The 72089-nt window shown below is 41.8% G+C and overlaps 1 long non-coding RNA gene across 1 annotated transcript, besides 2 other annotated features; it reads left to right on the top strand.

The window, feature by feature from the left end:
* The first annotated feature begins 46810 nt into the window (after window positions 1-46810).
* Window positions 46811-63617, top strand: LOC124903052 (uncharacterized). The gene is made up of 2 exons (XR_007063525.1): window positions 46811-47048; window positions 61642-63617. It is a non-coding gene; the product is annotated as an uncharacterized LOC124903052 (long non-coding RNA).
* Window positions 66500-67017: an enhancer, noted in NCBI's record as "H3K4me1 hESC enhancer chr12:128259103-128259620 (GRCh37/hg19 assembly coordinates)". NCBI's record gives its function as "activates a minimal SCP1, AML or CMV promoter by ChIP-STARR-seq in primed H9 embryonic stem cells {active_cell/tissue: H9 hESC(primed)}" and the evidence as "EXISTENCE:reporter gene assay evidence [ECO:0000049][PMID:30033119]".
* Window positions 67018-67537: an enhancer, noted in NCBI's record as "H3K4me1 hESC enhancer chr12:128258583-128259102 (GRCh37/hg19 assembly coordinates)". NCBI's record gives its function as "activates a minimal SCP1, AML or CMV promoter by ChIP-STARR-seq in primed H9 embryonic stem cells {active_cell/tissue: H9 hESC(primed)}" and the evidence as "EXISTENCE:reporter gene assay evidence [ECO:0000049][PMID:30033119]".

The following is a 72089-nucleotide window of genomic DNA, read 5'->3' as shown; positions in this document are numbered from 1 at the left end:
ATGGTATCTCATTGTGGTTTTGATTTGCATTTCTCTGATGGCCGGTGATGTGAGCATTTTTTCATGTGTCTTTTGGCTGCATAAATGTCTTCTTTTGAGAAGTGTCTGTTCATATCCTTTGCCCACTTTTTGATGGGGTTGTTTGTTTTTTTCTTGTAAATTTGTTTGAGTTCATTGTAGATTCTGGATATTAGCCCTTTGTCAGATGAGTAGGTTGCGAAAATTTTCTCCCATTTTGTAGGTTGCCTATTCACTCTGATGGTGGTTTCTTTTGCTGTGCAGAAGCTCTTTAGTTTAATTAGATCCCATTTGTCAATTTTGGCTTTTGTTGCCATTGCTTTTGGTGTTTTAGACATGAAGTCCTTGCCCATGCCTACGTCCTGAATGGTAATGCCTAGGTTTTCTTCTAGGGTTTTTATGGTTTTAGGTCTAACGTTTAAGTCTTTAATCCATCTTGAATTAATTTTTGTATAAGGTGTAAGGAAGGGATCCAGTTTCAGCTTTCTACATATGGCTAGCCAGTTTTCCCAGCACCAGTCTTTGATTCTTAAACAATGCTTACTAAGCCATACCCCCCAATCTGAAATTCTTGAGTGAGCCTTTTATCTTCCAAGTACAGCGCTTGTCCTTGAAGTTTTGTCATGTTTCTAACAATAAGACAGAAGAGCAAGCAACTTTCTTTTATGTTTAGTAAGTGATTGTGTTGCCAAACTTCCTCCAAGAATTATATTTTATTTAAACATTTTAGTTATGTGTTATAACATATGGCTATTTATATGTTAATTACATATTGCTATATGTCATTTTTTCCAGCAGCATTGAAAAAGTCATAAGTTTGCTTTTTCCATTTATTCTATAAGACTTCAGATGAAAAAGGGAAATAGTCTGTAAATCAAGGAATAATTAATTTTAATAGTATTCATTTCCAACCATCATCTCCTCTCTGTTCAACAATCTTTTTTACTAACTAATGAGTTCTAATAAAAATATTCCACTGTTGGGAAATATGCCTGTGTTGTATGTCTGTTTAATAGTAAAGGAGAACCTCGTGGTTAATCTCCTAAAATCTGAGTTTATCGTGTTCAGTGAGAAATGAGGATCACTTCAAAGCTCCATTTAAAAACCCAAGCCCAGGCTGAGCGTGGTGGCTCACACCTGTAATCCCAGCACTTTGGGAGGCTGAGGCGGGCGGATCACTTAAGGTCAGGAGTTGGAGATTAGCCCGGCCAACATAGTGAAACACCGTCCCTACTAAAAATACAAAAATTATCCAGGCATGGTGGTACTCACCTGTAATCCCAGCTACTCAGGAGGCTGAGGCAGGAGAATCACTTGAACCCAGGAGATGGAGGTTGCACTGAGCCAAGATGGTGCCACTGCACTCCAGCCTGGGCGACAGAGTAAGACTCTGTCTGAAAAGAAAACCAAAACCAAACAAACAAAAATAAAAATAAAATAAAAGTCCCCAAGCCCAGTGGAAAACAGGGTGCGATCTTTTTTTTTTTTTTATTTTAACTTTTATTTTACATTCAGCGGTACATGTGCAGGTTTGTTATATAGGTAAACCCATGTCATGGGGGTTTGTGGGTTTGTTATAAAGATTATTTTGTCACCAAATTATTCAGCCTAGTACCCAATAGTTCTTTTTCTGCTTCTCTCCCTCCTCCCAGCCTCCACCCTCAAGTAGGTCCCACTGTCTGTTGTTCCCCTCTATGTGTCTATGTGTTCTCATAATTTAGGTCCCACACATAAGTTAGAACATGCAGTATTTGGTGTCTGTTCCTGCATTCGTTTGTCAAAGATAGTGGCCTCCAGGTCAATCCATGTTGCTGTCAAGGACATGAGCTCATTCTTTTTATGGCTGCATAGTATTCCATGGTGTATATTACCACATTTTTTTCATCCAGTCTACCATTGATGGCCATTCAGGTTGATTCCATGTCCTTGCTATTGTGAGTAGTGCTGCAGTGAACATTTGTGCACATGTCTCTTTATGGGGGAATGATTTATATTCCTCTGGTTGTATACCAAGTAATGGGATTGCTGGGTCGAATGGTAGTTCTGTTTTTAGCTCTTTGAGGAATTGCCACACTGCTTTCTACAATGGTTAAACTAATTTACACTCGCACCAATGGTCTGTAAGTGTTCCCTTTTCTCTGCAATCTTGCTAGCATCTATTTAGGATTTCCTTAAGCAAAACTTCAATGGCCCCAAAGGTCTCAAGACATGTGCATATCTAGGAAGCTGAGTTTAGGGTAGGCTTTTACTGCTTAAAACCTCCAATCCTCTAAGTGGGGCCAGACATTAATCTGTATTAATCCATTCTATTAATATCTATTATTCACATCTACTGGCTGCCTTGTGTGAACCAGGCCTTATATGGGGCTCTGGGGGCACACAGTGAGTTAGCCCAGACCCTCAGGGAAAATGTGGCCCAGAGAAGGGAGCAGAGATATGAAGAGTAAAGAGTGGCATGTCCTTCGCCCCTGTGGGGTGGTGCAGGGAGGTTGAAATAGCGGGAAAATGTGGATAATAAGGGTACGTCCTTCAAAGGCTCATTGACTCTCACAGTGAGCCTTTGAAACATGCGTTATTACCTCCATTTTACCGGTTAAAAATATAGTGAGACATAGAAGGGCTATGAAACTTTACAACATCACAGAGCTACCAAGTGACAAGCTGAAACGTCATGCCTATGTGGTACGGGGGCTGCGTCTGAACTCTTAGCACCACCGACATCCCGGTGGGCTGGCGGTTCTGACACTACCATGTGGTCCAGCACGGCATGGGGAATAGCAGGCTGGGCTTCTGCAGCAGGCGGTGGTCACCCATGAGATTCGGGTCTCATCCAAAGGAGGCACCACTAGAATTCTTTCATTTTCTCAAGTGTGCTGAGCACCTGTTCATAACTCGCCACCTGGAGCGACCTGCACCACCTTCTCCCAGGCAATTTCAGAGCAGACTTCTCCTCTCCCAGTGTCTTAAGACCCTTTGTTCCTACAGTGGGGATGTATGGCAGGTGCCTGGAACTGACTCCAATTCTACTCTATGTGTTCCAGTCCAAGAGCCAGCAAGTTTAATTATTTGGACAATTTTGTGCACCATCTCACTTAATGAGCATAAGCCCTGATGGGCATGAGATGGGAGCTGTATCTCTGATGCTCCTTCAACTTCCTCAGTCCTCAAATAACCTGGCCCTGTGAATATTTTGTCCAACTGTGTGTAATCCCAACAATGCTATACATAGCCCTTTGTATACCCCCAAAATACAACCAACTCATTGTCTGTTGCTCACAGGGAATCATTAAACTCTTTCAATCCTGGAGTGTAGCAAAGCAGCTACGTTGCACTCCTCAAAGGTGTCTGCAGCTGTCCTAAGGGAGTTTCAAGAGTAGTTTTGGCCAAATGCATTCTCACACTGGTGTTTGAATCTTATTCCCACCTAAGAGACTTCTCCATGCACCACACACATGTGAAACACCACGTGGTGTAAAGTGGAGCAACAGTCAGGGTTCCACCAGAAACAGAACCAACATATCATCTAGAAATTAAATATCTAGAAATTATATGTATATATGTGTATATATAATACCCATCTATCTGTCTAGAGAAGGAGAGGAGATTGAGAGAGCAAGAGAGAAGGAGGGGAGATAGGTTTGTTTCAAGAATTGGCTTGCATATTTGTGGGCTGGCAAGTTTGAAATCTGTAGTGCGAGTAAGCAGGCTGGAAGCTCTTGGGAAACCCAGCTGATGCTACTGTGCACAGGTGGGATTTTTTCTTCCTCAGGGAAATCTTAGTTTCTCTTTTAAAGACTTTCAGCTGATTGGATCAGGCCCACTAAGATTATCCAGAATAATCTACTTTCTTTAAAGTCAAATAAGTACAGTGACCACCCCTGCCTTCTCTTCAGGGAGTACATTCCAAGGTCCCCAGTAGATGCGTGAAACTGCAGGTAGCACCAAACTTCACAGATACTATGTTTTTTGATCTTAAACCCTGGAAGGTCACTAAATGACTTATGATTGGGTGATGTATGCAGTGCAGATATGCTGGACAAAGGGATGATTAGTGTCCCAGATGGGATGGGACCTGGCATCACAAGAATTGATTATGTTACTCAGAACGGTGTACAACTTAAATTTTATGAATTGTTTATTTCTGGAATTTCTTACTAAATATTTTCAGACCATGGTTTCAGTGAGTAACTGAAACCATGAAAAGCGAGCCACAGATAAGGGAGGGCCACTCTTAGGTGTGAGCCACATCGATGAGATAAATTCATAGCAACCCCTGGGTCAGTGTTGATTGACTTGCTGGGTACACTGGCCCACTCAAGCTGGTGCAAAACACTGACCACCACAAATGGAAAAGTCGTATTGATACAGGAGCTAGAAAGAAATTATTTAGGCAGATAGTGAGGGTAAAGGAGTCCTCAGCAAGGCTTCCCTTTTAAGAAAAAGCAGTCCCCAAATCATTTCTTTTCTAACAAAGAGCAGCCTGAAAAATAGAGCTGCAGTGTTCTCACTCATAAGTGGGAGCTGAACAATGAGAACACATGGACACAGGGAGGGGAACACCACACACTGGAGCCTGTCAGGAGGTGGGGGGAAAGGGGAGGGAGAGCATTACGACAAAAACCTTATGCACACGGGGCTTAAAACCTAAAGGAGGGGTTGACAGGTGCAGCAAACCACCATGGCGCATGTTATATCTATGTAACAAACCTGCATGTTCCTCACATGTATCCCAGAATTTAAAGTAAAATAAAAAAGATCAAGCTGCAGACATAGATAAGCAAGCTGGAAGCTTGCATGGGGGAATGCTGGCAGCTGTGCCAATAGAAAGGGGCTACTTGGGGGCCAAGTATGTTCGATATAGAGGCTCCATCTTCTCTTTTGTCACCACGTGTACAGTAAAGAAACAGGCAACATGGCGCCAGCCAGGTAGAGACCCCATCCGCATAATAAAAAATTGGGGTGGGGTGGCAGCTTCTTCTCACCTATGCAAACAGTACACCTACTGCTAACCAGTTCTTTGCATGCTATGCAAATGGCACACCTGGTCCAACCAATCTTTCCTGCCCTGTGTAAACAAGACACTAACTCCGCAAGCTCATCTGCAGAACCATCTGCACTTCACCATGGACTGGAAGACCTGTTCAGGACCCCTCTCTCTGCAGGAGAGAGCTTTTGTCTTTCTTTTGTCTGTTTAACTTCTGCTGTGAACCTCACTCATTGTGTGTTTGCATCCTTGATTGCCTTGGCATGGGACAATGAACCTCAGGTATCACCCCAAATGAATGATGCCACTTCATTATGGGAAAGAAAAAAACTTCATCCCAGAAAAATGACTGCCCTCTACCAGCGCTGTGTGTTCTTTCCAAAAAGGAGCAAAGGAAACAAAAAAAGGGGCGGGGGGAGGGAAACATCCAAACAGGAAATTAGGAAACCATAGCTACCTGAGTACTGAAATCTATGATGATTTCTGCGACTAAAGTGCAGTCAGAATGACCTCTTTTTCTACAGTTCACTATTGTCTTTTGGGATAGGATGTTTCTTTGCCATACGGGCCTGTCCCACACATTGCAGGGATGGCAAGATCCAATAAAGCGCTTTAGTTCCCTCCAGACATTGTGACAAGCAAAAAAAAAAAAAACTAACACTCAGCCATATAAAGGAATGAATTAATAGCATTTGCAGGAACCTGGATGGAACTGGAGACTGTTACTCTAAGTGAAGTAACTCAGGAATGGAAAACCAAACATCATATATTCTCACTCATAAGTGGGAGCCAAGCTATGAGGACGCAAAGGCATAAGAATGACACAATGGACTTTGGGGACTCTGGAGGAAAAAAAGGGAAGGAGGTGAGGAATAAAAGACTACAAATTGGGTTGAATGTATACTGCCCAGGTGATGGGTGCACCAAAATCTCCCAAATCGCCACTGAAGAACTAACTCGTAACCAAACACCACCTGTTCTCCAAGAACCTATGGAAATAAAAAATAAATAAAAATAAACACTCTAGGAGTATTAAAAAACAAACAAACAAACAATCTAACAGACTTCCTAATGCCCTGGGAGTGGCAACACTCACCATTCAAAACACAGTTCCTGGTTAGATCAAAGCAAGTGGCCCAGGACAGAATTTAATTTTTTCTTCAGAAAGTCAGGAGTGCAGTATTCTGAAAAGAAAATGGGAGAATCTCTGCCCAGTCTCAGCGGTTGTCCTGATTTGCAAGGGGATGAGATACAGGGGAGAGGAAGAGTTCTCACTTGCTGCAGTGGACAACCCCATGTAAAAGTCACTGTCTGGGAGCTGTAGAGGCAAGGATTTTAAATAAGTTGAGAACAGGGCCTCTCCTAAATATAGAGGGCCCTCCTTGAGGCAGGGAGAGGGCAGGAACCATGGTACAAAACCAGTCTGCCCCAAACACACGGAAAGTATGGTGTGGACGCCCTACTGAAAAAAACAAAACATCACAGGAAATGAGGCCTCTGGTAAAAGAGCTTCATCCAATATGTAGAAAATGCATAGAGACGTGAAGTTCCTTTGCTAGAATAGATACAGTCCTTATCTCTTCCCCAATATAATGACAACACAACCAATAAGCAAACAATGAAAATATAAAAGTAATCAGAAAACACAAAAGATTCCACTACCTGGTAATAGATCCTGAAGTGATGTACAGAACCTGCATAAATGAAACTATAAAACTGTACTGAAGACACTAAAAGGAGACTTGAATCAATAGCAAAGCATGTTGTAATCCTGGATTGTAAGATCCATATAGTAAAGGCATAAATCCCATAATAAGATCAATGTAGTAAAGGTATAAATCCCACCTACTAAAGCATTTCTTAAAACCAAAGTTATGACAAGAAATTTCCAAATGGGCAAGAATTCCAAGAAGATATTGAGAAGAAAATTATTGTCAGCAGGAGTATAGTTATTGGGCAAGAGCGTAGCCCAATCCTAAAACGTATTTCAAGATTTCAGCAATTACCCGCAACCATGTAATGTCCATGGTAAGACAGAGACTAGGTAATGTATAGAATAAAATGCCCAGAGAGGACAGATCCAGAATTTATTAAAATGCCATTAGAATTTGATACATGATAACTGTGCCATTTTAAATTACTGGTAAATCTCTTTCTCATACACGCACACACACACACACACACAGACACTCACAAACACACACTTCTAAATGGCAAATAGCTGGCTTATAAATCTATTTGGAATTAATTTTTTAAAATGGCAAATCTTTATATTGTATTATACTCTTACAGAAATTCACTGAATTAAGGAGTAACACACACACATACACACACACACACACACACACACACTTCATAAAATAACTTCATGGATACAAAGCTTGACCCCCTACATTCAGATGTACAGGAAATGCCTCTTTATTCTTCTGTGTATTGCTTCATTTTCATTTGTAATCTTCCTGCCGTAACGTGGCAGGTATGTAATCGACTTCTCATTAGGGTTTTCTCAGCCCAGGGCCCAGGGATGTTGGGGGGTCCTCCAGGGTCTTAGAGAGCCCCGGGAATTGGGGGTGGGCGCCAGGTCCTTGGCGCTGCTGTCTTTCCCTTGAGCCTGTCTCCACCACTACTGCGCCCTCGCGGCCAGGGTATCTCCTGAGCTCTCTCATCATCTTTTCTTCATGCACTGCGGCAGTGGGAGACATTCAGAGGCTCCCTCCAGCGCATGGATGGGAGGAAAGTGTGGGCACCATCTCAGCATCTGAACCCCGGGACCTGAAGGGGTCAGGGAAGCATCTCTACTGCCCTGCCTCAGGCTGGGCTGGGAGCTGGACGCACTGTGAGTCTTGGCATCCCCCAGAGCCCCTGAGAAACACGGCGCGGACATCCTCGCGTTTCTCTCCCACCTCACTCCCTGCCCCGCAGTCCTCAGGGTCAGCCGGAGGAGAAATACTGGGGGCGGCAGGACGCAGAAGGCAGTGCTTCCCCCGGAACACTCACAGCGGCTTCTGAGCCTCCATCATCTCTCCATGTCCACCAGCCCGTTCTTTCAGAGTGCCTCCTGGCGTGGCTTAAATAAAAGAAGAACCACACGATGACCTAGCAAAAGATGACCAGGAGCACACAAAAGTTCATAAATTACTACACCGCTGTGCAAACCCATTTTAATCAACACAAAAAATAAAGGGTGCATATTTATCTGATACATAAATATGAAACGTTTTTCTATCCTAAAAGAAAATTAATAAACCATAAAGGAGAACTTACATAGGCCACTGTACAACATTTTAAAACTTCAGTTTATTAAAATTCGTTATAAATAAACTAAAAGGCAAATGAAACCTGGGGAAATAATTGTAATACAGAAGACAAGCCATTTGCATCCTTAGTATCCAAAGAACATTTATAAATCAACCAATATAAATACAAACTCTTCAATTAAAAATAGGTTAAGGTCACGAATAAGCAAGTGAGGAATGAAAATAATATAATGTAGGGAATATATATTATAGAAAAATATTGCATGTCATACAAATAAATACGCTAGAAAGGGTGTGGTGGCTCACGCCTGTAATCCCAGCACTTTGAGGCTGAGGCAGGAGTTCCAGACCAGCTTAGGCAACATAGTGAGACCCTGTCTCTAAAAATATAAAATAATTTAAAAAAACACTAAACAAAACTTCAACATGATATGTTTTACTCCTCAGCCTGGCAAATAATTTTTAGACATAATTTCCTTTGTTGGTAAAATATGCTAAAATGGCACTTGCATAGTGAGAGTGTCTTGAAGAACACTTTCACGATAAGGATTTAGGTCGAATGGAGCATCATATTTATCCTCCTAATTTCACTTCTTAGTATTTATTTCAAGCAAGTAATCAAGGTGGGAATTATGATAGAGGTGTTTTTGTGAGGTAAAGAGTTCCCAATTTTAGAAAAGCTTTAAGCAATATGGGATTAACTATTAGACAAACTAATAACATTTTTACATATGGGATGGGTTACACTAGATGGGCTAAAGATTACTTCAAGTCAGAAACTTTATTATTCAATCAGTCTGTCATCAAAATAGAATTAGTGCAGAACTATAAATGTTTCCTAAGCCTTAATGGAAATAGTGATTATGATGATGGATGATGATGATGGTGGTGACGGTGATGATGGTTACGGTGATGGTGATGATGAAGGCAGTGATGATGATGGTGGTAGTGGTGATGGTGATGATGATGGTGATGATAGTGTTGAAGAAAATTATGATGGTGATGGTGATGGTGATTATAAATGAAAAAATTTATAGTTGACTACACAAAATGTAATGATGATGGCAATAGTGATGGTAGTGATGATGGGGAGGATGATGATGGTGATTGCTGGCGTTCATTGAACAATCAGTTTTGCTAGACATCAATCTTAAAAGCATTTTATTTGGATTAAACCTAATTTTAACTTCATAGCAACCTGGTTAGTGGGGCTTATTATTTTACTCATTCTACCCATGAGAAAACTGAGGCACAGAAGATTCAAGTATCACTGCATAGGAATACCTAAAGACAGAAACCTGGGTCCCCGATGATGCTGTGAGCCACACCACAAGCCTTGGACTGCTGAGCCCTGTACCTATTTCACATCAGAAGCAATAGGCTTCTAAGATATTTCAGCCCATATTGTTTTGAATCTACATTAATTTCCGCTTAATCTAGTATTTTATAGTGGAGATTTAAAATATGGCAAAATCATGAACTGTGAGTATCCCTTCAAGACATCAACTTCCCTGGGCCATCTCCACTAATATGCAGCCAGGACTAAGAAAGGTGTGTTTGTTGGATGTTCTCTGCTAGCAGCTCCCGGAGGTCCACATGCCCCCCAGGGTGGCAGCAGGAATCCACGGAGGCCCCACAGCCTTGCTGTGCACTCTTCTCCATGTCCGTGCTTTCTCTAGACTTGGGGGTAATTTTTATCTCTTCAGGTTTTTGCTCAAAGAATTTCATTGTCATCCCAAATGTTCCCCTATACAGGGATGACACTTTTGGGAGTATAAGTCCGAAAGTCCAACAGACTGTGTGTGTTTTCTTTCAGTGCATGTGGGAGAAGGGGAGTGGAGTCCAGGGAGCATTTCAAAATTCTTCTGTCAGTTTTGAATGGAAAAAAAAAAAACACATAATATTGAATAGTTGGGTTTGGGATAGGATTTGCATAGTCTAAATAGTATGTGGCAATGTGGGAAATTCCCCAAAATTCTGCTTCATTAATGATAATAAAATTGTATTAAACCATTTAGGAGCATTTTCTTAACATTTTTAAAAATTTTATAAAAGTTTTATAAACACAGTAAAGGTAAAGTTCTCCATCTAGAAATCAAACTGTTTTTTTTTTTTAAAAATTATGACATTGTTGCACGTGATGGATCCGATTCCAATCATCTGTATGGAGTTTTGCTATGTGACTATCTGCTGGACATAGCCCCTCTAACCCCCAATGACATTTCTAAGGTAGCCACATCATTCGATTCCCCTACGCTAAAACTTCCTTTGTACTTTGAGTAAAATGTAAACCAGTCTTCAGGGTCCTGTATTTCTGGTCCTGGTGGCCTTCCTGGCCTTATATTCCAGTGAATCTGGCCTGCCTGCTGTTCTTTGAATGCACTGAACTCATTCACACCTCCAGCCCTTTGCATTCACTGTGCCCTCTGCCTGGAATGCTGTTTCCCCTGATCTCCGCATGACTCTCTCATTATTTCATTCAGATCTCTATTTAAATATTACTTCTCAGAGGGACTTTCCTTGATGCTTTGGCTAAAACAACACACTTCTCCCAGATATCCTTTGTCCCCTCACCTTGATTGATTTATTTTAAAAATGGTCACACTTGATACTTCCAGAAATTGTATTATTCTTTCTTTCTCCTGATTTACTGTCAGCCTCCTCATTGAGACTATAAGCCCCTTGAGGACAGGGCCTGGCCTTTATTTCCCCTGGCAACCACCAGGACACAGAAGATGTTTAACATATATTTGCTAAATTAATAAGTTAAAGAATGACCAAAACCGGAAACCATCCCATAAAATTTGAACTGAGTGAAGCCTTACCTTGAGTGTCTGGAAACAAATTAAAAGAGTCAATCCAATTATATAATGAAATTGTGAATTTGGAAATGTTCCCAGGTTACAGCCTTTTCTATTCAGAAATCAACTCCCCAACCACTGGGCTTGAGTCCACACTGAGGACCTGCAGTTATGTATTGCCAAAGGGGTAAGAAAAGGGGGATGCAGGACTGAGCTGAAACCCCATCACCAATTGCGTGGAAATAAATAGGCATGAGATGGACTAGAACAGCTAATCTGTCCCAGTTATCAGCAATTCTTTCTCTCCGGCTATTTTAGCAGTTAATTTCCCAGCTCAGCTGCAGCAGCTTCTCTTCTCTAGGAAAACAGATGACATTTCACTTTGAAGAAAGAACCCATTGTTCCCTGAAATGTGATGAACTGAAAGCCAACATTTCCTTTTATATATATAAACAAATCTTTCCAACAAAACAATGTCATTAGTCCAAGTTCCAGATGACTTTACCACCTTAGGAACTATATCTTCCTTTATATATTTTCCTTTTTTTTTTTTTTTTCAAAATGCTAGGGCCAGTTACTGACATAGCACTGAATCCAAGGACTTCATGGATATAAATATTTCCACATTCCTTTGCATTTTAACAATTACAGAGAATGGTCAGAATGGAGACACGTGATTCCAGGGTCTAATACCAATTGAATGGTAGTGTCTTAGTTATAAATCAGTTACCAGTATTTTTATTGGTTAAAAAAATAAACCAATAATAATACTTGTACACACAAGCTCGAGTGAGTCTCAGAAAGAGATGGCTCGGGTGGAATTCTTCAGAGTAACCCACTCGAGAGAAGGGACTGGGACCCCTTTACACTTCTAATAGACAGACTTGGAGAACTCCTGGGTTTTTTTGTGGCATTAGCTTGGTCTATGGTTCTCCAACATTTAAAATAGGCATTGGGACAATGTCCAATGCACATGTGTGTGGGAAAGAGCCTGATCATTTATTTTTCTCCAGTCGCAGAATTCTGGGCCACTCCCAATGCTGAGCTATTCCTAGCTCCTGCCTCTTCATCCATCATAGGAGAGAAGTGCTAGATATCACCAACTCCACCCAAGTTTCAAAAAATAAGGCACCTTTAACAGAACATATCCTCTTTGAACAATCTTGCTTATAGGGTTTTATCCCAAGCAAATAATTAAGATTGTGTCCAATGACATTCCCAAAAAGGAGATTATAACAGCTGTGGTGAAGTATTAAAATATGGCAAAAACCTAAATGTTGAACAGTAAGGGTTGGTGAAATAAATAGGAGTATCACTTTCAGCAATAGCTACAATAATTGAGCACTTACAATGGCTGGCACTGTGCTAAACACTTAACACTCTTTACAGAAATGTGTTAGTATTGCCTGAGTGAATGCACGCGTGCAATAATCCACAGCTTTAAGAATACTTTAAGTGTTGTAATTGACATGGCATAGGCTATATTAGGCAGCTATTGCTACAATAATGCTGCATACGAAGCAATCTCCAGATCCCAGTGACTTCCCACCGCAAGCATGTAGTTTTTGGTGGAGGGCCGGTGTCAGCGGTGGCTGAGAGAGGTCAGATCTGCTGCACACACCTCCTGTTTCTTCTCCCCCTCGGACCAGCAGGTATCGAGGCATGCTCTCCTCACGGTGGCTGGCAGAGGGACACAAAGGCTAGTCACACACACAAAGTACATTTAGAGCTCTGTTCATGGTATCATGGCTAACATCGCATGTATGAAACATATCTCGCGACAAAGATCCAAATCAGAGGGTCAGGACTTGAGTGGAAGGTACTCCGAAGTCATATGCAATGGGGGGTGGATTTCTATTTCTATTGCTAAGAGAGAGTGAATAATTGAGAAGGAAAAGATCATCTACCATAGATGTTTACAGTATCCCTTTAAGAGTAAACGTGTATTTGTTTAAATATCTGTTGCCTACCTACATGTCTAATGTGTGTGTGTACTTGTACATATAATGCATATGTATAGTCACACACATATATATGTATGCTTGTACAAATAAGGTTTGCAGTAGGCATACTTAAGTGCTAAAAGTTAAGTGGTTATCCCAGGGAGGATGAGCGCTTTACTTTTTTTCTCTGGCTAATCTATGTTTTCAGGTTTTTTGATAATCAAGCTGGGATGAGCCACATTTTATTTTCAGAAGAGAACTAAATTCCATCCAAGCAGGTGGTTTACATCCAAGCCCCTGAATATAAGGGGGTGGTTAGTTCTATGCACAGTCTGGACATCCTAGACTCTACCCTCTGCCTTCCGGCAGAGGAGAGGTCTTCCTCTGAGTGCTGAGATTGTCATCAAGACCCCAAATGCATTCAGGGCAGCGGGGCTCCCACCACCTGGCCCAGTCTTCTTCCTGTCTAATATTTGAGGTGGTACCCACAAGTGGGCTCTTCCCACCACAGCCAGACCTCGGGATCTTGCTGCTTTTAGGAAAGTCTGTGCTGAACATCCCAGGCATCTGGTTAGTCTCAAGTCTATGCTCTCTGGCGAGCCCTTGAGTCATTTATTGTACTTTTCTGGAGCAGGGATAGTCAATATCAGGTTTGTCCTTAATTCTCTGGTGTGGAAAGTCCTAGACGTCCTCTGCTTCACTTAAAGAAAAATATCAACCAGTTGAATTATTGAAGGTTCTGGCCACAGAGCAGGAGGAGGTAAAATCCAACAGAGTAATCTTAACGTCGTTCAAGTCCAGCTGTTTCAAATCCTACGTAGTATTGCTATCGAGCCCTCGGGTACCTTGGTGAAAACAGTCGAGTGAGACATTGGCTTCGAAAGAAAGACTTTAAAGAAGGAAAAGACTCATCAAAGCTTCCTTTCCTTGCAGCCATCTCTTCAGGAGAGCCCTGCTCAGGTTGCAAAATGAATGCCCTAAGGTCAGATTGCACTGCAGGCGTGTTTGATTGGCTCACACAGGATGTCTTGGTTGTTTCAGGGAGTGTCTAGCACAAACAAAGAAAGCTTGGATCCCACAAGTGACTGAGCACTACCATGAACCAAGTGGTGCAAGGGACATAGAACCGAGCACACGGCTACCCAAAAGCAGCAGAGTTAAGAAAGAACTTAGAAGGAACTTAGACTCAGCTCCAACCAACAAGTTGCATGATGCCTGATGAAAGCTCACAATTGCCAGCAACACATTCAATTTTTAAAATCACCTTATGGACCAAAACAAAAGTGAACACAAGAAACCAATACAACAGACAAAACTATCAGCCCATGCCAGAACCGCCAGCCTCAGTGACTGAGAGGCAAATGTTGCTCTAGCTACACATTCATTTATTCATCCAACAAACAGGCCTTTGTTCAGCATGGAGGTGTGGCTGGTGGACCTGGGCAATGTGTGGGAGATAGTTCATGGAGGTCAAGTGCACAGAAGGAATGGCTCAGAGATGGAGACCTGCTGGTGAGAAGTGAAGCCAGCTGGGCTTCTGCCTCCCGTGGGAACTTGGAGAACTTTTCTGTCCAGCTAAAGGATTGTAAATGCACCAATCAGCGCCCTGTGTCTAGCTAAAGGTTTATAAATGCACCAATCAGCACTCTGTAAAAACAGACCAATCAGCACTCTGTAAAACGGACCAATCAGCTGTCTGTAAAATGGGCCAATCAGCAGGATGTGGGTGGGGCCAAATAAGGGAATAAAAGCAGGCCAACCCTAGCCAGCAACGCCAACCCATTTGGGTCATTTTCCACCCTTTGGGAGCTTTGTTGTTTTGCTGTTTTCAATAAATCTTGCTGTTGGTCGCTCTTTGGGTCCACACTATTATGAGCACTCACTCTGAAGGTCTGCAGTTTCACTCCTGAAGCCAGCGAGACCACCAGACCCCTTGGAAGAACAAACAACTCCCGACGCGCCACGTTTAAGAGCTGTAACACTCACTTCTAAGGTCTCCGGTTTTACTCTTGAAGTCAGTGAGACCGCTAACCCACCGGGAGGAATGAACAACTTCGGACCACCTTTAAGAGCTGTAACGTTCACTGCGAAGGTCTGCAGCTTCACTCCTGAAGTCAGCAGCGAGACCACGAACTCACCAGAGGGAAGAAACTCCAGACACATCTGAAGGAACAAATCCCGGACACACCATCTTTAAGAACTGTAACACTCACCGCGAGGGTCCCGGCTTCCTTCCTGAAGTCAGCCGGAGCAAGAACCCAGCAGGAACCAATTCCGGACACAGTGGGGACTTTGGGGAGCTGCAAGAGGGGAGGAGAGAAAAGACTGGAAAGTCAGGGAAGAACCAAGCATGGAGGACTTAGGAGAGCGGGCTGGGTGCTCTGCTTTTCCCTCTGCAGGCAGCAGAGGACTGGAGTCTTGGAAGGTTTTGAGTAGGGAGCAGATGGGTGCGTTCAGGAGCAGTGCCTGGGGCAGTTCGGAGAGGCTGAAAGAATGAAAGCAGGGATTGCGCAGGAGACATGTTGGTCCATGAGTGTGGCTGTAACAGAAGGCCACAGACCGGACTGCTGATACACAGCAGAAATCCATTCTCACAGTTGTGGAGGCTGGAAGTCCAAGATGGTGGCACCAGCTGACTCGGTGCACGGTGAGGGCTCTTCGCTTCCTCATTCACCGGTTGTCTCCGTGCTGTTTCCTCACTTGGCAGGAAGGGGAAAACTCAGATCGCTTTGGACCCTTTTAAGGGCACTCATCTCGTTCATGAGAGTTCCACCCTCGTGACCTAATCACCTCCCCAAGGCCTCCATCCTAATACCATCTCCTTGGGGGTTAGGATTTCAACAGATGAAACGTGAGGAGACACAAACGTTCAGAGGATAGCAGGAGCCTATCCCAGTCCTCAGGTAAAGAAAGCAAAGACCAGCCCAGGACAGAAGCCACTGGAGCAGAAAGAGGTTTCCCATTTCAGAGCTGGTAGGGAAACAATTGGGGAGAGTGGGAAACGCGTGGATCTCATGAAAGGACTGAGAAAGTTAGCATGTAGAATGGAGGCTGGGGCAGAGCAGTGAGGACGGGGGGGCTTCTAAGTTCCCGTCTGACTTCTAGTGTGATGGAGCGAGGGGAGCACATTTAGCACGTGGTTTTAACTGATAGACCTTCACATAAATTGCCATATAACATAGTGTGTGTGTATATGTATTTGCGTGCACGTGTACACACACATGTATATATATATATTCTCTATTGGTCCATCTTGTTCGTGGACATTTAGATTGAATCTGTATGTTGGTTATTGAGAATAAAGCTGCAATGGACATGAGAGAGGCTGATTTTATTTTTTAAGGGCATAAGTAGTCAGTAGTGTATTGCTGGATTCTGTGGTAGTGAGAGAGTGGGATGGTGGTTTCCAGGTGCAGGTGGAGAGTGAGACGTGGAAAAACGTTTGTCAAAGACTACAGTGTCTCAGTTCTGGACACCTAATATACAGCAAGGTGACTGTAGTTGACAATAACATATAGTACACGTGAAATTTGCCAGGAGAGCAGACCCTAAATGTGAGTACTATACACACATAGAAATGGCTACTTTGCCAAGTGATGTGAATGAGCTTGATGGTGGTGATGGTTTCACAGTGTATCCATCTATCAAAAGACCGCATTCCATTCCTTAAATACTTAACAGTTTTGATTTGTCAATTATACCTCAATAAAGCTTAAAAAATCTATTAAAAAATAAAGACAAGATATTAAAGTTGAGGCAAGAAAGAAGGGAAGGGGCCATGTGGGGAAGAAATGGTCATTTTCCTAGAAGGTGATTGGAGAAGAGCAAGGTGAACATTCTAGGGGAGGTTATTCCTGCCGTGAATAGAGCCACGTGCTAAAGGTGCCTGAGGGGTTGAGGTGGATCACCCCTCATCCATCCCGGGTCACTGATACAGGAGACAGGGGATGAAGCAGGTAGGAGGGTGAGGAGGAAGAGAAGTGCTGGGGACCCCGAGCTTTACTTGTAGTGATCACTGAGGGCATCATGGAGCTGCCTGGCAGAATCGAGACAGAAATTGTCTCTCCAGAGGGGAGTTGCATTCTGAAGTTAGAACAGAAGCCAAACATTGGATCTAATCAGGTACTCCTAGAAAAGTCAAGTTTTTGTGTTTGTTTTCCTAAAGATGAAACACTTTATGGGGTCCCCACCCAGTGGGGGACAGGGCAGAAGCAGTGTTACCAAAACACCAGGGGTTTGGTCTGGGTCCTGCTGCTCACATCACAGAAAGCCAATCACTGAGACGACAGTTATTGCCAAGGAAGAAGGCTTTAATCAGAAGATGTATACAATTTGAAGAGAAACCAGAGTATAGAGGAAGGCTTTAATCAGGTGCTGTAGCCAAGGAGATGGGAGATCAGTCTGAAATCCATCTCCCTGACTGAATCCTATTAGGGGTTTACATAGCAGAAATGTAGCTACATGCAGGTAAACAGGACTGATGGAAGGGGAAGGAAAAGGAATTGATCCACAGGAAGCAGGTGGTGGGTTAGGCAGTCGCGGTGGGCGAGGGCTCTGGTGTCTCATTATGCAGATGCTGAGACGTGGTGAGTTTCAGTTCCTTGATACTCTCTGGGAGGCCTGATGGTTGGTTTCCTCAGCAAGGAACTCAGATAGGAAAAATGTAACTTTCTCAACTTTCAAGACTAGGAGGGTCCACTTCTATGTTTATTCAAAGGAAACCATAAACATCAGTTCTGTGGGACTATTGGGTCTGTTTCAGTAGCAGGTGGATTACATCGAAGCCCCTGAATATAAAGCAGTTGGTTAACTATGCACAAGAATCACAGGCCGTGATGTGGGGTGTGGCAGTCAAACCAACCAAGACAGCAGGAATGATCTCTTTCCTCCCTCCACATCAACTCAGCCCAATGGGCATGGAGGTTCAAAGTCCTGTTCTAGTATGCTTTCTCTCTCCTTCTCTCTCTCAGTTAAAATGGCCCTGGTTACATATGTTTAATCATAGGATTCTCTGATGTGTTCCCAGAGCTCAGGGAAGAGTCTAAATGGTATCTTATCTACGGAGTGTTCTGCAAAAACTCTTGGAAGGGATACAGTTATCCAAAGGGATCAAACCAGCAGTAATGATGGTCACAGACCTTCGCAAGCCTTAACAAGCTTCAGCCTCGCAGACCTTAGCAAGGCCACTTCCCCAGGGGATGTAAAATCCATGCCAAGTGCCTGAGTCTCTGGCCTTGCAAGTCTTTCTAGTCTACAGTGCTTAAAGCCACTACATGCAGTTTTTCCCCGTGTTCATCTTCCAGTTACAGATTGGTTGTTCAAGAAGAAAAGTGAGATCATTTACCAAAATGGAAATAAGACAGAAAAAGCCTGGCAGCGGCCCCTCCTGGCTGCCCACTCTGCCCTCACCTCCCTGGGCTACACCCACATGCTCTCCAGGAGAGCACAGCGTGTCCAGGAGCCCACAGTTCCTGGGATAATTGCCATGCAGAGGCCCTGGCTGCTGGGCCTTTCTGAGAAGTTATTAAAAAAGAGAACACTTTGCTGGCTTCTGGGTTCAGATGGTTTATGTCAATTACATTATCTTCAGAGGAAAGAAAAGGTAATTTCACTTCAGTTTTCTGGCTTTACTGTGCTTTGATGAGTTCCAGAAATAACAGAGTCAGAACCCAAGTCTGTTAACGACTTTCAGAGACTCTCCCACGTGGCACCAAGTCCTGTCTCAGCCACCACCCACATCACTGAGTGAATGTGGGATTAACCTTCCCTGTGAGAATTTTGCTTGTTAATTTCCTGAGCCTAGGACATAAATTATTTGTATGTGAATTTAATCTTTTTTTAAAAACAGGATGAAACAAACAAAAACAAATCAAAAGGCACCTTTAGCACATGGCTCTATTCACAGCAGGAAAAATCTCCCCTAGAATGTTCACCTTGCTCTTCTCCAGTCACCTTCCAGGAACACGACCATATCTTCCCCACACGACTCCTGCTCTTCTTTCTCGCCTCGACTTTAATATCATGTCTTTATTTTTAATAGTTTCTTAAAGTTTTATTGAGGCATAATTGACAAAATTGTATGCATATAAGGTGTGCAATGCGTATTTTGGTAGATGGATATATCATGAAACCATCACCACCATCAAGCTCATTCACATCACCTGGCAAAGTTACCATTTTTATGTGTGTGTGCTACTAAGACTTAAGATATATTCTTGCAAATTTCAAGTCTACAGTACGTTATTATCAACTACAGTCACCTTGCTGTATGTTAGGTGTCCAGAACTGAGACATTGTATTCTTTGACAAATATTTTTCCATTTCTCACTCTCCACCTGCTCCTGGAAACCACCATTTTACTCTCTAACTACCATAGAATTCAGCAATCCCACTACTGAATACTTATCCCCCTAAAAATAAAATCAGCATCTCTCATGTCCATTGCAGCTTTATTCTCAATAACCAAGGTACAGATTCAATCTAAATGTCAGTGGACAGATGGACCAATAGATAAAATTATATATATATATATGTGTGTGTGTGTGTGTGTGTGTGTGTAGTGTGTTTATACATATATATATACACACACATAATATGTTACATGGCAATTTATATGTGAAGGTCTATTAGTTAAAATTAGAGTCAGCGGCTTGAATAAGATAAAAGTTCTCTCTCTCTGTTAATAAAGCAATTTTTTTTAAAAAAAATTATTTTTATTTTTTTGAGACAGAGTCTCGCTTTGTCACCCAGGCTGCAGTGCAGTGGTGCCATCTCAGCTCTCTGCAACCTCCGCCTCTGGGGTTCAAGTGATTCTCGTGCGTCAGCCTCCCGAGTAGTTGGGACTACAGGCGTATGCAACCATACCCAGCTAATTTTTGTATTTTTAGTAGAGATGGGGTTTAGCGTTGTTGGCCAGGCTGGTCTCGAACTCCTGACCTCAAGTGATCCGCCCACCTCAGCCTCCCAAAGTGCTGGAATTACAGGCGTGAGCCACCACGCCCAGCCTCATAAAGCAATTTAAAGTCAGGCATCTGAGATGGGTGGGAAGCCTTGAATGCCTCGAATGACTCAAATGACACACACACACACACATATATATAAAATTCCACATATACGTGGAATGTTATTCAGCCTTAAAAAAGAAGGCAATCCCGCCGTGACCCCGCTGGAGATTTTCCATCAGCCTTCATTGTCACCCGTTGCTTAGTTCTCTTTCTTTTTAGCTCCATTTTATTTTTATGCATTTCTAACTGTGATTCTCAATTTGCAAATTTTTATCCCCTTGGCATGAGACACAGTTGAGACTCCCCTGTTTTTCTGGCCTCTTTTTACTGCATATCTTGGGGGTTGGGCTTTTTCCACCCCAAACGGTAAACCAAGGGAGTTTCAAAGCTAACGAGAGTTCTTTTGCCTAATAGCTGCCACATTAGAAAAGTGTTTCACTGAACTAGAAGAAGGAAAATAAAATAAAATCTTGGACAAAAAGGATGGTAGAGAACAGAGATGGTGCAGCATTTGCCGGCATAAGGATCGGCAGGAGTGGCTGAGACACAGAGCGTGGTGAGTGAAGGCGGGGAGTGTGAGGAGAGTCTGGGAGGTGTTGTGTGCCCAGAGCTTTACAGGCAATTTATATGTGAAGCCCCATTCGTTAGGGTTAGAGTCAGTGCCTTGAATAAGTTAAAAATCACCTCTCTCTATAAAGCAATTTGAAGTCAGCCAGTCTGAGGCTGGTGGGGTGTCTTTAACGATGCAAAGGACCCAAACTGCTTCTATTTTTCTGTTCAGCTGACATAACTCAAAGTCAAGGTGACTTCATGACCCAAGACAGCTGCTAGTGCCCCAGTTATCACATCCATGTTCTAAGCAGCAAGAAAGAGTAGGAGGCAGGAAAACCAAATGAATTACACCCTCTCACCTGCATCTGCTCCTTTCCGGAACTTCTACATAGCTGAGTTCCTGTTATTCAATACTTGACAACAGGGCACAGGATGTTGGACACAGTGAAATCGTAGGATCGAGTTTTTTATCCTAAAGAAGAAAAGAGAGAATGAATTGTAGTAGGCAGTACCATCCACCTTCGCTTGCTGCTCTGTGTTCTGCACATCAGAGGGCTTTCTTTCCCTGGAATTTATGTGGCTATCTGACAATGGCACACACCAGCAGGAGATCAGAGAAAGGGAGAAGAATGAAGTCAATGCATTGATTTCCCTGGCATGCTCCCTGCACCATGCTCTTGCTGCAGGCTGGCTGCATCCTTCACTGGCAGCCCCAGTTCCTTTCTGGTGGCCTTCTAAGCACAGCCCTCCCTGTCTCTGTGCTCCCATGTCCTCTGCAAACCCCTGTCTCTGCAGGCTGAGAAAAGGGCACAGTGCCCTACTAGAACCAGTCCTTGGTGTTGACCTGCACGTTCCTTTGCACATAGTCTTATTTGTTAATTTTTCCCCTGATTTTCCCAACTCATGTATGTCGTCTGTTTCCTACCAGGGTCCTGGACTATGAATCAACTGTTCTTAACCGCGATGATAGGAGGGTGGAGGAACCAGATACTGCTCCCCAGGCAGGGCTGTGTATGAGGTGTTTGACCTTTGTGCTGGCTGAACCCATCAGAATACTGTTAGTGACCTGGACATCTTAGGCCAGCTACTGCATGCTGCTGACAAAGTGGGGCACTAATAATGTCACCAGCGATGTCACTGTAGCAGACAGGAATCTCAGGCCACACAATCAGGTGCCAGAAATGCACGTTTCTACTTTCCTAAGTGAATGTATTTCTACTTCAAATCCCCATTGTGCTGAGTGGTAGGAACTTGGTTTCATCTGATTCTAGGTCATCTCGTCTCAGGCAGTTCAGCGATTTCTCTGCCATTTTTCGAGGCCATATCAATTCCAAGGTCCAGGAAGAAGGGCCTCTGGTCCTCTGGTTGCACCTGTTTCTGTTGCGCCTTCTGAGATAAACGTGATCTCCCCAGCCCTTGGTAATTAATTCATGGTGATCGATGCTGCTTTGTTTCTTTGACTCTTAGCTCCAGGGCCAGCTCCGGCTGAGCTGCTCCCAGGTCACTCTGGAGCCCCAGGAAAATCCTGTAGTATAAAAATATAAAATGCATGGCCCAGGTATTGTGTTAGTAACCATAAAGTGTTTACAAAGTAACTAACATAATTTTAATTAAACTTTATTTGATATAATTATAGGTTCACATACACTCGTTGGAAATAATAAGAAGGATCTCATGTGTGCCTTACGCAATTTTCCCCAGTGGTAATGACTTGCAAAGTTACAGCATTGATGTCACAACCGTGGGATTGGTATTAATGCAGTCATGATAAATATTTCCATCCCCACAAGAATCTCTCTGTCACCCTTTTATAGCTATGCTGACTCTCTTCTTAATCCCTGGGGATTCTATTCTGAATCCGGGAGAACTCTCCTGTTCTCCCTTTCTATAACTTAGTCCATGCTCCCCAGATAATCTCCACTGGCAGCTTCCTCCTAAGCATTCTTGGACACCACCCCAGGTTATGAGGTGGTTAGGGCATTGGAATACCTCTTTATACCTTCTGAGGTTGGAAATCAGGGTGCCCGTTGGGTTTTTGAGGCATGGGTGAGTGTGGCCGCAGTTTTTTTTTGTAGTGTTTGGCTGGTGTAGAGTGACTATTGTCCCATTGTTTTGTTTTTGCCTTGCCAACTGCCCCTTTTCTAGTCTTTTGGTTACAGAGAGTGAGCTTTTGTTGGGGCTCTGTTTTTTCTTTTTTTTTTTTTTTCTTTTTTTTTATTTTTTTGAGACGGAGTCTCGCTCTGTTGCCCAGGCTGGAGTGCAGTGGTGCTATCTTGGCTCACTGCAAGCTCCGCCTCCCGGGTTCATGCCATTCTTCTGCCTCGGCCTCCCGAGTAGCTAGGACTACAGGTGCCCGCCACCACGCCCGGCTAATTTTTGGTATTTTTAGTAGAGATGGGGTTTCACCGTGTTAGCCAGGATGGTCTCGATCTCCTGACCTCGTGATCCGCCCACCTCAGCCTTCCAAAGTGCTGGGATTACAGGCGTGAGCTACCGCACCTGGCCGGGGCTCTGTTTTTTTATGTGCCCTTTGACATTTATAGCTTTTCAGCTTCTGGAATAGAGGAGGCAAAAATACAACACAGACAACTCACTCCCACAGCATTCCCTGGGCTCGCAGTTTCATAACCCCTCTACTGTTTCTCTCCACCTTTCAGACCCTCCTGGTGCTTGTGTTTTATGTCATGTTCAGTTTTCTTTTTTTTTTTTTAAGGGTCTCGCTCTGTTGCCCAGGCTGGAGTCCAGTGGTGCAATCTCAGCTGACTGCAACCTCTGCTTCTCAGGTTCAAGCGATCCTCCTGCTTCAGCCTCCTAAGTAGCTGGGATGCCAGGCACATGCCACATCGCCCTGCTCATTTTTGTATTTTTGGTAGAGATAGGGTTTTGCCATGTTGCTCAGGTTGGTGTCAAACTCCTGGGCTCAAATGCTCCTCCTGCCTTGGCCTCCCAAAGTGCTGGGATTTATTTGCACTTAGCAGAAGGAAGAGGAAATAGTTCATCTTCCTGAAAAGTCCCAATATCTATGTTTTATATGTAAATATAAATGGTAAGTAGTGGTTAGTATCTCCAAAGCCCACTCTGCCCTAATGAGCTCCTAACTGTCTGGGCAGGGGAGGGGAAGGTGGCACTCCCCACAGCAGTGCCTCTTGTGATGGACTTCTAGACCCTGGTGGCTATGACAACACCTAGGACATGGTGACTACTTGGGACTATTTACTGCATTGATGTATGAGACCTGCACAACCATGGGAATACTGCATTTGGTGTAGCTTACAAGGTAAAAAGGAGAAAGGAGACTAAAACCAGTGACTGGAAATGATTATATTACTTTAAATAAACATTTAATTTTATAACAATTTTAGCCTTACCACAAATGGAGAAGATAGTACAAACCCCACACTCAATTTGACCCTTTATTAGCATTTTAAATTAAAGTGATACGTTTATCCAAAATAATGAACAAATACCAATACAGTATCATTAACTATGGGCAGGCCATTCATTTTTTTCTCCTCTTTTAAACCTAATGACATTTTTCCTGCCAGGATTCCATCCAGAATGCCACATTTCATCTAATGGCCCCGTCTCCTTAGGCTCTTCTTTGGTGTGACAGTTTCTCAGGCTTTTCTTGAGTTTGATGACCAGTTTTGAGGCATGCTGGTCAGGTACTATAGAATGTCCCTGAATCGGGGAAAAGCCCTGAGGCTTTTTATGGTTATGGGTTTCAGAGAAAGAAGATCCCCGAAGTAGAGTGCCATTCTCATCGCATCATGTCAAAGGTGCACACTCTCACGCGGTCCGTGTGACTTATGACTGATGACTGTCGATGATGATTTGACCACCTGGTTGAAAGAGTCTTTAGTTCTCCACTGTAAAGTTACCCTTTGTTCTCAATTTCCCTACTTTACAATGGGAAAACAAGTCATTGTCAGCAAACCACACACATGGAGTAAAGAGTTATGCTTCACCTTGAGGATGCAGTGTCTGCATGACTCATTTCTCTCCTGTTCTTTTTTATTTTATTTTATTTTAGTTCTGGGATATATGTGCAGAACGTGTAGGTTTGTTACACAGGTATACAGGTACTATGGTGGTTTGCTGCACCTATCAAGCTGGCATCTAGGTTTTAAGCCCAGCATGCATTAGGTATTTGTCCTAATGCTCTCCCTCCCCTTGCTCCCCACCCTCCAACAGGCCCCAGTATGTGATGTTCTCCTCCCTGTGTCCTCATTGTTCAACTCCCACTTACGAGTGAGAACATGCGGTGTTATGTTTTCTGTTCCTGGGTTAATTTGCTGAGAATGATGGCTTCTAGCTTCATCTATGTCCCTGCAAAGGACATGCACTCATTCTTTTTTATGGCTGCATAGTATTCCATGGTGTATGTGTGCCACATTTTCTTTATCCAGTCTATCATTGATGGGCATTTGGGTTGGTTCCAAGTCTTTGCTATTGTAAATAGTGCTGCAATAAACATACGTGTGCATGTCTCTATAGTAGAATGATGTATAATCTTTTGGGTATATACCCAGTAATGGGATCTAAGGAGAATTATTTTTCCCATTTATTGGTTAATCCAATCATGTATTTATATCAGTATAAACTCATGGGCATTACTTTGTAATGTAGCTAATACTCCAATATATATTTATTTTTTTTCAAATGTTCCCAATCTTGCACATTGAGAACACGTTCGGTTGGCCCTTGTGTTCTTCCCACATGCTGCCATTGTGTGTGTGTGTGTGTGTGTGTGTGTGTGTTCATGTGTGTGAGCACTTCCTCAGCTTCTGGAACTACAAAATGCTCAAGGCTTGTCTTACTCTGTTCAGGCTGCTATAACCAAATATTATAAACTACATGGCTTATGCATGGCTGATAAATACTTATTTCTCATAGTTCCTGGAAGCTGAAAGTCCGAGACCAAGGCACTGGTAGATGTGGTGCATGGTGTGGGCTCGCTTCCCCATTCACAGATGGCCTCTTTCTTGCTGTGCCCTCACATGGAGGAAGGGGAGAGAAAGCTGTCTGCAGCCTCCTTTATAAGGTTGCTAATCTTATTCAAGAGGGCACCACCCTCATGATCTAGTCACCTCCCAAAGGCCCTACATCCTAATACCATCACCTTGGGGGTGAAGGACTCAGTGTGTGAATTTCAAGAGACCTCAAGCATTAATCTTATGGTGAGGCTCATCTTCTGTGTTTCCTTCACCAGTCCTAGAGTTTGCCATTTCTCCAAGGACCCTTGGCTTTTTTTAATTGAAGAGCAGTGTTAAGAAAGTCAAGATCTTGGTGCTAGGTGTGCTCATTGTGGCTAAATACAAATAACTGGCTAGTTTCCTACCAGCAAAGAGAGGAAAGCGATAGAAAAATGATTCATAGCTTTGAAGGTAACCACAGAAAACTGATATTTAAAGAATAACCTCCTTTTGTTAGGTACATACACATTTAGGATTATCACGTCTTCTTGAAGAATGGACACAATCACTACGTAACATGCTTCTTTATCACTGATAATCATCCTTGTTGTGAAGCCTGCTTCATCTGAAACTAATATAGCTAGAACAGTTTTCTTTTGATTCATGTTAGCATGTTGTATCTTTCTCATTTCTTTACTTTTAACCTGAGTCTTCCTGTTTAAAGTGGGTTACTTGTAATCAAGATATAGCTGGGTCTTGTTTTTACTTTATCCACTCTCATGAATTTTGTCATTTAATAAATACGTTGAGATCATTCACATTTAAAGTGAGTTTCGACACCACTGGATAAATATAAACCATCATTTTAACCATTTTCTATACATGGGATTTGTTCCTTGTTTCCTCTCCTGTTTTTTGCCTTTTCTTGTTTTAACTTTGCATTGTATTTGATTCCATTTTATCTCCTCTGAGTTATACTTAAAAAAAATTTGTAATGGTTCCCCTGGAGTTTACAATATACATCTTAACTAATCTAAATTCACTTTCAAATTACATTCTACCACTTCCTATATTATGCAAGTACCTTATAACAGACTATTCCCAATTCCTCCGTCCTACCCTTCAGCAAGCTGATGTTACTCATTTTCGCTGTTTACATCCTGTAATCGACCATTACAGTGTTACTACTATTAGTTTAAACTGTTATATTTTCAATCAATTAATAATATGAAAAATAATATTTTATTTTCCCTTCCCGTATGCCTCCTCTAATATGCTTTATTTTTCTATGTAGTTCCCAGTGTCTGCCTTATACCATTTTCCTTCTGACTGAGCCAAGTGTTTTCACATTTCTTGCAGGGAAGATGTGCCAACGATGAATTTCCTCAAGTTTTTGTTTGTCTGATAATGTCTTTATTTCTCTTTCACTGTTGAAAAATTCTTTCACTGGACATAGAAGTCTGCATTGATGATTTTTTACTTTCATACCAACCTCTTCTTTCTTGCATGGCGTCTGATGAGAAGTCTACTTTAACTATTTTTCTTGTATTTCCATAGGTAAGGTAAGATACCCAACCTCCCACTTGGGCTTCTTTCAAAGATATTTATTTAATTTTTAGTTTTCTGCAATTCAAATACAGTTTGTCTATTTTACGTATGTATGCATGCATGTGTATACATGTATGTATGTATATACATGTATGTATGTATGTATATATTATTCTACTTGGTGTTTTTCTGAGGTTCCTGGATGTCTGATTTGGTGCCTGTCATAAAATTTGGAACGTTCTAAGCCATTTTTACTTCAAATATTTCTTTTGCTCCACTATTCCTTTCACACCCTCCTGGTATCCCAATTATACAGATGTTACAATTTTTGAAATAGTTGCACAATTCCTGAATGTACTGGGGTTCTTTGTTGTTTTTGTTTTAATATTGTTCTTTTTCCACATTAATTTTTGATATTTCTTGACTTATTTTCAAGCTCAATGATTTTTTCCTTGGTCATATGAACTCTGCTGGCAAGACCAGTCCAGAAATTGTTCATTTCTGCTATAGTGTTTTTGATTTCTAGCATTTTCTTCTGCTTATTTATTTCCTTCTTTCTGCTTATACGACGCATCTATTTCTGTTTGTTGTCCACATTTTCTCTTAGAGTCCTTAATGCATTCATCATAGTTATTTGATACTATCTGTCTGATTACTCCAACATGTGTTACATATTCGAGTCTTGTTCCGATGAGTTTTTTTTCTCTTCAGACTATGTTTCCGTTACCTTTTGTCATACCTTGTAAATTTTTGTTGCATTGAATACTAGGAACTGAGGAAAAGAAGGCTTTATTGTGATGACAATTTATGTCAGTCTGGTTAGGTGTTGGACCATGTTAAATGTTTGTCGTAACTCTGTGTACCAGAGGCTGTACATTCTTCACTGTTCTTACTTCTGTCTCCTCTTCACCCTAGGTCTTCCTAAACATTCCATCTCATAAAAGGTTTGTGGCTTGCAGCTCTTTCAGCTGCAATGCATTGCTGTTGTACTGGAGCCCTGTAAGCGTGCTGATAGGCTGTGCAGGGGAATCCTTCTATCATCTTCCAATTAAATTTCCATCTTTTAGTGGTCCCGTGTCCCCAGGCTGTAACATTGATGAGTAGTTCTTCAAGCCTGTGGCTATTGATTTCACCCTGCCCTCTGCTCCCTTTCATGACCTGCAGAGTTTCCAATCTATTTCTATGAAGACCTGTCCCTTTGATGACTATGCATTTTTCTCCTCCTAGGTGAATCAGGAAGAGATGTGCTGTGGTGGGAGAAACATCTTTCCCCAGGTGGGATAAAGCTCTCATAATCTTTTTATCTGGAGAATAGCCCTTTGTTGTGGAGATAGCTCTAGGCTTATTTCACAATGATTACTCTTCCTCTTGTCCTGCTGCGGCCATAAGCAGGTCTTTTTTGAATGCTCACAATGGCAATCTAGTGGGGTTCTTTGGAGATAAAGCCCATGAAAGTGTGGGGTCTCCTAAAACCGTGACCCCCAGGAGTTTCTCACTCTCCTCCTAGTCAACATCCAGATTCCCCCCAGTTCATCAAAATCCCCACTAAACTGGCTGGGTGTAGTGTCTCACGCCTGTAATCTCAGCACTTTGGGAGGCCGAGGAGGGTGAATCACTTAAGGTTAGGAGTTCGAAACCAGCCTGGCCAATGTGGTGAAATCCAGTCTCTACCAAAAAAAATTCAAAAATTAGCCAGGCATGGTGGCATGCACCTGCAGTCCCAGCTACTCAGGAGGCTGAGGAGGGAGAATTGCCTAAACCTGGGAGATGGAGGCTGCAGTGAGCTAGGACCACATCACTGCACTCCAGCCTGGGTGACAGAGTGAGGCCCGGGCTCAGAAAAACCAAAACCAAAAACAAAAAACCCTCTGAACTGAACCTACCAGTTTATGGTTTCAGGGGCTTCTGCTCCAGGTGGGAAGATCTTGGCTGTGGCTCTCTCGATTTACCTGTGTCTCCAGATTTTGGAATTGCAGTTTGCTTGGAAATCTCAGCTCTCAGATGGGTCTAAGAATAGTGACTGATTTTCAGTTTTCCTAGCTTTGCTTTGTTGTAAGGATAGGAGTCATGATTTCCAAGCTCTTTACATGTTGGAACTGAAACAGAAGTCCCCTTCCATTATGTTTTGAAAGATGTTTTGAAAGATGGGCTTTAACATCCAAATGTAACCTGAAGTTGATTCAAGGAGCAGCTGCTTTATGGTGCAGGGAATCCCGGATCCCCTATGTACAGAGCACGGTCTGAGGCATCACATTTCAGGAAAACGTGGAAAGTGGCAAGTGAAGGGATGGGAGGGGCGGAGGGAGGGGCCCGTTCAGCAGCTGCTTGAAGACTCTGCTTCTTTCCCTCTTGACTGGGGCAAACGAAGCTGCCAGAATCACGTCATTCCTAAGATGACTTCCCTGCTGCTTCACTTCAGGATGATGATGTGGGCTAGTTCTGTCAACTGAAAGATCCTAGCTGGAGCAATTACCATGCTTTCAGCAGCAGGCAGTTGGAAACTCTGACTCAGGGTCATTTAAATAATGGGAGAATTCTCTTTTTTTCCACACATGAAGAGCTGTTAAGATCTAGGGAAGACTACAAAGTTGGTTGATTGAGGAGCTAATCAATGTCATTACGGATCCAGGTTTTTTCCATCTGCTCTCCTGCCTGTAGCAAAGTTTCCAATCAAATTCTAGTTCCCCTACTCCTTCCTTGAAAGATGATTTCTAAAACAAACAGAGCTATGGCTTTTCTTATTCTCTCTCTCTCTCTCTCTCTCTCTCTCTCACACACACACACACACACACACACACACACAGAGAGAGAGAGAGAGAGAGAGAGAGAGATGCACCTACAACCTCACTGCAGTTATACACTGTAGGTTGACCCAAGCAGGATGAAGGCAACTGACTCCATCCTCAGCTCAAGGAATAGGGCTTTAATTGTATATGAATTGTCATTGCCAAGGCAAATGCTCTTGGTGCAAGAATGAACCCATGACCTAGGGTGACCCAAGCAGGATGAAAACAAGGGCTAAGAAGGCAACCAAGCAAACACTGATGGTGTTTCTTAATAACTGGTGTGTTCTTGAGAAGCACCTAGGTGAACTGGTGTCAACCTAGGTCATGGGTTCATACTTGCCCCAATAGCATTTGCCTTGGGAATGAGAAGTCATATACAGTTAAAGCACTATTCCTTGACCTGAGGATAAAGTCAGTTTTTCCTAAAGCCTCTAAGGAGTACACCTGAATAAAATCAGAGCTGTATTAGGAAGAAAAGGGATTCCGATGCGGGGCAGGCACCTAACCGTGCCCACTAGAGTTTGCAAGCCTGGCCCACTGGCTGGTCCCCAGAAGGTGCTCAGTAGTTAGAAGGTAAAAGAATGAGTCCATTTCTCAAAACCCCATTCCCATTCCCATCACTTTCCCCTGCTGTGGTCTGCCCACTCTGTAGTCCATCATTCTGGGGCCACGGTCACTGGGCTGTCTACTCATGTTCCCCTGATGGTCCACTATGAAGAGACCCCCCAGCCGCCTCATCAAGCTACAGGAAGACTCATTCATGGTACAGGAGAGGAGGCAGAAGGTGGACATATTCCCCATACTACTGAAAACACATCCAGATCTTAGCCCCTACTGCAGTTTCCATGGCCCAACGTCTAGATTAGAGAAATGCCACATTTCCAGAATGATTTCCAGAAAGGAGTGGATTCTTTCCTGTGATGGTTAATGCTGAGTGTCAACTTGATTGGATTGAAGGATGTAAAGTATTGTTCCTGGGTGTGTCTGTGAGGGGTGTTGCCAAAGGAGATTAACATCTGAGTCAGTGGACCGGGAAAGGCAGACCCACCCTCAATGTGGGTGGGCACCGTCTAATCAGCTGCCAGTGTGGCTAGAATAAAGCAGACAGAAGAATGTGGATAGACTAGACTTGCTGAGTCCTCTGGCCTCCATCTTTCTCCCATGCTGGATGCTTCCTGTCCTTGAACGTGGGACTCCAAGTTCTTCAGCTTTGGGATTCTTGGACCTTTGACCACAGACTGAAGGCTGCACAGTCAGCTTCCCTGCTGTTGAGGTTTTGGGGACTCGGACTGGCTTCCTGGCTCCTCAGCTTGGAGACAGCCTATTGTGGGACTTCACCTTGTGATCGTGTGAGTCAATACTCCTCAATAAACTTCCCTTTTTATATATATCTATCCTATTAGTTCTGTCCCCCTAGAGAACGCTGACTAATATGTTTCCTGACTCTGAAATTCATTCCAGACCCACATAACTACCACAAATTATCTTCCAGAAGGGGCAGGCTTCTGTGGTTACAGCTGTCTCTGACAGCTATTCCCTGACAACAGTGGGGATTACTCATGAATGAGGCAAGCACAGCCTTTAAACCCCATAATAATGACAAATCAGAAGAGAGCAACCAAGCAAACCCTGATGTTGTTTCTTAATAATATGCATTTGTAGTGAGACTAGTATGACTGTGTGTGTGTTAGAATACACGGGGTTTGATTATACGTTAAGGCATATTACACTTTCCAGTTTTACCCATTATAAAAATTTGGACACAAGTTCAATCTGTAATAATCATAACTTTTAAATACCAATATTTATGCCAGAGCTAATATCCATGTTCAAATAATCAAGGATTATAAATATATTACTAAGACCTGTGAAAAATCATTTTATGTTATATGTCTGAATAATTGGAAAGCAGGAATTTTTATTTTTCTTTTGAAGTAAGAAAAATATACCTTAAAGTTATTTCTTTTAAACTATTCTAATCGTCTTGCAACATTTATTAGAAATATCTGTTCCTATCATCAAAGATCATTCTTGGAGGGTTTATGCTCCCAGCTCAAATATTTATAGGTTTCAGGCTTGAGATGACTTATTTCTATTTGCTTTTAATTTCCTTATGCAATGTTTCAAATGTACCACAAGTCATTATGAATGGTTTGGAGCTGAATTATGTAGAGCTGCCACATTACTTTTGATTGCTTGCATTTGATGAGGTTATTAAAACAGCAGAAAAATAAATTACCATAGCAACAAAAACATAAATTCATAGCCTGTTTCATAATCTTAGGCCTGAAAATAATGGCACAGCTCTTAACAGCTCAGGCATGATGTAATGCAAACACTTAGCTGAGTCATGCAGGATCCAGAAATCCATCACAGTTCACTGGTATTGAATTTTTGAAAAAGTCAGCCTTGCAACCTTGAGCCTGGGCCATTTCTTTCTAACTTCGGAAGGCCTGTGGTTGTGCACAGTAAACTCACCTCCATGCCATGTCCATGGGCCTGTCATTAACAAGGCCTTGCTGAGAGTCATTTGTATGGCCAAGAAAAATCACCACCTTAGAAAAGCATATTCTCTTCTACTTAAACATTTTATGTTTCACCCATAGGCAATGACATCTTTGTCCTCAAAGTGATATACACATATCAGTAGGAGGGGAAAACAAGACAATTTTTAAAAGAAGGGGGATAGAAGTGTAACAAGTTTCATAAATAAAATATATGCCTAGAAATTATGTAAGACATCAGTATATTACAGGTTATCTTGTCTTTGATTGATAGGCTATGTAATTTGCTTGTGGCTTCATTTGATAAATGCCCAGAGATAAAAATGAAAGGGGGCACCTGTGTCTTTACATGGTATTTTATTAGCAGCTGGACTGTTACCACAAAAGTAAGTGTATTTTTATAAAGCATACTGTGCTGGCCTGGGAGGCAGCAGAGAAACTTAGGAAGAGACAGTTTGATCCCGATTCTTTTCTCTGGCTCTAGAATTAGCTCTGGATTCAGTCTCTCCATTGGTGGTTCTGGACAGAGTTAACGTTAGGCAGTATCATTTGAATAGGTACAACTCTTTCCCAGAACTTATTCCACATCAGCATTTAAACTAATTTAATTTTATATTTTGATACTTGGGAACCAGGAAGATTAATACAATGTTAGAGACTCATGATCCTAAAATACATAAACTATCTTGAATCTTAATGGCATGATGTAAAGAAAAAGTCAAAGTAAGATAGCCATATTCTTCATCATCCTTAGGAGAAAAATTATCATGTGATATGCTGTGTAAAGAGTTCATTCATGCATTCAATAAATAGTCAATAAATATGAACTCATTCATTCAATAAAGAATACATTTATTGAATACCTACTCAACTGACAACAGTCTTGTAGGCACCAGGACACAGGCATGAGTCAAGTGGACAAAGGCCCAGCTCTCATAGTGCGGACATCCTGGCGGGGCCTCAGGGTGGGGAAAGTGATGGCAGGGGCGGGGAGAGCAATTAGGAGGCAAGGACAATAGTCCTGGCAAGAGATAGGAGGGTGACTGGGACAAGGCGATGAGCTGAAGATGTGGGCAATGCATTTCTAAGTCTATTTTGAAGGCAAAGCAATGGCATGTTCTGATGAACCAGATGCATGTTATACGATATGGAGAGGAGCCAAGGATGAACCAGAGGGTTTTAGACTGACTTGATGAATGAATGAGGGAGCATGAGTGAGAGGAGGGACCTTGCGAGGAGCAGATGGAAGGATGGGTACTCATTTGGGGCATGTTTTATTTGAAAAACATCTTAGTTAAGTCGGTAGAGATGCCCAGTAGGGATTTATCTTGTGGAGTCTGGAGTTAAGAAGAGAGACCCAAGCTGGACATATCTGGTGGCTGATTGTTAATGTATATATGTGGGTGTGTGTGTGTGTGTGTGTGTGTGTAGTCATATATATGTATATAATATGAATATGTATACGTACTCATATTCATATTATATATAATATGATATATATTTATCTTATATAAATATGAATTTAAAATTTATATTATATATGCATGTAAGTGTATATATGTATATATAACATGAACTCTAAATTCTTTTTTTTTTTGTTTTTTTTGAGATGGAGTCTCGCTCTGTCACCCAGGCTGGAGTGCAGTGGCGTGATCTCGGCTCACTGCAACTCTGCCTCCTGGGTTCATGCCATTCTCCTGCCTCAGCCTCCCGAGTAGCTGGGACTACAAAATTCATATTTTATATATCATAAAATATGTATATATTTATATACACATATATAAGCATATTCATGAATTAAATATATACATATATAAAATATGAATTATATACATTCATTGATATATATGAGTATATATATCCAATTATATATATATCCATGAATACATATGGATATATATAATTATATATAATATTTTTATAATTTATATTATGCAATATATAATATAAATGAATTATATTTTCTTGTATTACATATGGATACTATTACATAATATATGCATATATAATTCCTATTATATTATGTATTATTATATAATATGACTTTAGAGTTAATAGAGACTATGTACAGAACCTGATCCCTGTAGCACTCCTAAATTAAAACATTGAAAGCTGAGGATAAAATCACAGACCTGAAGGTCTACTTCAGTTGTTGTGTAATTAGAGTAGAGAAGAAAATTAAAAGGGAGCATCGTCCTGAAAACCGAGCAAACAGGGTTCCTCCACGAAGGAGAAAGTCATCAACGGAGCCAAGCGCTGGGAGCTGGAGTGAACTGAGAGCTCATGATTTGGACATGGGGGCTTCTACGCCCTTCACAGCACCTGGCCAGGAGCATCAGACATTGGAAACTGCCCTGCTTTGACAGAGCTACTAAATAACCATTTTTAATGTGAGCTATCAACCTCCGCAACCAAAACTAAACAAGAATGCCAAAGGGAAAAAACAAGTATTAACATCTCAGTGTGATCCATGAATGCTCCATGTATATACTGGCATCCCGTTTGAGAACATAACATATTTTAGCAATATGCAAGTGTGATGTGGACATTTTTCCTGAGTATTAACCTATGTCTGGGTTTCAATCCCAGCTCTTCCACCTGCTTACTCTTTGAACTTGGGCAGGTAATTTAAACTCTCCAAACCTTTTATTTATTCCACTATACTTGGACCATAAGAACAGTCCTTGAATGTGGGAATTTTGTGGGGAAAAGTGAGTTAATGTATGAGAAATGATATGATATATTGTGGTATTAAGCACTCAGTGAGTGCTAGCTTCAGTTGTTATTACTATTATCATTTTCACTTAATAATAATAATATTTATTTATTTATTTATTTATTTTTGAGACAAGGTCCTGCTCTGTTGCCCAGGCTGGAGTACAGTGGTGCAATCGTAGCTCACTGCGGCCTTAAACTCCTGGGCTCATGCGATCCTCCCACCTCAGCCCCTCAAGTAGCTGGGACTACAGGAACATGCCACCATGCCTGTTTAATTTTTTTTATTTTTTATTTTTTGTAGAGACAGAGTCCCTCTGTGTTGCCCCAAGCTAGTCTCAAACTCCTGGGCTCAAGTGATTCTCCCACCTTGACCTCCTAAACACGGGGATTACAGGCATAAGACACTGTGCCTGGCCCAATTATTATTATTTATCAATGCATTTAGATGACCTGGTGAGGTTATTGATTGGTCACAATAGTGAATACAATACTGGGAACTGAATTTATCAGGCTTAGCTTTGTTACCAGCATTTCAGCTTGTTCTACACACCAGGGATCATAAGTCATAGCTCTCCTTGAGGGTCTATTTACCATTTTAGGAATTGCATATGAAAAGACAATTGCAAGCCCCCCATACGCTCTTCCTACTTTCTCTCTTACATCATCAGGCATCCACTCTGGCCACCAAAGGCATAACACGAACAGAGAGCCACGGGGCTCTCTGCCTGCACTGGGCTGGCTGAAGAAAGAGCAGATGGAAACCAATAGGGTCCACATCTCCCCAGGGACTTGCTGAAACTGTTGGCTGCTGCTCACCCTCAGTAGGACCCCTACAGACTCTAAGTTCCTCTATGGCCATGTTTTATTGCCTGGGGAAAGCACAAAATGAGAAGATGAGGAGAAGGGCACGGAGAAAAGCTGCTGCCTTTTTTCATTCTACCCTTTCTCACTCCTTATCCTCTTCTCCTGTCATTGTCCTTTTCTGGGAGCTTTGTTTATGAGACAGAAGAAGGAAAGGAGAAGAAACAGAAGGCAGAAAACGGCAGTCTATTATGCCATGGAAAAGAGGTTTTAGGGTTGGGCTCTAGGGTTGACCTATTTTATTTATTATTATTATTTTTTAATTTTTATTTTTTATTTATTTATTTTTTTGGAGACTGAGTCTCTCTCTGTCACCCAGGCCAGAGTGCAGTGGTGCTATCTTGGCTCACTGCAACCTCTGCCTCCAGGGTTCAAGTGATTCTCCTGCCTCAGCCTCTCAAGTAACTGGGATTACAGGTGCCTATCACCATGCCTGGCTAAAATTTTTTTTTTTTTTTTTTTGTATTTTTAGTAGAGGCAGGGTTTTGCCACGTTGCCCAGGCTGGTCTTGAACTCCTGAGCTCAGGCAAACTGCCCACCTCAGCCTCCCAAAGTGCTGGGATAACAGGTGTGAGCCACCATGCCCGGCCTGACCTGTTTTAGTGCAAACCAGGCTCCAGTCCTTTTTCATTTTGTGAATGTGGGGAAATTATTCCTCCTCAATTTGTCTCAGTCTTCTTATCTATAAAATGGTATCGATGAAAAGATTAAATGTGTGCGGACAGGATCAGTGGTAGAACATGACCTGGCATAGCCTTGGAGCACCATCTGTCCACTGTGGACTTGAATGAACAGGCACCTACCAACTGTGAGACACCTTTGTGCAGATTGCTTATACGAATAGGGAGTGTTCACCTGCTTGTGCCACGAACTGCATGTTGGGAGTCCTAGCACGGGCACAGCAGTCAGCTTACCCTTGTGTCAGTGGCGGTCCATGTTACCTTTTAGCCCCACCACCAAACCCACAAAATGAATGTCTATTTTATGAATACAGAGGCTGAGCTGAGAAAGAAAGATGGATAACATTGTATTTGAAAGCTTTGGACCAGGGTTCAAATTCTGCCATTCACAGGCTATGTGATCACAGGCAGTTTACTTGACAACTCTGAGCCTCCATTTTCCCTTTTGCAACATGTAGCTTGTTGTGCCACAGTGAGGATTAAATGAAAAAATGCATGTGAAAGCTCAGTCTAGATTCTGGGACACATCAATGCCTAATTATTCTCAGTGATGATTATCCCTGATCGAAACATGCTTTTAGAGCAAGTCTTCACCCCACTTCATTCATTGACTCTTTGGTAGGTGGGCTGGGGACCCAGGAGGTCTGGTTTTAGAAAGGAGGGGTCCAGAGTAAGGAGGCTTTAGACACTCATCAGAAAGTTGAGAGAAGGTAAAAATCCCATCAGCTGTTAATACGTATGAATGGACATTGTTCAGCAGGCACTGTATAGAATATGTATTAATGGATATTTTCCCCAAAAATGATAAAATTCTGACCTCCATAGAGATGTAAAATAAGTGTATTGTTTCACTCATTCATAAAGGACCAGAGAAGTTGTTAAATGAAGAATCCAGTGAGCAGTTCAAAGGAAAAGTCAAATAAAGCCACACTTACATGAAATGACATTATATTGAAATGAATTTACAAACAGATATGAAACTGACTTTGTCGATGGGGGAGAAAGAAGTTAATTGAATCTCCACTGGAAAGAATTTATTTTCTTATCTACAAAAAAATGAAAATAATAATTTGGCATCATTATCAGTTATCTACAATTTACAGATTATAAAACAGCTCAAAGGCAAAGTTGCATCAGAATCAGATAATCAGGATGATCTTACTAAGCCAGAAGTTGGCAAACTAAGGGCACCAGGCCACATCCAGCCTCTCCAGGTTTTGCACATAAAGGTTTATTGGAACACAGCCATGCTCATTTGTGTATTCATTGTCTCTGGCTGCCTTCACACACGATGCAGAGTTGGGGAGCTGTGTACAAGACTGTGCCATCTCCAAAGCCTGGAGTGTTTACTCCCTGGTTCTTTCTGGAAAGTGGGTGCTGACTACTGCTCTAAACAATGCATGGTTTTCCACGGAAGCACTTTCTTTTTTCTACAAAGGGAAAAGGGAAGGACCGATTAGAAGGAAAAGATGAAACCACATGGTGAGTTGATGGGGCCAAGTGCTATTTCCTCTAAGACAACCAAATGCATCTCAGGGTCCTGGAGGCACAGGGCAAAGCATGTCTTCTGGAGCAGCCACTTTGCTTTTCATGCAAATATCAAATATGCAGTTTGAAAAAGGTCCCCAGGGACTTTACTGCAAATAAAAGCCGTAGACGGGGCTGTCAGGCTGGGCTCCCTCTAGGAGAAAGCCTTGATGCTTTAGAGTCCGTGATGAGCTTTCACACATGAAGGCGGCACCGACACGGGTTGACCATCGAAGGCCAAGTCTCAGTTGTCCTGGACGTTTGCCTTTGATCTGGCACAGGAAGGGGCTTTAACTCTCCAGCCTCCCCACCCTGCAGGATTTCACATGGTGCCAATTCTCCTCACCTTGAGTTTTGTTAGAAAGCCAATAACAAGAATTCACTCTGTTCTTAGCATGAGTATTGGCTGGATTCACAATGCCCCTTTTTGGGAGGAAAATAAAATAGATTTGAACTTGAGAACACAACAGAGCGACCATTTCTCAAAAGTCGACCTTACACGTCAAAGTGAACATACTTCAGGCCACTCAACTATACACTGAAATGTAGTTAAAATGGTAAATTTTATATTACCATTACCATTATTAATTATATTAATGTGGTATATTTTACCATAATAAAAGCATTAAAAAATAAACCTGTGTCCTTAAGTCATAATGTGAAATAGTATGAATCAGTGACAAATATAAGTCAATTGAGTTATAAACTCTTTACCTTAAGATCTAGGGACAGTAATATTTTTCAAAAAATCTTCCATTACTGAGGACATATTGTAAGAAAATTGCGTTTTTGAGATGTTATATTTGAAGGGTTGCTGTTACAGGTATTATTTTGGTTACCCTTTTGGAAGGGGTATGATGAATTAATTAAATTCCACATTCGGAGGGGAAAAAAAAGAGCATTCAGAGACTCAGTCATGTTGGCGTGGGTCATGAGAGCTGAGATTGTCTTGGGTCACAGAGGCCTTTACCTCCCAGGGAATGAATATTCTCCCTTTGGCCGGAAACTGGTTTGGTAATTAAATGCTCACCCCATCTGCTCACAGCTTTAAAAGAAAAATAAAAAGGCTCGGTCTCAGACAGGAACCTTTCTAAGAGCTAGTCCGATTAATACAGCAGGAGCGATGAGAAACCCAAAATTCTAGGAGCCAAAGCAGGGAGACACCCATGGTCAAACCTGCCAACTGGACAGCAAGATTCTATCTTGTCCATGGAAACAAATATCAGTTTTTTTTTTTTTTTTTTTTTTTTTTTTTTTTTGAGGGGGAGTCTTGCTCTGTTGCCCAGGCTGGAGTGCAGTGGCGTGATCTCGGCTCACTGCAAGCTCCGCCTCCCGGGTTCAGGCCATTCTCCTGCCTCAGCCTCCTGAGTAGCTGGGACTACAGGCGCCCGCCACCACGCCTGGCTAATTTGTTGTATTTTTAGTAGAGACGGGGTTTCACCATATTAGCCAGGATGGTCTCGATCTCCTGACCTCGTGATCCACCCACCTCGGCCTCCCAAAGTGCTGGGATTACAGGCGTGAGCCACCGTGCCTGGCCCAAATATCAGTTATTGTCAACTTACAGATTATAAAAGAGCTCAAAGGTCATGGACAAACACTTTTCAATAAGATCAAGGGCTCTCAATTCAATGAAAAACAGTATTACAATAGTTACATAGGAAGAAGGAAAAAATGAGCAGTGAGGAAACTGTTAAAAAATAGCAGGTTTTTTGTTTTGTTTTTGTCTTTCGGATGCATGTCTCACTTCTCGTTATACATAACACCCCTACTTACTTTGGGAAATTATCCACCCCTATAGCATGTGGTTCATCAAGATGTCCTGGCCTGCTAGCTCAGTGTATCATCCATCTGCAGTCAACAGAATGCTCCCTTTGTGGAAGTATAATGTTGAACAAAGTGAAAAAACACTAAAGATATTTGGAACCTAATCATTTGTCAATGTCTCCTTGAAGATACAGTCAGATCTTTCTTCATTCCTAGGCCCTGTCAACGAAATAGCCAAACTCTAAAATACTTGAAGAGATTTATCCTGAGCCAAATGTGAGGACCCTAACCCATGACACAACCCCAGGTCCTGAGAACATGTACCCAAGGAGGTTGGATGACAGCTTGGTTTTATACATTTTACGGAGACGTAAGACATTGATCAGTACATGGAAGGTGTACATGGAAGGTATACGTGGTCCGGAAAGGTGTGACAACTGGAAGCAGGTAGGCTACAGGTCATAGGTGGATTCAAAGATTTTCTGATTGGCAATTGGTTGAAAGAGTTGCTATTACCTAAAGACCTGGAATCAGTAGAAAGGAGCGTCTGGGTGAAATAAGGGTTGTGGAAACCAGGTTTTTATTATGTAGATGGAGCCTTATAGATGGCCACCCTTAGAGGCAAATATTTCCTATTCAGTCCTTTAAAAGCTGTTAGGCTCTCAGTTTTAATCTCTTCAGGATCAGAAAAAGACCTGGAAAGAAAAGAGGATTCTCTATAGAATGTAGATTTTCCCCACAAGAGATAGAGTTACAGGAGCATTTTAAAATATGTCAAATAAATATTTTGGGGTAAAATACTTCAGTTTATTTCAATGCCTACTGTCTGTCATATGATGCTATACTAGAGTCAGGTTGGAATCTGGCATCTTATTGCTACAAAGAGTCTGTTCTGGCAGACTTAGGAACTTCGTTTTAATGTTAATGCTGGTCATTTGCGCCTGGACTTCAAAGGAAGGCCAATATAATAAAGCCTGTCCCACCACCCCTTCCCATCATGGCATGACCTACATAATCAGGTTTCTTTTTAATCCCCTGGTCGGAGAGGAGGGATCCATTCAATTGGCTGAGGGAGCTTAGAATTTTATTTTTGGTTTACAACTCCTAATGATTCCTGTACTAAGTTCCTTCTCTGGTCTTCTTCAGGGTCATCTTTGCACCAAAAATGCCTCATCCCTCAAATCTTCCACCTTCAGTGAAACCTCCCTGGCGTTTGAGCCCAGCTCTCTGCAAGGGGCACCACCTTTATAGATTTTTCTTCTCTCCTTCCTGTCTCCAGCATCTCAGCTCTGACATCACACATGGCTCACTACGTTAGTGATAGGAAATTGCCCAGCTTTGGCTTGTTTAGTGATGGAATCTTACAGATGATAACAATATATCCTCATTTGTCTTTCAACATGCCAGTTTCCTTCCCTTTCTGGGTTTCCTAGTGTTGCTGAGCAAGTGGGCTTGGTGTTGGATGCACATAGAAGCCAACGCTATGGCACTGGCTTTTGAAAACAGACAAGCTTTATTGCGAGGCCAACAGCAAGGAGACAGGAGATGCAGCTCAAACCTGTCTCTCTGATTTGGAGTCTAGGGCAAATTTTAAGGAGCTGGGAGGCAAGGGAAAAGATTTAGGAATGTTATCGTTTCTGATTGCAGAGCTTTTTTTATTATTCATCCATCTCCTTTGGTTTTATGTCTTCTATTTCCTTGATCCTTATTAACATCACCTTGTTTACTCCTTCTGCACAGGCTGTGTGTGAGTCCTTCTCTCTACAGTGCACTGTTGATGCGTAAAATTACAGAGTTTCGAATTTGACCATTTGTAGTCAAGGTATGTTGAAGTGGACTTTAGCTTCTGATCTGGGCCAACAGTCCCCTTGCCTTTGGAAGGGTTCAGGTTCCAATCACATCCAATATTCTTGGTGCCCCAGGGAGGAATTATTAGTTGCAGGTATTGTTAGAGGACAAACTTTTCTCTATTGCGCATGCCTGGGCTTCAGGACTTGCAGTTTTGGCTTTGTTACCTACAAAGTAACTTGACATTCTGTGATCAACAGAGTAGGCCCAGTTTGGGCTGGTCCTGCAGGTACACTAGTGTGTGCAGCTGCTACACTCTCACGTCCCCCGTCTCCTCCAGCTCCCTGTGTTCAAAAGTCAGCCTGCCCTTGGAATGATTCTATAATCACAAGTTTCTGGAGCTCCTGGGCACTTAGCTGCATCCATGTAAATACACGTGCTGTGTAAAATGTCTCCCTCCTGTGAGGAGTGAGCCTGCAGTTTTCTATGCCTATGTGAGTAGAGGGGTGGATACACTGAATTTTGAGTAAACCAGAGTTTTTAAAACTCTCTCAAAAAAACAGAAAAAGAGAAGCCTCTCTGGAGGGACAATGAGCAGTGTAGAGAGAAGGACTCATACACAGTCTGTGCAGAAGGACTGGCTACTCCAGAGGACACAGTGTTTCTTCTGTATAAAAGCAACCTCCTCTCCCAGGACAGGGAGCCTTTATACATAAAAGAGGTGCAAACCAGATATAAGGTAGCAAGAGTAAACAGAGGTGATTTTAATAAAGATCAAGGAAATAGAAGACATAAAACTAAAGGAGATGGATGAATATTAAAACAGTTACATAGGAAGAGGAAAACAGTGGGCAGTCAGGAAGTTGTAGAATACATAAAGCAGCTTTCTCTTGTCTTGAGCACGTTCATACAGTTAGAGAAAACACACACTTTTACAAGCACTTTGTAAAACAGTTTGGCAATTTCTTAAGAGGTAACCATGCACCTACTCGTTGATCTAGCCGTAACACTCTTAAGTCTTTGTTCAAGAGAGGTAAAGCCTATGTCTTTATAAAGTTTCATGCGCCGATATTCATAAAAGCTCCTTAGGTAATAGTCAAACCCGAGTGTCCACCAACAAGTGAATTGATAAAAAAATTATGGTGCATCCATACATTATAAACACTTAGTAATAAAAGGGAATAAATTACTGATATTCAAAACAACAGAGGTGAATCTCAAAATAATTATACTGAGTGAAAAAAGGCTGCCAGAAAATATTACTTGTTATATGGATTAGTTGGAGTTCTCTAAAGCAACAGAACCAAAAAGGTATGTGTACACACACACACACACACACACACAAAGTGAGACAGAAAGAGGAGAGAAAGCTTATCAGGAATTGGGTCATGTGATTATGGAGACTGGCAAGTCCAAATTTGTAGAGCTGTTGTTCCAAGTTGAAGGCTGACAGGTAGATGAATCCTTTTGTTACTAGAGGGAGGATCAGAATTTTCTTTCATCCCAACCCTCAACTGACTAGATAAGGTTCACACACATTATAAAAGGCAATTTGCTGTATTCTGTCTACCATTTTAAATATAAATTTCTTCTCAAAACACTCTCACAGACACACCCAGAGTAATGTTTGAACAACTCTCTGGACATCTCATGACCCAGTTAAGTTGATGCATAAAATTAACCATCATATTACATGCTTCCATTTTCATAATATTTTTAGAAATGCAAAATAATTGATAATGAAAGGAATGAATCAATGTTGTCCAGGCATGCTGAGAGTGACTGGAGGGCCAGAGGAGTAGGGAGAGCATGAGAAGTCCATTGGAGCTGATGCATATGTTAAAATTGTCTTAGGCCAAGCGCGGTGGCTCATGCTTGTAATCCCAGCACTTTGGGAGGGCCAGGTGGGCAGATCATGAGGTCAGGAGTTCGAGACCAGCCTGGCCAATATGGTGAAACCCTGTCTCTACTAAAAAATACAAAAATTAACTGGGTGTGGTGGCATGTGCCTATAGTCCCAACTACTCAGGAGGCTGAGGGAGGAGAATCGCTTGAACCTGGGAGGCAAAGGTTGCAGTGAGCCAAGATCACACCACTCCACTCCAGCCTGGGTGACAGAGTGAGACTCCATCTCAAAAAAAATGTCTTAGTCATGGTTGGTTTCATGAGTATATGATATGTCATAACTTATTAAATTGTACATTTAAATATATACAATGTGTTTTATGTCAATGATACCTCAGTAGAGTTGATCAAATGTATCATGAATACCAGTATTTTGGAGATAACACACAACACAGTCTTGAAAGAAGTATGTTTGATTGATTGTAGAAATTTCATAAAGGAATATAAAATATTTTAATTACTAGCAAGTTCCATCCAGTAATCACAGGAAAAAACAATTCACTAAGAGTTAAACTTTTTCCTTTTTTTTTTCTCGACCTTTGGTAGACTAGCTGTGAGAAAATCGAGGTAGTGAAATAATGGAATACTGCAACAATTTTATTACTAAGTTAAATAAATAGACCAAGCCCCTGAAAGACAGAAACTACAAAAGGCCACTCAAGCAGAAATAGATAACTTGTATAGTCCTAAACAACTCAAAGAAATTTAATTCAAAGGGCAGGGAACAAAAACTTTTCAGAAAGGAAAACCCAGACCCAATGGCATGCTGGTTACATTTATTAAATATTTCATAAGAAATAGTATGCTTTGTACAATATGTCTTTTAGAAAGTAGAAGAGGAAAAAACATTTCAGAGTTCATTTTATTAGCTAGCAGTACCCTGATACAAATACCAGACAAAGATACTACAAGAAAAGCAAATAGAAACAAATATTCCTCATAAATAGAAATGCAATAATTCTTAACAAATTATTTTAAAATCTAATTTAAAATAAATTAACACTATTACATTATAATCACTTCCATTATCTGAGAAATGCAAGATTGCTTCAACATTCATAAATCAATCAGTATAATTTAACATATAAACAGACTATTAGGATTCTCTAGAGGGACAGAACTAATGGAATACATGTATATATATATATTAATATATATATATATTATATATATATATGAGTTTATTAAGTATTAATTCACATGATCACAAAATTCTAGCATAGGCCATCAGTAGGCAGAGGAGGAAGAAGAGCCAGTTCGAGTTCCAAAGCTGAAGGACTTAGAGTCCGATGTTTGAGAGCAGGAAGGATCCAGCATAGGAGAAAGATGTAGGGTGGGAGGCTAGGCCAGTCGCTCTTTTCACATTTTTCTGCCTGCTTATATTCTAGCTGTGCCAGCAGCTGATTAGATTGTGCCCACCCAGATTAAGGGTGGGTCTGCCTTGCCCAGCCCACTGACTCAAATGTTAATCTGCTTTGGCAACAGCCTTATAGGTGTTGCCAATCAATACTTTGTATCCTTCAGTCCAATCAAGTTGACACTCAATATTAACCATCACACAGACTAAAGAAGAAAAAGCATACAACCATTATAATAAATGCAGCAAAAGCATTTGAGAAAAATCATTACCTCATTTATGATAAAAATTGTAATCAATTAAGAACAGAAAGAAAATCTCTTACATCAAAAATATGTCCAATTAGCATCGCCTTTAATGACAAAAGGTTAAATTTTCATCCCCTCAGATAAGGAACATGAAAATAATATTTTCTCTCACCTTTTTTACCTAACCTCATATTGAAGATCTTGGTCAGCATAATAAGTAAAGAATAAACAATAAAAGACATACAGAACATAAAATAAGAAATAAAGTTATTGCTATTTGCAGATGACATGGCAGTCTTCCTAGAGAAATCCAAAAATTCTACAAAAGAGCTACTAGAATTAAAATGTGAGTTTAATAAGACTGCAGAATACAGTTTCAGTTTACAATAAACAATTGCATTTCTATATATTAACAATGGACATTTGGGAATTTAAATGAAAAAAAATACCATTTAAAAAACACCAAATAGCCAAATATAACAAAATATGAGTAAGAGCTGTATGCAGAAAATGACAAAACACTGATGAAAAAAATTTAAGACCTAAATAAATGGAAAGATGTACCATGTTCATGGATTGAAAGACAATATTCTTAAGATGTGAACTGTCTCTAATAACATATAGTTTAAATGCAATTTCAACAAATATCCATGTGGAAATTATTATAGAAATGGATAAAGTGATTCTAATATTTATGGGGAAAGAAGCAGGAACTATAAGAACCAACATAATTTTGAGGATGAAGTTAAAGAACATGTACAATCTGACCTCAAAGATTTCTAGAAAGCTATAATAACCAAGACATTATGGTAACAAATATCAGATTATGTTTGGAATTAGAGTGAAGCAAATTTTGGACCAGAATACAAATTTTAAGGAGGCAATTACTTTTAGGTGTGTTCTATATCAGGATTTGTGTGGTGACCAGGCGGGCAGGTAAATGTGTAATAATTAATTGAACTGTTCTCTTAAGATTTGTGTGCTTTACCGTATGCATACTCCTCCTCAAAAAAAGTGATTTTTAAAAATAAAATTTTAAAGAATTAATATAATATAATATAATAGATAACCATTACTGAATGCTAGGTTAAATATTTTACATCTCTTTGGTGATTTTTTTCTTAAAACAATTATTTGATAACAGCTTGAATCCTCATATTTTTGGATGACATAACTGAAGTCCAATGAGAAAAATATGTTTTCCAAGTCCCTATACCAGGAGAGTAGCAAATCAAGGGTTCAGCCTAGTTCTTAGACATGAAGAGAGTCTAAGAGTGAAGAGAAAAAAGCAGGAAGCAGATAAATGAACATAAAAGTGCTATTTCTGGAGGAGAAGAGCATAGAAGGAAAGTGGAAGGACTTGCAATCTTTACCTTGATCTCTAAAAAATTATCAAAGTGTGTTTTCATAAGTATGGTGTTCTTTGGATTTCTAATTCTGAGAAAAAGAGGGTAAAGACTTTTGCCTTGATTATGGTCATTAAAAGAGAAAAAGAATAGATTCATGTCACATAAAACCTGTTTAGGTAAAGACCAGGTCTTTTGAGAAGTTGTGCCATTTTTTGGATATTAATATTTTAGGAAAGAATGCACTAACCTATTTCTACTTGGAGAATATCTCATAGAACAAACTTGAATTGATTCTAGTTGTGTGCCATGTGTGGATGTGCACCAAGAGAGATGAAGCCATATCTTCTACAACTCTTCAGTTTTTGAAATTCAGAAGTTTCAAGATTACGTTGACTGAAGTAGATCATATTTGGCAAAGCTGTAGGTGACAGGGAAAGTTAATCAACTGGAAGGAAATGGAAGGGAAGAATGTGGTCTACCTCTTCTCTCTCTACTTGAAATTCAAGCAAGACCTTGGAGAATACAGGTGGAGCTGGTGAGTCACAATCCTTGATACACATTTATTTATTTGTTCTGCAAAACTGTATTGATATTCATCATTGTCTTGCACACAAAGAGCTTAAAATCTAGTAAGAAGTCCATACTCTAATATAGATCAGCATAATACAATGAAGCAAGTGTAGTGATTGGAACTTCACTGAAGATAGATTGCTAGCTCAGTTTGTAGGACTCAGAGAAGGTTTTCTGTAAGAGTATGGAAACAAGGACTGACTGATAAAGACTAATTCCCCAATTATCTGTAGCAGTGATAAATTATTATGAGTTGTACTTGTGTTTGCATTTCTTTTCTGAAGGATTATAATTTAAGAGATGTCTTGGGCTATAACTAAGAACACCAGTAATTGAAAAATGTTCCCAAATGTGACCAGACTTCACAAATTCACTTAGCAACAGGAATCTGGGTTCTGTAGGTACTTTATTAATTTTTAAATAATTTCAATAGTTTATGTGCATTTTTGTAACATTAATATTACACATAACTCTCTAGTCTGAGTTGCAAAATGGCTTCAATAGTACAACTTTGTTAGGTGTGGAAAGCCTATAATAATTCTGTCCAGCTCACATATAGAGTTTAACTACCATTAAGAACCAGTATCAGGACATATGAGTGCAAACAAAAATATAGAACAACACCCATCACTAAGATATTCCACATTCACCACCTACCATATTTGTCCTCTCTGGGCCACAGGTATGAAGACTGTTATTGATTTAGGCTTTCATCCTTTGTGAGTATATGTGGTCTCCAGCCAAATATTAAAGTATCCTTCCAGATTATGTTCCAGTTTCTTAGATTTCTGTCTCCTTTGTCCTGGGGTCAGATGGTGGAGTAGGATTAAATATCAGAGCATCATTCTAATGTAGTTACTCATGGTGTTCACTTCACCCAAAATATTTTTTTTTTCTTTTTTTTTTTTTTGAGACGGCGTCTTGCTCTGTCGCCCAGACTGGAGTGCAGTGGCACGATCTCGGCTCACTGCAAGCTCCACCTCCCAGGTTCACGCCATTCTCCTGCCCGTGCCTCCCGAGTAGCTAGGACTACAGGCGCCCGCGATCACGCGGGGCTAATTTTTTTGTATTTTTAGTAGAGACGGGGTTTCACCATATTAGTCAGGATGGATGGTCTCGATCTCCTCACCTCGTGATCAAAACAAGTTTTATAATTTCTCTGGTTTCTCCTATGAGTTAATATTTGCTCCATGGATAAATTTCTTAGTGTGTCCTTAAATTTCCAAATATTTAAGTATTGCTTATGTATTTTGCCGTTGTTGATTCTCATTCAATTCTATAGTGGTTCAAGAACACACTTTGCTTTATATTTCTTTAATTTATTAAGGTTGGTTTATGAAATAGAAGATAAACTATCTTGGTGAATGTTCTAAGTATACTAAAGAAAATGTGTGTGCTCTTCTATTAGGTATTTTATGAATAACAATTGGCACTGGTGGACTGATAGCTTTTTTTAAGGTCTACTATATGCACACTAATTTTTTTTTCCTCCTTGAGCTGTTGGGTCTTTTAAATTTTTAAATTTTTCTTATTTTTATTTTATTTTATTTTTTTTTTTTTTGAGACAAGGTCTCACTCTGTCACCCAGGCTGGTGTGCAGTGGTACTATCTTGGTTCACTGCAGCCTTTGCCTCCCTGGCTCAAGCCATCCTTCCACCTCAACTTCCTCAGTAGTTAGGATTACAGGTGTGCACCACCTTGCCAGGCTAATTTTTCTTTTTCTTTTTTTTTTTTGTGGAGATGGGGTTTCACCATGTTGGCCAGGCTGGTCTTGACCTGCTGAGCTCATGTGACCCACCTGCCTCAGCCTCCCAAAGTGCTGGGATTACAGGTGTGTGCCACCTTGCTCGGCTAATCTTTATATTTTTTTGTAGAGACAGGGTTTCACCGTGTTGGCCAGGCTGGTCTGGAACTCCTGAGCTCAAGTGATCCACCTGCCTTGGCCTCCCAAAGTGCTGGGATGACAGGTGTGGGCCACCGCGCCTGGCCTCTGTGATGTTATTAACAAAAGTGGAGTGCTACATCTCCCATGGCAATTGTGAATTTGTCTGTTCCTCTTATCATTTCTTGCTGGTTTTGCTTCATATGTTTTGCAACTCTGTTGATAGATACATGCACATTGAGGATGTTTGGTCTTTTGAAGAATTTATCCTGTTATCATTATATAATTTCCTTCTTTATTCCTGACACATTCCTTCTTCTGAAGCCTACGTTTATCACAGTCAGTCAGCTTTCTTTTGATTAGTGTTCACATGGCATAGGTTTATTTTGGGGGGATTTTTTTTTTGAGATGGAGTCTCACTCTGTTACCCAGGCTGGGCTGCAGTGACATGACCTCGGCTCACTGCAGCCTCTGCCTCCCATGTTCAAGTGATTCTCTTGCCTTAGCCTCCCAAGTAGCTGGAACTACAGGCCTGTGCCACCACACCCAGCCAATTTTTGAATTTTTGATAGAGATGGGGTTTCCCCATGTTGGTCAGGCTGGTCTCAAACTCCTGGCCTCAAGTTATCTGCCTGCCTTGGCATCCCAAAGTGCTGGGATTATGGGATTACAAGCATGAATTATCACACCAGGCCCATTTGTTTATTTTGATACTCACAGCAGCATATAGTTGATTCTTGTCTTCTATTCAATCTGGCAATCTGTCTTTTAATTGGAAGTCTAGACCCTAGACTATTTGCATTTAATGTATTAATAATTGATATCCTTGAATTTAAGTCTACCATTTTAGTTGTCTTCTATTTTCTTACCTGTTCTCTCTTTTTCCTCTCTTCTGCATGCTTCCAATTAACTGTATAATTTTACAAATCATTTTTATCTTCAATATTAACTTATTTATAATTTTTATATTTTGTCTGGCTTTGCAATATACATCTTTAAATAATCAAATTCAAACGTCAGATAATATTATATCACTATTATCTGATTCATGCATTGCAAGAATCTTGAACAGTATACTCCCAATTATTTTCCCTCGTCTTTTGTGAACTGTCATACGGCTTAGTTTTACATATGATCTAAATGTATGCTATTGCGCATATGCCATATATATCATATACATATGCATATTGTACATATGCACATATGAAAATGTACATGCATTATACATGCACACAGTATGACGCTGGCCTTTCTTCAGACAATTATCTTTTAGAATGGTCAAAAAAGTCATTGATATTCGGTTCCATTTTAACAATTTTTACAGTTATTTCTTTTTGTGGACCTCAGTTTGTTCTGACTGGTGTTGTATCCCTTAAATTTGCATCTAATCGGTTCCTTTTGAACTGAGAGGTTCAATATAAGTTGTAATGTAATAGATTATCCATCTTATTCCTATTGTTCGGTTGGGCAGAAAAGCTCTTTCTGGCTTTCGATATTTTAAGTTGCCTTAAGGCTAAGTGTCTATCGTATTCTACATCTTCTTGACATTCAGTTTTACTTCTTTCTCATGAGTCAGAGATTCATCTGTCAAAATTACCCTACTCTGTGAAACAAAGTTCTAATTGCACTTTTCCAGTCATTTAAAGCTCACTGTATGTGGGGGCATTTACCAGCCCATGAGGAATCCACATTATCAGGAAAGGCAATTTGGGGCACTACTTCCTAAAATCCCCCTATGCACAGTTACCCCATTGGATACAATAGAGCTCACTGTGTCTTTAAAGACTCTCTCCTTCACGGGTGACTGGGTCCAGGACAGTATATTCTGAGACAATCAGATTTAAGGTCACACATCTTTGCTCCTAGAGACCAATCCAAGTGAATTTCCCAGGAGTATGATAACCCATATTGGAGAAAGATACACACTATCAAAGTGTAAATATCACATTTCTTTAGCTCAACATTTCCACTGTTTCTAATGTGTGAAGTAGAAGATAATGATACTCTGGCTATGCAAGTCTGAAAGATGCTCACACATGCTCACACATGCTGACAGTCTGTGCTTTGGAATAAAGAATATTGGCATGTGTTTACTTTGCTGTTGTTGTCATTTTATTTCACTAATAAGAGCTGGAAAAATGAATGTCAGCCTGAACTCATGAAGAGTAATATGTCTGCTTTTTATGTTTTGTTTCTACTTTTTGTTTTATACAGCCATATTATAGGATACTTTTGGAGTGGGGCAGCTATTCTCAAATGTGATCATTAATGCTCTGTCGAATGTACAGAGTAATTACAAGCACAGACTGTTGGTACCTCTCAGACAACAGAAAAAATATGCAAGTGCTTAAAGGTAGATACCTGAGCTGGTCTCATTATTAGCTCATGGTCCGTGGAGAACTTTCACCAAAGAAAAGTAATACTGAATAAAAGAGGTATCCATTAGTTTTATCACTCCCTTTAATTTTTGAATGTTGTCAACCACAATCTATCAGAAATCATAACATAATGCCAAACATGAACTAAAATGGCCATATATTATGTTTTTTAATTAGATGGTTTTAAGATATGGAGACAGGCTACAGTTTGATGTCGACATTGAGAGACACTTAAAGAGGAGTGATAGGAATGGACCTGTTTTCCAGAGGGACTTTCTGTAACTAGAGGGTTTCCGTCTTCTCATTCCTCTGAAAGGGACCCTGAGTGAGCACATGGCAGAGAAGGAGATCCTCAGACTGGCGTGGAGGCCACGGATGCCTTGGGATCAGCAGTGCAAGGAGGGTCTGAGCAGCAGGGGAAGATGTAAGGGACTTCTCTGACAGGAACAGAGTGGCCCACTGGTCCACCTGGAGATGCCCTTCAGGCCTGAACATCTCCCAGGAAGGGAATGACAGAGCGAGAACTGGACACAACTGCCTGCAGAAGCCGCCTTCTCAGGAAGCTGTCCCCCTCTATGGCTGGACTAACCTGGGCCCATCTCCATGGTCTCCCAATCCCTTCTTTTGCCAGTAGGTTCAGAGATGGAGCTGTCATTAGCTTTGCGGAGGGTCCCTGCTCTGTAGCTGCTGGAGTCTTGATGGCAAGGGATGATGAGCTGAGGGATTTTACGCTGGCTGAGTCAGTCACCACGCAGTGTCCAAAGCAAGGACCAGTATTTTAACCCCAGGGTTTTGAGATGATATTGAGAGCTTACTAGGATCTGAAGGGAGTTTGAAGAACAGAATTGACATTACAAACATATCATATTGAATCTACACATGTGATCGTCTGTTCCTAGGGCCATCATACCATAGTCTCTAAGAAGAGGACGCTCCTGTGACATTCTAGTGCCTTACTCATGATCAAAATATATGTAGGCACGTCTTGGTAAAGATATGGCTATTCTGTGTATTCTTTAGTGTTTTTTTCAGGTGGCAGATATTATTACCAAGAATAGAGAGTTACCCTCCTCTACCTGATGAAACTCTGCCATAAAGAGATGGAATGCCAATGAATTAAACAAAGGAGATTGACAAAGTCACTTAGTGGAAGGAAGCTTTGTGTAAAAGCCACTGTACACTAGGCAAAGGAAAGATAGATGTCACTGAACCATCAAGCTACAGCACTGGAAAAAGTCAGAGGTACTTGCAGCACAAATAAACCGGTGTTTCATGGAAGGTCTGGAGGAGCATCTCACATCATGCCTGGCCCATCACAGCCAGAGTCTTGAGAGTTCCCCCTCACTAATCGCAATCCAATTTTCCTTTCCTATAACCCACTAATCACCAGTCACATCTATTGAGTTCCTTCTGTGTTCTCAGAAACCACGTGAAGCCTGCAAACTTCTCAAGAGCTGACACCATATGTGTCTGGACACTGCTGTATCCCCACTGAAAGTCTCGGTGTCCGACACATGGTGTGGTTCCTATATCTACTGGCTGGCAGATATTTTTCTAAAAATATTCATAGACTCATTAGTGTTAAGCTCTTAAACTATAAAAGATAAGACAGGATGTGACACGGCAGACACGTGTCACATGAACAGTGAGGACAGAAAGGACATCAAAGATCGGTGAAAAGAGAGACGTGAGTCAATGTAGCAAATCAATACCACAGGGAGATATAATCTTATGCCAGTCAGAGTGGCTATTACTAAAAAAAATCAAAATATGGCCGGGTGCAGTGGCTCACGCCTGTAATCCCAGCACTTTGGGAGGCCAAGGCGGGCGGATCACAAGGTCAGGAGTTCAAGACCATCCTGGCCAACATGGTGAAACCCCTTCTCTACTAAAAATACAAAAAAAAAAATTTAGCCAGACATGGTGGCGAACACCTATAGTCCCAGCTACTCGGGAGACTGAGGCAGGGGAATCGCTTGAGTCCAGAGGGCAGAGGTTGCAGTGAGCCGAGGTCGCACCACTGCACTCCAGCCTGGAGAAAGAGCGAGACTCCATCTCACAAAAAAAAAAAAAAAATCAAAATATAACAGATGTTGGTGAGAATGCAGAGAAAAGGGAGCCCTTAGACACCGTTGGTGGGAATGTAAAGTCATTCAGCCTCTGTGGAAAATAGTATGGAGATTTCCCAAAGAACAAAAAATGGAATGACCGTTCAATTCAGCAATCCCACTACTGGGTATCTACCCAAAAGAAAAATCTTTAGGCCAAAAAGATACCTGTACTGGTATATTTATCACAACACTGTTCACAATGGCAAAGATATGGAATCGACTAAATTGTCCATCAGTGGACGATTGGGTAAAGAAAATGTGCAGATGTATACACACACACACACGCGCATGCACACACATGCGCACACACGCACACGCGCACACACGCACACATGCACACGCACACACATGCACCCACGCGCACACACACGCACACACGCACGCGCACGCACATGCACACACACGCACCCATACATACGCAGACACACCATGGATACTACTCAGGCATAAAAAAAGAATGGAATAATGTCTTTTACAGCAACACAGATGGAACTAGAGACCATTATCTTAAATAACTCAGAAATAGGAAGTCAAATGCTGCATGTTCTAATTTATAAGTGGGAGCTAAATAATGTGTACACATGAACAACGAGTGTGGAATAACACACTGGAGACTGGAAGGGCGAGAAGGTGGAGGGGGTGAGAGAGGAAACATTAATTACCGGGTACAATGTACACCTTTTGGGTGATGGCTGCACTAACGGCCAAGACTTCACCACCATAACATGTCCATGTAACAAACTGCACTTGTATCCCCAAATCTAAAATTTGAAAAAAAAATTGGAGTGGAGATATTAAACGTAACATCTATTAAAACCCATACATTTTTCTAATAACCAGGAGATGAGAATCATGAAATAGGTACCAGGTGTTCCCCCAGAGGCTGAGAAAACACACAGGAAGGACATGCTAAAGACTGAACATGGATCCTCCAGCAGCAGCGGATCACCTGCTCCTGCCAAGATCAGAGGTGCTGAGATGACTTGGAGGGAAGTTATTGGTGTGCTGGCATCTCTCACCTCCTAAGCCAGTGAACGTAGCTTTAATGTAACCGTTAGGAAGGAGGTAATTAGTAACTAGCGACTGGAGAAGAGGTGAAGCAAAAGAGAGTCAGTTAGTTGCGTTTCTTTTCTTCACTACAATTTCTAAGCCCAGTGCAGACCTGAGATGGGGCAGGATCGAGCCACTGACTTGGATAAATTTGAGCTTCAGAGAAATCACATGGAGAGTTTGACTTGTGACCTCTGGCATGGAGTAGACGTAAGAACTCGGATCTGAGTCCAACCAGGCGAATTCTGAATGTCAAAGGCTGGGGTCAGAACTGCCTGACTGGGACAGAACACAGACAGAGAGGGACGCATTGGGAGACTCTGTGCTTTTACCAACAAAGGGGAAAAGAGCTGTCTGTTTTCTTGGGATGGTACAAGAAAGCCAGGTCGAAGGTGGTCTTCAAAGGGAACCTATAAAGGGAACTGCCTGGAGGAAGTGGACTGCCTGAAGCCAAGGCATGAACGGGAGAGCTGTTCACGGCCATCAGGAAAAGATGTCACTTGGATCAAGCTAATGCAGGCTACGTCCATGCCACGGGCCCCACAAAACTCAGATAATGATGCCATGGGAGGAAGAGTCAGACTTGGGTATCTGCTCCATCTAGGGGACATTGGTGTCAGTTCCTGATTGTGTCTGTCAGGGCAGATATTTTCCACTCCTGTACTTCTTTGTCTCACTCTGGGGCCATAATCAGAAGTGACTGGAGCGGGGGAGGGGGGCGGGGGCGGGGAATGAAACCAGAGAGAAGGAGCCGTCCCCACTTGCCTTTGTAAACTTCACTGCAGGTTCTCAGCCAGAAGCAGCCCCAGCTGGGGTAGGGTGGTACCGTTAACTTGCATACATTTCAGAGTTCTGATGTGACTTGGTATGACACTGTGTATTACTGGACAGAGATTATTCTTGTGACTGAAAGAGGTTGTTCTTGTGACTGAGATTTGCCTGAGGTTTTGCCCACAAACTGCTGGGTGATATGTGCTGGGCTTGAGGGTTGCTGTGTTGTGAGGGCTTCTGGCTGTGCACGGTCCACCAGCCTCTGCTCTGCCTGGCATCTCTGGGGGTGACCCTCCCCATATTCCACCACCTAGAATTATGTCCAAAGGGGCCTGGGAATTCCTTTGACAGCTTCAAGATGGAGCCATCAAAGAGACGGTGACATTGACAGCTTTAGGATTTGTTTTTCTCTTTCATTCTTGCTGCATCTTGTTTGAATTTGGAGTGAGGTGTCTTTAATTCACTGCGAGTCTGTGCCAAGAAAATGACTCAGAGTCCCACCCTGGGTCCTGCTGCATCATAAAGCTAAAGATAGAAGGATTGGGAGTTTCTGGATCTCTCACCACCTCTCCTCTAAGCCATGGCATATGGTGGATCTGGACACATCCCCATCTTGGAGGCAGACCTGGAGCCGTGGGCCCGGTGTGGCAAGCTGCTGCTTCTCCTCGTTCTTTCTGGCAAAAACACAGCCTGTGCCCCTGGATGTGTGTTTGCCCTGCTTCTGTGGAGGAAGGAACCTCTTGGATTGCAGAGACACCTCCACTCCCCAGTCAGTTCTCTGGAGACCTTGTCTCCCCAAACATGGGGCTCCTAAGCTGTGCATAGAAACTGGAACAGCAGTTGCTAAGCTATCACAGAACCCTCCACCTCCAAGTCTGCTGGCCTCTGCCTCTTACCCCCTACCTCCTGTTGGACTCATTACCATGCTCCTTCTGGGAGTAGGGCTTCCAGCCCTCCCCCAAGGAATTCCCTCTCCTCTCAACCTACGAGACCACTCATATTAATCTCCGATTTGTAGATGAGAATAATGACATTTAGAAAGGTTAAACATCCTGCCCAGGGAGGCTTCTTGAAGATACACCCTGTGATAATGTGTACGGTTTGTCACAGAGACTCATAAACCCCAGAGCACAGCATCCCCCATCTGCACAGCACCCCTTTTCCCACTCTACAAGTACCATGTGTGTCCCCAGCATATTTCTCTCCAAAAACAGGTGAGGATGAGACTTCCTGAAATATGGATGCTAAATATATGCATATTTATTTGGTGCAGGTGCCCTGTTGGAAAATGCAACCACAAAGAGTGAAGTTGAGAGAGGAACCAGGGGACATACAGCAGGGACAGGTTGCCTGGGGCTTGAATTCAGAGGCTTAGGTCCCTGTGTGACTGCCCCACTCACGGGATACTCTAATATATTAATAAATTGGGCATCTCCTCCCCCCAGGGTCAGGAGGTTAAATGTGCCATTTCTATCACTAGTGCTGCGATGTTGACTTCAACAGCAACAAGAAATCCCACCCTGTGTGGTCGAGGGTGTGTCTGAAAGCCCAGACCCAGAGAGGGATCTCCTTAGTACCGTGGAGCTTTGTAACAATGGATTCATATATTTATTAAGCAAAGAGAAGTGGGTCTGTCCAGACTCAATCAGGAACTCATGTGTTTACCCATGATATGATCCTGAGCCACTGGGAGAGTTTAAAAGAGCAAAGAAGGGTCCAGAAGAATTCCTCACCAGGGAGGAAAAGAAAATAATGGTGATAGTTATTTTAAGTCTTTCTTGATTTCTGTGTGTATCAGCCAAATATTGAGCTAGAGAGAATCACAACCAGTCCATGGACATTTTTCATTGTCTGTTGACAAATTCTGACCTGGCCATCCCATCTTCAGGCACCTGTGCAAACACAGAAAATTAAAAACTCGTGTTTTTTATTCACTCATGTGCAGAAGCCTGAAAATGTTGATCTCACAGAAGTAAAACATAGAAGACAGGATACTAGAGGCTGGGAGAGGTTGAAGAAAGGGAGGGATTTGTTAAAAGATAGCAAATTACAGCTAGGTAGAGGAATAAACAAGTTCTAGTGTTCTGTGACACTGTAGGATGACTGCAGTTAACAATAACATATTATTAGTTCCAATAGCTAGAAGGAGTATATTAAATGTTTCCAACACAAAGAAACGATAAATACTTTAGGTGATGAACATGCTAATTACTCTGATCCGATCATTATCCATTCTATCTATTGAAACACCACCATGTACCCCATGAATATGTACAATTATTATTTGTCAATTAAAAAATAAAATTAGGCTGGGCGTACCGGCTCACGCTTGTAATCCCAGCACTTTGGGAGGCTGAGGCAGGGGGATCACTTGAGGTCAGGGCATCAAGACCAGCCTGGCCAACATGGTGAAACCCCATCTCTACTAAAAATACAAAAAAAGTAGCGGGGCCTGCTGGTAGGCACCTGTAATTGCAGCTACTTGGGAGGCTGAGGCAGGAGAATCGCTTGAGCCTGGGAGGCAGAGGTTGCGGTGAGCCAAGATCGGGGGCCACTGCACTCCAGCCTGGGTGACAGAGTGAGACACCGTCTCAAAAAAAAAAATAAATAAATATTAAGTTAAAATTTAAAAAATGACCAAGAGATAAAAGCCCAACTCAGGTTCTTCACAAGGCAGCTAGATGCCAAATCTGGACACGGGGACCCTACATACATAGAAGATTGTCTCCAAATAGTCCAGGGCTTACACGAAGTTGAGATGAGGAGGTCGCCATGCAAGAAACCCGACTCAGGAATGTCGCTTTCCTACCGTAGGAGAGATGCAGTTCAACGATATTTTTGGCTTTAAAAGATCCACTGCATTTCTCCTTATCTCAGCCCCTTTATCAAAAGCCTCTTAAAAAGATGTACTGAGTCAGGTTGCCTGTTTGCAGTCAAATTTTTACTCAGTCCTCAAGATTTAGCCTTTTATTGTTTTTGGTTGTGGTAGATTTATTGTATTGTATTGTATTGTATTGTATTATTTTATTTTTACTTATCATTGTGGACTGCCATGAGTGAGAGTATGGTCAAGTAGGATGGAGAGTCAGGATCTACTAGCAACTAGATGTTAACTGTGGGGCTGAGGGAGATAGAGCATGGTTAAGAACACACACAGTAGCTGGGCACAGTGGCTCACGCCTGTAATCCCCACACTTTGGGAGGCTGAGGCAGGTGGATCACGTGAGGTTGGGAGTTCGAGACCAGCCTGGCCAACATGGAGAACCCCGTCTCTACTAAAAATACAAAATTAACCGGGTGTGGTGGCACATGCCTGTAGTCCCAGCAACTCAGGAGGCTGAGGCAGAAGAATTGCTTGAACCCGGGAGGCAGAGGTTGCAGTGAGCCGAGATCACACCATTGCACTCCAGCCTGGGCAACAAGAGCAAAACTCTGTCTCAACAACAACAACAACAACAACAAAAAGAACACACCCAGTGACTTAGACAGATGCTTATTTCCCTCCTCTGTAAATGTGATATATTAACAATAATAATAATAGTGCGTATTTTACAGGGTCATTGTCCAAAGTTGAGTGACAAATGCAATTTAGTATCATGCCTGAAATTTAATAAGCACTCAATAAGTGATAGCTGTTTAATCATCATCATTATCATCATCATCATCATCATCCAAGAAGGACCTCATCTTAAATAACAGGACCGGCCACAATGACATTACCAAGTTTTTAGCACAGTTAGCATGGTGCCCTGGAGCAGGCAAGTAAATGCACATCTCAAGGAACATCCTTGGCTGTTCTTGACCCATATCCACCCCCTCTCCCTTGTCCAGGTAATGGAACACCGATTTCCTGGGACAACACCTGTTCTCCACTTTGACACTCTGCTGTTAGCAGAGGCCCTGAGCTTCCGGCAATAGCTCTGGTTAGGAGTCCAAAGCTCCGCCAATCAATGCATTGCGTTTCCCTTCCCATGGTAATTGCCTCTGCATTCATCATGGAACCCGAAAGGGGGCAAAGAGACTCGACTCTGGGGTTGTGCTTGCATTACCAACCTCTTTGGTAGCATCTTCTACTAAAAGATTATGGATAGGAAATTCACGAGTAGCAGATCGTGAGCTGGCATCTCTGTTAAGTGATGCATAAGAGTTTCTTTAATGCTCCTGTTCATGGCATTTGTGATATCCTACTTTTGGTAGTATCGTCCCTAGGGCATTTATAGATACTTTTGGATTCTTCTAATTTGTTAAGCTCTTGAGTGGCTTCTTATGGGTGGTTGGCATACCAATGTTTCATGCTTAAGATTGTTTGTTTGTTTTTTTTAACCACTTTATTTATCAAAGTCAATGAAAAGAAACATACCGTTTTTATGTATGTTTTTAGTAACAACATACTAACAGTATACTAGTTATTACTAATTGTATTAGTAATATTATTACTAATTGTATTAGTAATAATATTACTAATAGTAACTGGTATTCCAGGTGTTGTTTGCAATGCAATGACGTATGGTTGGATTTTAAATTTAAAACTTGTAAATGCCAGTAAGAGATGACCTAGTTAAGAGAGCCATTTCCCTCATCAATGTGAAACTATTCAATCACAGTAAATACAGAGCCGCAGATAAGCTCCCACAAGTGAAGTAATTCTTAAGCACCTGACTCTGAAACCATGGCAGTTGGTATTATTCATTCTGTAGAGACAATTGAATGCAACGATGTTCAAACCTTTTGTTCTAAGGAATGGGATTTTGGAGACATTTGTACGCTTGCCAGGTGAACACAGTCAGCTTCCACGTCAAAACGCCATATGGAATGTGTTCTGCTTCAACAGTCACCTCCAGAATCATGTGTCACAGGGTTGTTTACAGAGAAGGAGACTTTCAGAACCCCATGGCCACAGTAATGAAAGTGTAAAATACTGCAGAACACAGGAAAAATTCTCAGTAAACAGTCTAATGCATGGGGCAGTCCCTCCTGTGTTTAAATGTTGGCTCTGCCATCTATATTTTATATAACCCTAGACAAAGCACTTTCTTTTTATGTGCCTCAGTTTCTGTAACCTCATCTGTAAAATGAGGTTATAATGATACCTACATCAAGGGGCTCTTGTGAGGATTAAAGGAGTTAATGGTAAAGGACCTAGAGCAGTATTCAGGGATGGCCATTATATCACCGCGCTACTTTACACAGCTGTTCACTTGTCCATAACCTCCACGAACCCGAGGCCTGTGGGTTCAGCAGTGGTTTCAGATATACGGTTGTAGCTACTGCACCAGGGTTGCTGCTTGACTCAGAAATGATTCTCAATAAACATCTGTGCAATGCATGGATGTTAGAAGAAAGACAACCCTACGAGAGAAAACACTTTAATTTGCATTAACCAGTTTATCTCAGAACAACAATGTGATACACTTACAGTCTTCATATTCACACATGGCCATGGTCAAGTCACTTCCTCTTTCAGAACATACATTTTATCTGTGAAATGGGGGGATTGCACTTTGAGTAAGTTAAAAAAATCGTTCAGATACATTACTAGAACATCATTCTATATTATAGCCTAGTGGTTTTCAATGCTGCTGCATATTAGAATTTCCTGGAGACCTTCAAAATATACCGATTTTAGCTATAACTATATACCTAATTATTCTAACTATGTCATATTCTAGGAAAGGCAAAACTATGGAAATAAAAAAAAAGGCCAGTGGTTACCAGGAATTAGGGGAGAGGGAGGGATGAATAGGTAGAACACAGAGGACTTTTGGTACATGAGATTATTCTGTTTCATACTGAAATGGTGGATATGGGACTTTCTGAAAACTCTTGAACTGGTGAATGCGTTTGTCAAAACCTGTAGAACATGACAACACAAACAGTGAACCCTAATGAAAGCTACGGAGTTTAGTTAATAATGTGTCAATATTAGAATTAGCTCATCAACTTAACCATCGTACCGCAGTGATCCAAGATGTTGACACTGGGGAGTGCTGTTTATTTGGGGGAAAGGAGGTATGTGGGAACTCTCTGTACTTTCAGCTCAATTTTTCTATAAAACTAAAACTGCTCTAAAATTAAATCTAGTAATTTGAAAAATATTCCCTCTCCCCACGCTCTAGAGATCCTGATTTAATTTCTCTGGGGTGGAGCCTGCACATTTGTATTTTTTAGGTTATGCACTTTATTCTAATGTGTAGTGTGGATTCAGAACAGCTCGTCTAAAATGAAGGGTCTGCAGAGACCGATGTACGGGGTGCCAGAGGGAAACCACGTGTGAGAGAACAAGGCCTTCATGCTTTGTAAGAGAGGACAGAACCAGATCACAAGGGCTACTTAAAAAAGCCCTCCTCTTGCTTTGCATTCTTCCAGGACCTGCAACCGGTGATTGAACTACCAGTTTCTGAAGGCCACCCATTCACACCTATTTCCCGCTACTCCAGGTAAGACACTCACGGCAGGCAGTCTCCCGGGAAACAGAAGTCTCTATTTGTTACCATCATCGTCTGGCTCATGATCCTAATGAGGACCAAGATTCCTGTGGGATCAAGTTCCCCTCTGAGGATTCTTGAGAGCCGCCTTCCTGAATCCTCACAAACACCTTCCTACCTACTTCCTTCCATTAACAATTACCTTTCCATCTTTATTTTTTTGCCTACGACAAGCACCCTTAACACACTCATACCTGTTTCACCTTTCTTCCGTAATAACCTAGATTTTATTTTCATGTTGAGGAAAAACACTATTTTCCACTAGGCTATCTGCAGCTGGAGGAGGCCGTGAGTCACCGTTTTGAGCCTAGAGATGTAAACAGAAGTTGCTGGGAAGAGCTTCTAGGAAGCCTCTGTAAGATGATTATCTCAGTTGGGTCTGTCTTTTTGCTTTGTCCATCCCTTTTTTAACTTTGGAGTGTGCGTGTGATACAGGAGGTGAAGCAGTCATTTTGTGACTATGAGGAGATAAAGCCACATGGGTAAGTTGGCAGAGCAGGACACTGGGAGAAGCATGTGCTTCTGTTGGCAATGAGGGATCATCATACTATTCCTAAACAGTCTAAGTCCTGAGGTCTCGTGTGTGTTCTTACTTGTTCATTACTCTACTTTTTCAGGTTGTATATTACTTACAGTTCAATACAATCTAAACCTTAACCAGTCATTCTCCTAGTTAGACTGTGAGCTCCTAGAGGGAAGTTTGGCATGTGATATGTTTCTTATGGTCCCTGCAGTATCTAGCACGTGCTAGTAGGGATCAGGTATGCAATACTCATCTATTGATTGATTTGGGATACAGTGAGTTGAGGTAAGAGAGAAACAGAAGTCAACTCCAACACGTCAAAGAATAAAGTTTGCTGTTGGTCTCAACAGCCCCAGGGCATCTTTACTGCAGTGTGATCTCTCTCTCCTATCCAGTGAGGCTCCAAAATATGGCTTTAATTATCCTTCCTAAGTTTTACAAAATTCACTGAGCTTTTGTCTTTAAAACAGTATTCCTTCCCCATCTCTGGTGTGAAAAAAAAATTACGACCAGAGTTTTACATCTTTTTCTTTCCGATATTTCCAGAAAAGTATGCCCTAGTCTAATTTGCAGGTGGAAATTGAAAATGTATCTCGCTGACCTCAAGGGATGATATTCAGGAGCTTCAGGGAATCTTCAGCTAATGGGAGAAGCACAAGCAGATTAATGGATCCCAAAGACAAAATGCCTATCCTAGCTCAAATGACATCTCGTGGATCTTGAAAAGTGGAGCTTTCTGTGCCCATCTTCAGAAAGAGACATCAGACAATCTTAACATTTCTGCAGCTGAACATGGGATGAGAAGAGGGCAATCTTCCAGTGGGTCCACCACATTTTCTTTCCAATTGAGCCAATTCATGGTCTCTTCTGGCAACTGCAAGGCCAGATGTGAATTTACCACTTTATTGAGTGAAGCGGTCTGGGCATTGTGAGACTCACATATGCACCCAGAGGGGAAGGGACCCTCACTCTGGGAATGGAAATCAATTCATAATTGTACCCAGACAAATGGGGCACACACTTCAGATCTATTACAGGATTTAGTCGGAATCAGAAGAACAAAGGCATAAAGTAGAAACACATTCATATGCCAGGCACAGGTAGGGGCTGGGGAGGGTAGAAAGTCCAGGGTTCCTGGCCGGCGAAGAAGGGCTCTGCTCAGCATCTCATGCTGGAGTGCAAGAGTATAAAATAAGGTAACTAAGGACATGAAGCTTGGCCGCCTGCACCATTTGAAAAAAGAAAAATCAAACTGTGTTTTATGAGTTTTTCTGGCTGAGTGGGCTGATGGTAAAAGTGATTGCATAAGTGAATAAATTGAAATATGTATCCTGGTTGTGTCAAAAGCAAAAATAATTATTTTGTTCTTGGTGAGATATAGTGTTTAACTGCCAACACATCAACCCAAATAAAAAGGAAATCTGCCTTTAGATCTAGTAATACATTTATTAACAAATGATGTATCTGAATTATCCATCGTTTTGATCCACATTTTGCAGAAAGGCAAGCCAGCATGGAGAGGCCATCTCACGGGTGATTAAAAATGTCACTGGAGTCTCAGGGCAATGGGAAGAGTTAGGAAAGAGGAAAAAAAAAAGAGAAGTCTCAGAACAATGGAGGTGGTTTTTTTCAGGCATTCTTGCCCGTGAAATGAGCTGATTAGGATTTTCCCAAGCCCCTCAGAATGGTGAAAAGCAATTGTGGAATGTATGATCTTTAAGAATTAGGCTCCATAGGGCTCTTCTATTTTCTCTCTCCTGAATTTGCTGTCATTTAATTGTTCTAAGCATGGTCGACTTAGGGATTCTTGCACACACACACATTTGCATTAAGTTCATTTATGCTTGTTTATGGGTGTGTGTTATTTAGACCCAGAATAATTGATGCATATTTGACAGAAAATTTGGAAAACTTAGAGAAAGAGAAGCATGATGCCTGGTGAACTACTCACTCATGAATATGGACATCCTAGCAGGGGGGTAGCATCCCCACTCTAGAGCGATGGACTGGATATGAATCCAGATTATCCACCTCCTCAAAGGGCGGTTTGAAAATTATATAATGGTTATAAAATGTATCTTCCCTGGCACATGATAAATGTTAGCTGAGGACACACACACCAAGGCACCTATGTAAAAAGATGTTCATTGCAGTAAAATGGAACTTTTAGAAGCAATAAAATACCTGCCAATGAAATAATCTTCCGGCATAGGTGTGCTGTAGCAATACTCTCAGAGAGCCCAAAGGATGCAGCAGGTCTATGCTAAATGTTAGGCTAAATGACAAAGACATGCATTGTTAAATAACCAACACATACATACAATGCATGATATTTAAAAATCACAAACCAAAACCATATTTTTTAGCACGCATATATATGTGTGCATGCATGCATAAGTGCACATACCTACATATGCATATATGTATGTGTGTATCTGTACCTGTATCAATATCTACGTAATATGCCACATTGATGACAATACAAATTAACTCAGGGTAATCATGAAGAAAAAGTGAGGTCAAAAGGACTTTATTTTTAAAGTTCATTCATTCTTTAATCAACAAATAAAAGTGGTATATATTTATTGTGTACAGCCTGATGTCTTAAAATAGGTACCAAAGAGGACTTCAGCTTTCCTGTGTGTATGTGTGTGTGTTTAATACTCATAGCTGCAGTTCAATGTATTGCTTGCTTACTTATAAGACAGGCTTAGTTTTGAGCTCTGGCATTGATTATTTTGGTGACTTTGGAAAAATTGCAAGACTCTGATCTTTATGAACAAAATGGCAATAAGAGACAAAGCCATCAAAGAGGGTCACAGGTGGCTCTTTGGAGGTGTTTTGCTGTGAAAAATATCAATAGATAATGTGTCATGGGTGGAGAGCAAGGTGTAGGGAAGAGAAGGTGCCAATGTTTTGTTTTATTTGCTTATTTGCTTGATTTTAATGTTATATGAAGCTATACTTTATCTTTTTTTTTTTTTTTTGAGACAGAGTCTCATTCTGTCGCCCAGGCTGGAGTGCAGTGGAGCAATCTCGGCTCACTGCAAGCTCCGCCTCCCAGGTTCTCTCCATTCTCCCACCTCAGCCTCCCGAGTAGCTGGGACTACAGGCACCCGCCACCACTCCCGGCTAAGTTTTTTTTCTTTTTTTTCTTTCTTTTTTTTTTTGTATTTTTAGTAGAGAAGGGGTTTCACTGTTAGCCAGGATGGTCTCATCTCCTGACCTTGTGATCCGTCCGCCTCGGCCTCCCAGAGTGAGCCACCGCGCCTGGCCTGAAGTTATGCTTTATCTTAAAATTATGAAAACTAAATGGACTAATACATACAAGATGCTTAATAGAGTGCCTGATACAGTAAGTACATACCCAGTATTATATAAGCTAATGTTAGAAGCTTTTTTTTTTTTTTTTTTTTGAGACAGAGTCTTGCTCTGTTGCCCGGGCTGAAGTGCAGTGGTGTGATCTTGGCTCACTGCAACCTCTGCCTCCTTGGTTCAAGTGATCCTCCCACCTCACCTCCCAAGAGTAGCTGGGACTGCAGGTGTGTGCCACCAGGCCGGGCTAATTTTTGTACTTTTTTGTAGAGACAGAGTTTCACCATGTGGTGCAGGCTGGTCTTGAACTCCTGAGCTCAAGCGATCCACCTGTCTTGGCCTCCCAAAGTGTTGAGATTACAGGCATGATCCACTGGCCCAGCCTGCTTCATTGTTTTTAAATGGTGAAAATAAAAGATCTGTATACAATTTAGGGAGAACACTTGCTTCTTTTAAGGGGATTTTTGGAAACTTTGCTTGAGTACTATTTATACTAATATTTATATTGGCCTGCAAATGACTCTTTGAAGTTTTGAAAACTCCAATCCTAAAACAAGAATCTCACCTGTCAGGCAGTTCAAAACCATTAAAAATTGGGGGCTTGGTTTCTTATTACTATAAATAAGTTTATTTTTTATTATGGTTTTAATTTTTATCTGACCATATTACGAACGCTGGATGACCCATCTAATTGTATTATTCGAAAATCTCAAAGCAATTTGTAGGGAAAAGAAAATCAGTATAGTAGTTCATCAGCATTACAATAATAAATCAACATTGGATACTCTTGAGAAGCTGGCATTTAGAAAGAACAGAAGAATATGAAGGAGTGAGCCTGGATTTCTGAAGGGAGAGTGTTCCAGGCAGAGACCACATGGTACAAAGGCCTCTTGGTGTTGGCAAAGGGCAGAGGGAGTCAAAAGTATGAAGGGAGAAGCAGCCCACGCTCGTCCTCCAGGCCCTCCCCACGCTGGTAAGCCCCCAGTGCTCGGGAAAGGGCAGCCGATGGAGGCTGTTCCTGGATATTCTGTGAGTCAACAGGGGCCCTGCCAAGTGCCCCTCTCTGCTCTTGGGAGCTTTTCTTGAGGTTTATTAAGCAACTCCACATGATGCAATGCTTCCTTCCCAGGTGAATGTTATTTTAAAAGCTTCTTTCCTGCTTCATGTGGATAGAGATTTGCATTCACCCCTCCTCATATTAATTTTGCATTATGGGTGGGGGTGAGGAAGAGCATCATCCCTAAAGGGAGTGTCTTCAATCTGTCTATAATTCATCTCTCAGCCAGGGAGCAGCGTCCGTGTCACCTGAGGAGGCAGATGCTCCCCTGCCCTGGCGTGTGGAGGGAAGACGGCGCCAAGGCGGAGGCACGGGAGCATCTTTCATTCCTCCCCCCATGCTTGCTGCTTCATCAACATCAACGTCCTGCTGCCAGGGCTGATGAATGGCTCAGGAGCGTCACAACTCGGTGGCTCTTATGCCACGTGCGCTGGCAGCTGTCACCGCCGTCCTACCTGTGACCCACACGTGTCTTCCTGAAATGGCCGAAAACAAGCTTTCCCCTCAAATGTTGCTTTCTTCTCAGAGTCAATCAGCAATGCTAATCAAGTCTGTGTGCTTAGCTAGGATTTTGGACCTTCTTACGTGAAGGCGTCTGAAAGGAGGTCCCCTTTCCTGAAGGCTGACTGTTGCTTTGTCTCCAGTGAGTAACCCTGAGACTGTGCACAGTGAGCAAGAGGAAGGGGCAGGAGATGGAGGGTGGAGGTGGTGTGTGAGCTGGGGTCCATCACACACTCTTGGGATTCTTTATTTGCAAATTTTGTTCCCGGTGCAATGGATGTTGATGATGTTTAAGTGGAGGGGCAAAGTCTGATGTATTCTGTAGGAGGATTGCTCTGGTAGAGGCATGAGAGGATCTGGGGGCAATTGGGACTCTTGCAATTGTTCAGATAGGAGGGTAGATGGTGGTGTGGACCAGATGGGTGCTGATGGACATGGTGAGGTGTGGACCATCTACATCTATATTTAAGCTGCAACTAGTAGAATTTGGTAAAGAATTGAATGGGGGAAATTTTAAAGGCTGTCTAAGTTGGTAATTTGATGTAAAAGGAACAACTCATTCCTGTTAAACTACATGTCATGATTGGGGTTTGGATCACCAGACGTTGACGTTTGCTGCAGGCGATGGCCAGCTGGCCTGATTCTTGTGTCTGTGGGGTGTATTGGCTCCAGTCAGCCTGCAGGTGAGTGTCACAGAAACACAAATGAGCAGAGACCCGTGCTGCTCGAGAACGTTTTCAGTGTCCACTGGAGGGCTCTGTCTGCTTTGATGGGGACAGAACTCATTTGTATTCCCCAACAGGTGTTTAAAATCTGAACTCCCTCACATCATATTTCTAATATTTCAGTGCCCAGATAGGACAGAACCCCAAGCAGGACCTAATTGGCCTAGCTTTCTTGTTTCCCCCAATAATATATTTTTAGAACGGTTTTAGATTTATAGAAAAATTTAGAAGGTACCCATGCACTTGTTTGCCCCATTATTAACATCTTACATTAGCAAGGTACATTTGTTACAATTACTGAACAAATAGTGTTTATGTATTGATTTATTTTGAAGGCAGGATCTCACTTTGTGACCCAGGCTGGAGTGCAGTGGCGCAACCATAGCTCACTGCAGCCTTGACCTTTCTGGCTCAAGAGATCCTCCCACCTCAGCTCCCTGCATAGTTGATACCACAGGCCCACACCATCATGCCTAGCTAATTGTTATTTGTTTGTTTTTTGTAGAGATGGGGCCCCAGTATGTTGCCCAGGCTGGTCTTGAGCTTCTGGCCTCAAGCAATCCTCCCGCCTCAGCTTCCCAAAGTGCTGGGATTACAGGTGCGAGCCACCGTGCCCAGCCCAATTACTGAACTAGTGTTGATACATTATTATTAACTAAAGTGCAGACTTTATTCTGACTTCCTTACTTTTTGCTTAATGTCCTTCTCTTTCGGGGTCCAGGAGGCCACATTAATTTAGTCATCCTGTCTTCTTCAATTCCTCTTATCTATGAGTTTCTCAGACTTTGTTTTTGAAGACTTTGGAAGTTTTGAAGAGTGTTCCTCAAGTATTATATAGCTATCCCTCAATTGGGGCGTATCTGATATTTTGCCCTGGTTAGGCTGAGGCCATGAGCCAGCTGGCCCACTTCCCATCCTGCTGTGTTCCAGACCCAGATGTGCCATTCCACATCCTTTCTTACCATGAGGGCCCCGACTCAGACAAGCACTGCAGGGTACGGAGGATTGCATGATGGATATGCTACCCTGGAGAAGTTTCCTTCCTGGGGAAAATAGAAAATGCATGGATGAAATTACTAAATATGGATATGGGGCACTGTATCACTCTCCAAGTAATCTAACCTGTTCCCATGGCTTTAAATAGCATTTGTGCTGACAACCCCCGAATCCATATCTCTAGTTTTGCTACATACTAATGTAGAAAGTCATCGGCAGAGGAAGAGTGGGCTCTCTCCAGGGATGTCCTAAGAAGAAGTTTTCAAAGTAAACAGAGCACCTCTAAAGGCTTTGCTGCTGATGGATAAATATGGACTGTCCCCAGGGACAGGAGTCGTGTGATCAGAGAACCCATGAAGCAGACAGCGAGGAGGAAGGGAAGGGAGGCACATGGCAAGTTGTCTCCATGCATTAGCTTCTCATTGTCTGCATGTGCTTTGCAGACACTGATGTTTTTCTTCTTCCTTAATGTCAGTGAGTTGGGGTGTCTAATGATAAAGATTTGTGAAAATACACAGGTGGCGGTGTACTTTCCATTGTGGTGTTTGATCCATTCCTTCTCTCCTGCTCTTCTCCTCTTCCTCTTCCTCCTCTCTCTTCTCTCTCTCTCTTCCTGTCTCCCTCTTTCTCTCTCCCTCTCTCTCCCTTTTTCCCCACCTCTCTCTCCTCTGTCTCTAGTTCCTCTTCTCTCTTTCTCTCAAATCCTCCTTCCCTTCCCTCCTTGGTGGTGGGCACATTCCTTAAACAGTCTCCTCAGTCTTCTGTAGAAATAAACAAAGCAATAGACGTTTTTGGATTCACATCTCCCTCAGCTCCAAAGACATTATTTGGCTAAACTCCCAGATGATAATACAGACAGGGAAGTATTTGAGTTTTGCAGTCATTTCTCTGAGGTTGAAAGAATTGGAATATAGAGCTAGAATTGAGCTAAATGCTGCACGATGTTAAATAAGAATTAATAAGAGATTTTATTGGACCCTTAGGGAAATGTGGCAAATGTAATAGTTTTAATGGGTTTAATTAGAAGTTGGTACAGGAGATGCTTACAAGACGGGCACAGGCCAGTCAGAATATGGCCTGGTGGTGAGAAATGGAGAACACAGGTGAATTAAAAAGCAGTGCTCCATCTCTTTCTCAATGCATGGAAATGGACCCACTGTTTCCCTTCTCAGAGTGTCAGTCTCCTCATTTGTAAATGGAGATAAAAGCAGAGTATTCCGGCCAGGCAGGGTGGCTCACACCTCTAATTGCAGCACTTTGGGAGGTCGAGGCAGGCAGATCACGAGGTCTGGGGTTCAAGACCAGCCTGACCAACATGGTAAAACCCTGTCTCTACTAAAAATACAAAAATTATCCAGGAGTGATGGCGGGCGTCTATAATCCCAGCTACTCGGGAGGTTGAGGCAGGAGAATCGCTTGAACCCGGGAGGCGGAGGTTGCAGTGAGCCAAGATGGCACCATTACACTCCAGCCTGGGTGACAGAGCAAGACTCCATCTTGGAAAAAAAAAATAGAGTATTCCTCATAAGGTTGTTGCAATTGTTGAATGGGATAATGATCGTAAATGTCTTCGCATGTTGTCTGCTACATGGTAGACCTTAGATAAATTATTATTGTTATCACAACTGTTATTATTATTGACAAAGATCATATGGGTAAAATATGTCCCAAATCTGGGATTTTAACTTAGATTTCCATGTTCTCAGCCCATGATTTTTTTTTTTCTTTTGTATGGCTAAAAGGCAAACAAACAAAACTAGCATTCTTTGAGTTTTCCAATCATGCATGTTTAAACCTTCTTGTTTGTCTGAGGGCAAGAATCAATAAAAGTATAAATTAAGCAGATAATAAGAAAGCAAAACTGTCGGCGATCTCTGCCCTTTGTATGGAAAGTGCCCGATTTCAACCTTTGAAGGTCGGTGTCATTTCAGAGCGGCTAAAGGTGAGTCTCCAGGCAGTTTGCATCCGTCTGGCGTCTGTTAGAGCTGCTATTCATAGGTCGGCCAGTCCTCTGGGGTTAGGGAAGCTTTTCTAGGATGTGTTTCTCCAGGTAGCCCTTGATAACCATTTGGACCCAAGTAGATGATCCCTAATGTCCAGCATTGCCAGACAAGACTGGGAAAAATGGCTTCAGCTGATAAAAGCTGCTGTGTGAGCAGGTTGCAAGTGACTCTACTCATCATTGTGTATTGACGACTGGGACAGGATAGATGGAGCAAGTATGCCTTAGGGATGTGCAGGGCACTTCCAGGAAACTCTGTGAAAGAGAAAAGAGGTCGTTCCTGTAAAAATGTGATAAGAATAAGAGCGACATTATCAATTGCCCGTTATGTGTCAGGCACAGGGCTCTGATGATCAGAGGCTCGTTGGATGCCCTGATGCTCAATCTCTAACCACGCTCTTCCTGGCTGCCTTCCAGATGCCACTATCACATTCTAGCCAGGGAGAGAGAAGCGGAAGTCAGCCACGGGGTTGGGGAAAATACATTTGCTTTTCAAATACAGCATCTTCTCCTCTACTTTCCTCCTCATTTTAAAAAAATTTTATTTTTATTTTTATTTATTTTATTTATTTATTTATTTATTTTGAGACAGTCTTGCTCTGCTGCCCAGGCTGCATGCAGTGCAATGGCATGATCTCAGCTCACTGCAACCTCTTCCTCCCGGGTTCAAGCAATTATCTTGCTTCAGCCTCCCCAGTAGCTGGGACTCCAGGCATGCTCCACCGTGCCCTGCTAATTTTAAAATTTTTTATTTTTATTTTTATTTTTAGTAGAGACGAGGTTTCACTATGTTGCCCAGGATGCTCTCAAACTCCTGAGCTCAGGTAATCTGCCCACCTCAGCCTGCCAAAGTGCTAGAATTACAACCATGAGCCACTGTGCCCAGTCTCCTCCTCATTTTCTCCTTTGAACAAAGCTGTGATGGCTAGAGCTACTGCAGGCGTCTTGTGACTATGAGAAAGCAGCCCAGAAAAATCAAAGCCCTTGGCCCAGATAGCACCAAGCTTCTAAACCAATTGTCCAAATTGTCTACTCCTGGAATGTGTGTTATATTTTTAAAAATACCTTTATTTGTTTAAGCTAATGTGATCAGGTTTTCTGTCAGTTGCAGACAAAAACATCTGTATCAAATACAAAATGACATCTTAAATTACACTTATAATATTAAGTATAATATCTTTAAAAATGAGAAAAACAATTGAAGTTTATA

The sequence above is a fragment of the Homo sapiens genome, chromosome 12 (assembly GCF_000001405.40).
Source record: "Homo sapiens chromosome 12, GRCh38.p14 Primary Assembly".
NCBI classification, from domain to species: domain Eukaryota; kingdom Metazoa; phylum Chordata; class Mammalia; order Primates; family Hominidae; genus Homo; species Homo sapiens.
The sequence above is the reverse complement of the archived record's forward strand: the minus strand, read 5'-3'. Positions and strand labels throughout refer to the sequence as shown.